This window comes from Dipodomys spectabilis, unplaced genomic scaffold, assembly GCF_019054845.1.
Source record: "Dipodomys spectabilis isolate Male_0828 unplaced genomic scaffold, ASM1905484v1 ptg000587l, whole genome shotgun sequence".
In the NCBI taxonomy this organism is placed as follows: Eukaryota; Metazoa; Chordata; class Mammalia; order Rodentia; family Heteromyidae; genus Dipodomys; species Dipodomys spectabilis.
The window spans coordinates 410,444-482,532 of record NW_024871264.1 but is presented as its reverse complement, the minus strand read 5'-3'; the positions used below and the strand labels follow the sequence as shown (position 1 = coordinate 482,532).

The window sequence follows — 72,089 nt, the reverse complement described above, 5'->3', positions numbered from 1 at the left end:
TCTGGCCTGCACATCCGGGTCTCTGAGTGCCCAGAAGCCTGCACATCCGGGTCCCGCAGGGAGGTGGACGGCCGGGACCTGATGCCCGCGCTGCTGGGGACGGCGCAGGCCGCAGGCCACGACTTCCTGCTGCACTACTGCGAGGCCCGGCTGCACGCCGTGCGCTGGTTCGACCGCCCAAGTGAGTGCCTCGACCTCAGTTGGGCCCTGGGGCGGGGGAGGGAGCTGCATGCATGCGCGCAGGGACCCGGATGCAAGACCTGGGGGTGGGAGACCCGGATGTGGGAATCCCGGGATGTGAGGACCTGGATGGAAGTCATGAGATGGGAATCCCCGGATGTGAAGTCCCCGATGGGAATTCCCGGATGTGAGGTACTGGATGAGAATCCCTGGATGTGAGGCCCTGGATGTGAGATCCCGGATGTGAGGCCTCGGATGGGAATCCCCGGATGTGAGGCCCCGGATGTGAGGTCCCAAATGGGAATCCCTGGATGTGAGGTCCCAGATGAGAATCCCCGGATGTGAGTCCCCGGATGTGAGGTCCCACATGTGAATGCCCGGATGTGGCCCCCCCGGATGTGAATCCCCGGATGTGAAGCCCCAGATGTGAATCCCCAGATGTGAAGCCCCAGATGTAAGGTTCTGGATGTGAGGTTCCGGATGTGAATTCCCGGATGTGAGGTCCTGCATGTGAATCCCCGGATGTGAGGTCCTAGATGGGAATCCCCGGATGTGAATACCCAGATGTGAAGTCCTGAATGGGAATCCCTGGATGTAAGGTCTTGCATGTGAATGCCCGGATGCGAATCCCTGGATGTGATGTCCTGGATGTGAATTCCCGGATGGGAATCCCCGGATGTGAGGCCCTGGATGTTACTCCCCCACCCCCCGCAGGCCACACGGTGTGGAAGCTGCACTTCGCCACTCCACGCTTCGACCCGCCGGGCTCGGGCACCTGCCTCGGTTTCCCTGCCTGCGCCTGCTCGGGGCGGCGAATGACCCGCCACCGGCGGCCACTGCTCTTTGACCTGACGGCGGACCCAGGGGAGACTCGCCCGCTGCAGGGCCCGATGGCGACGCGCAGGCGCGTGGAGGCCGCGGTGGCCCGGATGATGCGCATGCGCCGCCCCCTCGCGGCCCCGCCCCTCGCCCCTGCACACAACACCTGGAGCCCGCGCCTGCAGCCCTGCTGCTCGCCCGGACCGCTCTGTGCCTGCGACCACCTGATCCCCGACCTCTGACCCCGACCCGACCCCCAACCACCAACTTCCCTGGGGCTATGGCAGATCCTGGCCTGCGCCTCTCACATCCGGGGACTCACATCCGGGTATTAAACATCTGGGTATACTCAAATACAGAAATTCCCACATCCGGGGATTCCCACATACAGACTCTCACATCCGGGGATTCCTACATCCGGGGATTCCTACATCCGGGGATTCTCACATCCGGGGATTCTCACTTCTGGTGACACATCCGGGGATTCCCGGGGATGTATTTACACATCTGGGGAATCCTACATCCGGGGACTTTTACATCCGAGGATTCTCACATCCAGAGACTCTCACATCCGGGGATTCCTACATACAGACTCTCACATCCAGAGATTCTCACATCCGGGGAGTCTCACATCCGGAAATTCTCACATCCAGAGATTCTCCCATCCAGAGATTCCCACATCCGGGGATTCTCATATCCGGGGATTCCCACATCCGGGGATTCTCAGACCAGGGAATTCCCACATCTGGGGAAATCTCACACCCGGGGATTCCCACATCTGGGGATTCTCGCATCCAGGGATTCTCACATCTGGGGATTCCCACAGCCGGGGATTCTCACATCCGGGGATTCCCACATCTAGAGATTCCTACATCCGGGGATTGTCACATCCAGGGACTTTTACATCCAGAGACTTTCACATGCGGGGATTCTCACATCTGGGGAACTCTTACATCCGGGGATTTTCACATTCAGAGAGTCTCACATCTGGGGATTCTCAGACCCAGGGATTCCCACATCCGGGGACTCTCACATCCTGAGCCTCTCATCCTGGACCTCCACCTTGGTCCTCCCATCCGGGGCCTTTTCCCAGCCTCCCATCCAGGGCCCTCTCACATCCGGGCCTATGTCCTCTAACTTCTCACACAATAAAACCTCGTGAGCACCGCACCGCACGGCAGGGTCAGGGGTCACCGGGGTCAGAAGCCGGGCACTGGTCCTGCCTTCCATTTCAGGTCATTTCCGGTTGATGCTAGGATACAGGGCTGGTCCCCCCTTCCATTTCAGGCCACTTCTGGTCGTTGCTAGGGTATAGGACTAGTCTCACCTTCCATTTCAGGTCATTTCCAGTCATTGCTAGGGTATAGGACTACTCCCACCTTCCACTTCAGGTCATTTCCGGTCATTGCTAAGGTATAGGACTAGTCCCACTTTCCATTTCAGGCCACTTCTGGTCATTGCTAGGGTATAGGACTGGTCCCGCCTTCCATTTCAGAACATTTCCGGTCGTAATACAGGGCTGGTCCCACCTTCCATTTCAGGTCATTTCCGGTGGTTGCTAGGGTATTGGACTAGTCCCACCTTCCATTTCAGGCCATTTCCGGTGGTTGCTAGGGTATTGGACTAATCCAACCTTCCATTTCAGACCATTTCCAGTGGGTTGCTAGGATACAGGCTTGGTCTTGCCCTCCTCTAGGACATCCCACCACCTAGATTCACACCTGATTGGCCTATTCCATGAAAGCCCTGCCCTCACTTTCCTAATTCACTTGTCATTGGTCCAGCTGTAAGACATGCCCTTTAGCCCCCCCACAAATCCAACTCGCTGCTGATTGGACCTCACACGACAGTCCTGCCCCTAACTACCTGAACTCGGATTCAGATTGGCCCAGTGGGAGAAGTGGGGTACCCGGATGTTGGCCCACTCTAAGGGGGGGCGGTGGTTGGGTGGATGGATGGGTGGATGACCAGGCCTGCGACCTCTTCCCCTTCTGTGCCTGTCCCAGGGGACCCCAATGACCTCTCCAGGGATTGACCCAGATGGGCCTATAGCTCCTTATGGCGGTAGGATAAGTCGAGGTTGGAGGTCTGTGTCTCCCTAGGCCTAGGATGCATTGCACCTGCACGACATCCGGGTCTTCTCTGGAGGGAGGGACCCATTGGCTTCCCCGGGGACTCCTCCAGCCACGCCCCTGCTCTGATTGGCTGACACGCCTGTCTCTCCATCCTTTGGCCCTGCCCAGGGAAGCTGGGGGTCCGGTCCCGCCTCTTCCTTGGGTGATATTGAAAGGCAGGGCATGCTGTCCATCATCCCTGGGTCCCGCCCCCTGCCAAGCCAATAGCTGGAGAGTCGATATGTGTGAAGCCACGCCTCTTCGTGGCTAGCTCTATGAATGCTGTGGGTGCCCATCACCCAGAAGTCCCGCCCACTAGTGAATGTATGGGCTCAGGGGCTGTCCTTCACTTCCAGGTCCCGCCTCCTGGCTGTTGGAAGGCCACAGGGGCTGTCTGTCTCTTCCAGGTCCCGCCCTCTGGCTGTTGGAAGGCCATAGAGGCTCTCTGTCACCTCCAGGCCCCGCCCAATGGCTGTTGAAAGGCCACAGGGGCTGTCTGTCTCCTCCAGGTCCCGCCCCCTGGCTGTTGTGTGGACATTTGTCCTGTCGGTCACCTTCAGACCACGCCCCCTTGTTGTATGATCATGTGTCCTATCTGTCATCTTCAGGCCACGCCCCCTTGTATTATCAAGTGTCCTGTCAACTTCAGGCCACGCCCCTTGCAATTAGATGGCGTGACATAAGTGTCCATGAACAGGGACAGGAAGTGCCCCTAGTCAAGACCAGAAGTTCTTGTATACTAGGGACCGGAAGTCCCCATAGTCAAGACCAGAAGTTGTTATATACTAGGGACTGGAAGTCTCCACAGTCAAGACCAGAAGTTCCTACACACTAGGGACCGGAAATGCCCTTCCCATCAGGACCGGAAGTTTCTATATACTAGGGACCGGAAGTCCCCAGTCAGGACCAGAAGTTCCTATATACTAGGGACTGGAAATCTCCACAGTCAAAACCGGAAGTCCCCATAGTCAATACCAGAAGTTCTTATACACTAGATACGGGAAGTTCCTCTACACTAGGGACTGGAAGTGCCCTTCCAATCAGGATGGGAAGTTCCTATACACTAGGGACCGGAAGTGTCCTTCCAATCAGGACCAGAAGTTCCTGTACACTTGGACCGGAAGTCCCCATAGTCAAGACCAGAAGTTATATACTAGGGACTGGAAGTCTCCACAGTGAAGACCGGAAGTTCTTACACACTAGGGACCGGAAGTCCCCATAGTCAGGACTGGAAGTTCCTATACACTAGGGACTGGAAGTCCCCAGTCGGGACCGGAAGTTGTTATATACTAGGGACCGGAAGTTCCCAATCAGGACCGGAAGTTCCGATACTCTGGACCAGAAGTTCACATACTGTCAGGAGCGGAAGTTCTCATGCAGACCGGAAGTCCCAATACACGCCTGGGCCCAGATCAGGAGGGGACCGGAAGTGGGGCGGCTGAGGGGGCGGGACTTACCCTGGAGGGTATCCGTGGATCACGTGTTCGTCACCAGCACCTGGGGTGGAGGGGGAGGAGAGACGCAGCCCTGGGAGCTCAGCCTCCACATCCGGGTCCTTACATCCGGGTCCCTACATCAGGGTACCCACATCCAGGTCCCTACATCTGTGATCCCATGTCTGGGTCCCTACATCCGGGTCTCTACATCCAGGAATCCACACTGGGGTCTCCACATCCGGGTCTCTACATCCAGGTCTCCACACTGGGGTCTCCACATCTGGGTCTCTACATCCAGATCTCCACACTGGGGTCTCCACATCCGGGTCCATAAATCCGGGCCTCCACACTGGGTTCCCTACATCCGGGCCTCTACATCCAGGCCTCTCCATCCCCAGCCTCCACATCCGGGCCTCCCCCCTTCCATGTCCTCACCTCCTGTGCCTGGCGGGGGTTGGGGCTGGGGTGGAGGCTGGCGTCGGGAGGTAGATGTCTGCGGGAAGAGAGCGAGGGAGGATGGAGGCCGGCCTCTCCCCTCCCCTTACCCCCCTCCTTCCCCTGACCCCTGGCTCCCCCTGACCCCCCCTGACCCCGCTCACCTCCTTCCCGACCCGGAGGTCACGGCCTGGGCGGGTCAGGCAGCTGCGGGTACAGCCCTATGTGCCAGGAGTGGGCCGTGCCTCAGTTTCCCCACCCTGGGTGGGCCTGGTGTGTGTGTGGGAGGACCCCACTCATCCGAGATGGGCTTCGGGGTGGGATCTGTGGGCGAAGAGAGAGAGGGTGGTGACCCCTGACCTCCCCTGACCCCCCCAACCCCTGATCCCAAGGCCTCAGGGGGTGGCAAAGGGTCACATGGGATTCAGGCCCACAGCTGGATCAAGGCCCCATGTGAGGCCTAGCGGCCAGGGTGAAGCCATGGGGGGGGAAAGGTGAGAGGTCAGGACTCACCGGGGTCATCCAGGGCGTCGGCGAGGTCAAAGTCGGCCTGGCCTGAGGGGGAAAGAGGACAGTTGTTGGGGACAGACGTATGGATGGGGAGACAGATAGACACAGAAACGAACAGACAGACCGAGAGGATGACACACGGACAGACAGACAGGCAAGGGATGGACAGATGATCAAGACAGGACAGACAGATGGACAGACAGAAGAAGCAGATGGACAGCCAGGTGGACAGACAGACCAAGAGGCAGACAGACAGAGAGGAAGACAGATGGACAGAGAGGAGACAGACAGACAGACACAGGACAGACAGACCCAGACAGAGAGACTGAGAGGCAGATGGACAGACAGACAGACAGACCAAGAGGATGACACATGGACAGATAGACAGACAGACAGAGCCAGAGACAGATGGACAGATAGACAGACAATGAGACAGACAGAGAGGAGATGGACAGACAGAAACATGGACACACACACATGGACAGACAGGGGCCCAGACACAGACTGACCTGCAGACAGACAGAGACAGACAGATGCAGAGACTGAGGGACAGACAGACAAACAAGGGATGGACGGATGACCAAGACCGGATGGACAGACAGACAGGAGAAGCAGATGGACATCTAGGTGGACAGACAGACCAAGAGGAAGACAGACAGACTGTGAGGAGACAGACAGACAGACAGACTGAAAGGAGATGGACAGACCGACAGAAGCAGATGGACAGAGACACAGACAGACAGACTGAGATGCAGACGGACAGACAGACAAAAAGGAAGACAGATGGACAGAGAGGAGACAGACAGACCGAGAGGCAGGCAGACAGACATAGACAGACCAAGAGGAGATGGACAGACAGACAAACCCAGAGAGAGACAGACCGACACAGACAGACTGACTGACTGACAGACAGATGGACAGATGGACAGACAGACCCAGAGACAAACAGATAGACAGGGACACAGGCAGACTGACAGATGGACAGATGGACAGACAGACAGACAGACAGACCGAGAGGAGACGGAAGACAGACAGAAAGACAGACACAGAGACACACAGGCCAACAGGACAAGGCTCCGGCCTCCAACAACCCGGCCCAACCTGAAAATCCACTGCCACCTCCCCACCCCACAACCCCAGCCCAGCCCCGGGCCCTGATGGGGGGGAACCTGAAACCACCAGGAGAGGAGGGGGGGACACTAGAAACCACCAAAGAGGGGAGAACTACAAACCACCAAACTGGGGAGAGAACTAGAAACCACCAAACAGGGGAGAACTAGAAACCACCAAAAAGGGGGGGAGAACTAGAAACCACCAAAGAGGGAGAACTAGAAACCACCAAACTGGGGGGGAAGTAGAACCACCAAGGTGGGGGAACTAGAAACCACCAAGGGGGAGAAAAACCACCAAGGAGGGGGGAACTAGAAACCACCAAACTGGGGGAGAACTAGAAACCACTAAACAGGGGAGAAACCACCAAGGTGAGAAAACTAGAAACCACCGAGGGGGAGAGAACTAGAAACCACCAAACTGGAGGAGAACTAGAAACCACCAAGGAGGGGGAACTAGAAACCACCAAGGGGGGAGAACTAGAAACCACCAAGGAGGGGGAACTAGAAACCACCAAGGAGGGGGAACTAGAAACCACCAACCAGGGGGAGAGAACTAGAAACCACCAAACTGGGGGGGGAACTAGAAACCACCAGCCACGGGGAGAGAACTAGAAACCACTAAACTGGGGGAGAGAACTAGAAACCACCAACCAGGGGGAGAGAACTAGAAACCACCAAGGAGGGACAACTAGAAACCACCAAAGAGAGGGAACTAGAAACCACCAAGGGGGTGGGACTAGAAACCACCAAAGAGGGACAACTAGAAACCACCAAACTGGGGGGAACTAGAAACCACCAAGGTGGGAGAACTAGAAGCCACCAAAGAGGAGAGAACTAGAAACCACCAAGGGGAGAACTAGAAATCACCAAGGGGGGAGAACTAGAAATCACCAAGGGGGGAGAACTACAAACCACCAAAGAGGGTGGGGGAACTAGAAACCACCAAGGCCTCACCCCAGCCTCCTGGGCCCAGGCCGCAGAGCAGGGCAGCCAGCAGCAGCAGCAGCAGCGCAGGTCCTCCTTGAAACCTACAAGGCTATGGTCAAAGTCACCCTAAGCAGGAAAGTCCTTGAAACCCCTGTCCAACTTCAGTGCCAACAAAGCCAGAAGTAGAGCTGTGTGACTCCAGTGGTAGAGGGCTAGCCTTGAGCAAAAGCAGCTCATGGACTGTGCCCAGATCCTGAGTTCAAGGTCTGGGACTGGCAACAAACAGACATACACAACAATCTGTGCAGCCATCCAGCTAAAGCATGTCACCCTCTTGTCCCCAACTAAATTGGACAGAGTTCCCTGGGAAAGGGGCTGGGGGAGCCACTGTCATCTTGGCTCTGCCCATTCTGCCTGCATCACAGGATTCTGGCCACACCATTAGTTCATGGTTCTTTCTGACCAAAGGGATACAAGAATGGTGGCCATGCCCACATTCCATGTTGCCTGGTAGATGGACTAGGCTCTGTTAGAACACTCGGAGGCTGAGATCCACAGAGGGAAAATCCTGCCACAGGAGTGTGTGCCAGCTGCAGGCACCCCTGGCCAACCCAGCAGCTCAGTGCCAGACTGAGCTGGAGCCACAGGCCCTCAGCCCCATGAGCTGCCACCACAGCATGCATGGGGATGGGAAGCAGGACACATGGGCATCTGAGAAGAAAATCTGCTTCGTCCATGACCTGCCTGATGAGGTGGACTTCCAGAGTCCAGCAGGTGAGCTCCACCATTGATGCAGCCAGCTGTTGGCACACATCCAAATCATCGAGGAGTCCCTCATGGTGTGTAAAGAGCAGATGTCGGTCCTGAATGAGCTGTGTTGGGAGAAAGCCCAGTGCATGCACTCACTGTCCCAGGAGATGCTGGAGAAGAGGAGAGTGCTGTGGGAGCTGCTGTCACTCCTCCCAAGGGAAGGCACAGACAGCAGTCTCCAGATGCCAGCACAGGCTGAGCCCCCCACCACCAGCACTGCTTCAGACGCCTCAGGGCCTGTGGTGGGTGAAATGAGGGAGGAGCAGAAAGGTTTTGAAGAATTGCAACTTGAAGACAGCATGGAAACTGCCAGAGGAGAGGTCAGCGTCCTGACCCCATAGTGGACTCCCTCAAGGAGTACGTCCTGTGCCAGATGCCCCACATCCAGATCCGCCCACAGCTCCCAGGCTCAGGGGAGGAGTGCTCCCTCACTTTCTCCTGTAGACTGATGCGGATGATGACTCTCTATGTGACATACTGACTCTCAAAAGCCTTGGCAGCCACCAGAAATAGGTGGCCAGGTGGGTTTCTCTCAGGCCTCCATCAGCCGGGTGATGGGAAGGTTAAACTGGGGGTTGGGTAAGGCAGAGGCTGCCAGGAGGTGACCCAAACTCAAGAGATATCTAATGGCCAGGAAAGAGGCCCATGTTATGCTTATCACAAAGAATAAATTGTTTTCAAAGCAAAATAAAAAGCCTTCAACAAAGATTTGTTCTTCCAGCCCTGGGGCTTGAACTCAGGGCCTGGCCATTGTCCTGAGCTCTTTTTGATCAAGACTGGCACTCTACCAGTTGAGCCCCACCTCCCTTTCCAGCTTTTTCTGTGTGGAATAGAACCAAGGGCTTCAGGCATGCTAAGTGACCACTCTACCACTGAGCCACATTCTCAGCTAGGATGATTCTCCCCCCTCCCAAACCCATATGGCCATTCCTCAGATAAATAGGAAGTAGGTGGTGGTGTATGCATCAAACACCTAGGCCAGCAGCCACCAGGCTTAGTGGGGAAAAGATTGTAGTGTAGAAATCTCTGATTTTGCATGCACATGGTGTGTGTGTGTGTGTGTGTGTGTTGTGTGTGTGTGTGTGTGTGTGTGTGTGTGTGTGTGTGTGTGTGTGTGTGTGTGTGTGAACTCAGGGCCTAGGCTCTATCCCTGAGTTTTCTTGCTCAAAGCTAGTGCTGTGCCACTTGAGCCACAGCTTCACTTGCTTTTCGATGGTTAATTGTAGGTAAGAGTCTCAAGGACTTTCCTGTCCAGGGTGGCTTTGAATCATGATGGGGGCCCCCAAGGAAGCAAGAGTAAACACAACTCTCAAATATTATCCCTATGGTGGGCTACTCCTGCACCCTGGGGGCCAGATGTGAAACATGTGGCCCCGTGCCATCATTCTCTAGAGTTCAATTTGAGGAAGTGACCAGGGCCAAGCTGACTTTTGCTCACCCTGATTGCTGATGCCAGAGCAGGTCTGTTCCACCCTAGGCCAAGAGAGCTCCAGGAGGCCCGGCTTACCCGGGACACAAAAAGGGAGAGGTCATCTCCAGGCTGAGCTAAGAGCCTTTGCCTACAGATACCCCAACTTGGCCTTACTTATCACCATAAGACCTGTCAAAGAACAAGCCCAAAAAAAACAAAATTGGAGCTGTGCCTCCAAGTGGTAGAGCTCTAGCATTGAACCAAAGAGCTCAGGGACAGGGCCCCCAAGCTTTGAGTTCAAGACCCCCAGCTGACCTTCCCCCATAAAACACAGGTTGTCTAACTGTGAACTAGTAGGATTTGTGAAGTGTTTCTGAAGAATGGGGATACTGAAGAAAGCACCCTAATTCTAATGACAGCTGAACTTGTGACTTACAGCTATGTGCTGAGTCCTTCACAGGGCACTATTTGCTGGGTCCTTCCCACATGGGGGTTTTGTGCTGAGTTCTCAAAAAGATTTGGTGAGTCATCCCAAAGGGTTCTATATGCTGAGTCCCTGAGAAGAGTGGGCTGTCCTGGGTTTTTCAAAGGGTGCTGTGTGCTGAGTCCATTACACAACGTACTGTATGCTGAGTCCTTCAAAAAGTGTGGTGAGCTACTGCATCCCAAAGGGTCCTGCTATGTGCTGAGCCCTTGCAAAGAGAGGGATGAGGTGAGTTTTTTGAGTGCTGTGTGCCGAGTCCTTTACACAGGATGCTCTGTACTGTCCTTCAAATGGTGCTGTGTGCTGAGTGCTTCCACAGTGTGGTATGTGCTGAGTCCTTCAAAATTGTTCTATGTGCTGAGTTTTTCGAAGGGTGCTGTGCACTAGATGTTTTACACAGGGCTTTACACAGCCCTTCAAAGGGTGCTGTGTGCTGAGTACTCTACCCAGCATACTACATGTTGAGTCCTCAAAGGGAACTGTGTGCTGAGTCCTTTACACAGGGTGCTTTGTGCTGTTTTTGGAAGTGTGCTGTGTGCTGAGTCACCCCAAAGGGTGCTATGTTCTGAGTCCTTGAGAGATAGTTATCCCCAACACTCACACACACACAAGCACAAACACACATACACACACAAGTTTCACCATGCACCTGCTTGGTGTGTGGAGTAGAGGGGGATGGAGTAGAGTCTCCTCCAGCAGTGGGGCTGAGGGGAGATTCGATCCCCCGGGCAAGTACTGGGGGTAGAGGGTAGTGCTGAGCTGAGGTAAGGCTGCAATTGCCATGGTCTAGAAGCCTCAGGGCCCAGTCAGGGCTGCAATTGTGGCCAGGGCTGGGGGGCAGGGCCCAGGGGAGGAGGGGGCGGGGCCCAGGAGTGCACTTTGGTGGCAGCAATGGCCAGGGGCCCAAGGGGGCTGGGGCATGTGCACAGCAGGGGCCGGGTGGCCCAGGAGATGAGTATGGGGCAGAAAGAGAGCTGGGAGAAGAGTGAGCATGAGCACAAGCACCAGTGGAAATGGCTTCAGTGGCTGGCGGCTGCTCCGATCATAGCGTGGGTCCTGGCTGGTTGCATAGAGCATGTGGAGCCTGCATGGCAGGCCATGGCCGCGCGTAGCCCCTGCAGCAGCCATGGCGCCCCTGAGTCTGAGGTCCCGGTTCGGGGAGCAAGGCAGAGTCAGCAGCTGCTGAGGCAGAGGCAGCAGCCACAGGGGACAAGGCCACTGAGGGGGCTGCGGCTGAGGAGAAGGAGCAGAGGCTGAGAGCTGCCCCACCACGCGCCAGCAGACGCCCCCGCCCCTTCCCAGCAGTGCTGCATTGCAAACGTGCTGCAGGCTCAGACTGGTGGAGCTTCTTGCAGTCACCTGGTGGAGATGGCGCACCCCTGTCTGGCTTGTGGCCCTGACTTGGTCCCGGCCCCGGGCCCTCAGACTCAGGGTGCGCACCCAGAGTCGCAGCCTACAGCTTCTTCCAGCAGCACACGTGAGTGGCCGCCCTGCGGGCCAGCACCTCGCGTGACTCCTGCACCCTGTGACTCCACCACTCTACCCCTTCCCCCAACCCCCGCAGACCCGGAACTCAGCCTCTCGCCTCCCCTCTCCTGTCCTGCCTGCACCTCCCCAGCACCCCACAGTCCGCCCTGGCTCTGCCACAAAAGCACCCCAGGGGTGGGGGTTGGAGCTGGGTGTCGACCTGAGGATCCCACCCCCATCCCTAGCATCCAGTGTCCCATGAAAATGGGAGCTGCAAGGATGGGTGAGGAGCACCCATCCAGGGACACCACAGAGCCCCTGGCTGGAGCAGTGGGAGCCACACAGCTGTGCATCTGCACCCTTCCTCTCCCTGGTGGGAACCTGTGGCTTTAGTCAGAGGTGGGAGCTGCACCTCCACACCTGCCTTCTTAGGTCTTTTCCTTTTTGCTGGGGAGGGGGGTGTTGGATGCAGAAGATAGGCCCCTCCCTTGCTGTGTGAGGCCTTGTCTTCTGTGCTCAGTCACCCTTTCACCTGAGGACATTCCCAGAAGAGCCCACTAGAGAGGTGAGGGCACTGGGGTCAGATAGAAGGTGGATATTTGGGAGAAATACACACCCCTTCTGACAGACATACACCCAGCCTGTACCCCCAACCCCAGCTGTCAATAGTTCTGACTGGGTGATCACATTTCCCAGCTCTGCCAGCTTCTGCTAGTGATCCCAGTCCATCTGGTCTTCTCATCCTCCCCAAGATCTGCCAAGTCGCCCCGAAGTATATAGGCTGAAAGTAGGGAGTCTATCCATGTATATAGCCTTTAGAACCCCATCAAAGTCCCCAACAACGCTCCCACCCCAGGTCAGACACCTCTCTGGAGGCACCATGACCCCCTGCTTTGTTTTCTGTCCAGGCTCTGAGGAGCCACGTGTCTCAGGACTCCTTCACCCAGCGTCCTGGCCTAGGGTTTTGGTGAATGGGGAGTCAAGGCTGGTTGTTCCCAAGGGGAAGAGTCTGGCCCTGGAGAAACGGGGAGGCAGGGTGGTTCTACATTATTAGAGCATTGTTCCCCTTGGGTGGTTGTCCCTGGTTCTGACAAGGGAACCCCTGTACTCAAGCTGGTACATTGCCCAGATGAGAAACAAACTCCGGAGAGGCACTGCTCTGAGTCTGTGTTTGTGTGTGTGTGTGTGTGTGTGTGTGTTTGTTAGGAGAGCAAGGAGGATGAGAACAATGAAAATATATTTAAGTCACCATGTCTAAAAAGAGCAAAAGCATTTTATTTGTTGTTCTTTTTTCATTAATGCCCACTAGGAGACCAGCCACAATTTTTGTTTTCTCTTTCACCATTTCATGGCTCCTTTAGGGAAGATTTCAGTAGATGTTCCTTTCCACCTCTTTCTTCCCCTTTCCTGCAGCCCACAGTAACTGCTGGGCCTGCGTGGGTCTCTCCTAGGAGGCCTGTGTGAACCACAGACCAGAGTGGACACCTGCTCTTCTGTCTTCAGCCAGAAGGCTCATGAGGCTACTGTGATCACAGCCGCACTCTTCCAGCCAGCCAGTCTGCTTTGGTGTGTATAGTTGGAGCTAATTCAAGGTTGGGAAGGAGTCTGCCAAACATAAATAGGGAACGAGATGAGAGGTAGTAGGGCAGGGGCTGTGAAGCTAAGAGGGTCTGGGAAGTTATGATCAGTGTGACATGGCAGATGGTTCACCACGACCGAGGATGAGAGGGGAATCTTACCCAGGGTATTGATGGTGTACGTGGGCATCTTGGCATGGGGCTCCAGGCCCCCAATGGTGGCATGGATTCCCTCCAGGGGCAGTGCACTGGTGGGCAGTCCTCCCTGGAGTCCTGCAGACTCCAAGCTGTGTCCCTCTTGGGCTGTTTCCAGCTGCGCAATGGTAGGCAAGTATGTTCCCTCTGCTGGAGACTACTTGGGATCAGGACATGACAGTTAGCTAGGGCTCTCTGAATGCCATTTTCTATAACCTGCTGTAGGCTGTCTGGAAGGAAAAGGGGACCACTAACTATGGAACCCTTTAAGTTTGATTGGGACATGTGAAATGCCAGCTTTTCCAGGGTTTTTCCTTGAAGCTGGCAATTTCTAACTAATGCTTGGGATTCTGGGTCAAATTAGATGGACCATTTCAGCTACCAAACAATGACGTTCAAAGCAGCACAAGCAGAGTTCCCTAGCCAGATGGTCTCCTGCTATGAACGTCGTGCCTTGACTGCCTTTCTCCGGCAGCTGCCGATTCTTCTCCAGCTCTCTCTAGGGTGACCACCACAGTTGAGGATGTTGTGGGGAGCAGAGATTGTGACTTCGCCATCTGCAGCCTACTAACTGTGAGCAGAGACAATTCCCAGGACCTGTACTGGACTCTGGGAAATTCAGAGACCTGGGATGCCTCAGGGATCCTATCTCTGGAACATGAAACTTGGGGGCCAGATATGGTGGACCGTCCTGTCTGGCCCCAGGGAGTGGAGAGGAGGCCTCTTGAGCCAAGCTTTCACCTCAGGGTAACCTTGTTCACAGCTGAGTGGGGAATTGAGTGCCACAGAGCTGGTCAGCCGCTGGACAGAGATCCTTGAGAAGATAGGCATCCCAGAGGCCCCAGAATACAGTGAGTACATCATGGCTCACGTCCTTAGAACCAAAACAGTTAAGTGCGGTGGCACCAAGAGGGTGGGAAGAGGGAGGAGGGAGAACTGTTGGAGAGCTACATCAGGCTTTATCCCCACCCAGGATGCTTACCTGAATTGGATGGGACTTTTCTGTAGTATTGTCATAGACAGATGCTCATTCACCAACAAACCGTTACAGTGTTTGCCAGGTCCTGGGGGGGGGAAGGGGAGGGGGTCATACATGATGAAAGGTTCCAGTTCTGGTTCCACAGCACATGAAGAAATCTTGGTTTGAGCTGGATGCTGGTGCCTCACACCTGTCATCCTAGCTACTTAGGAGGCTGAAATAGTAGGGTTGAAGCTTAAGGCCCAGGCAGAAAAGCCTGTAAGACTCTTATCTCCAACTAACTACCAAAAAGAAAATGCCAGAAGTAGGCTCAAGCTGTAGACTGTTGGCTTTGAATACAAAGGCTCAGGGACAGCACCCAGGCTCTGAGTTCAAGCCCAGGAGTGACACAAAGAAAGGAAAAAGAAAGAGAGGAGTGAAGGATGGAGGGAGAAAAGGAGGAAAGGAAGGAAGAAGGGAGCATGCAAGCCTTGGTTTGGAGTCCCTGGATCAAGGGAGCCAACCATTCACAATATCTGTGGGGATAGTTTCTGAGCCTAAAGCTAGTATGTAGGACCAAGCTACTGACCCGTTCATGACATCAGCAACTTCATGACATCCAAGATCTGAGTGGTCGCTGACTGCAGAGGGAAACAGCCTCGGGTAGACCCTAGGGCTCAGGGTGGGTCACAGAGTTTCAATCTCCCCTGGCTCACCAAGTTTATTTTCTGGTCAGATAAGAAGAAACTGTCCAAGGGCTAAGGAGGTATAGGGTGAGGGAGTGTCAAGAGGGGGGTGGCAAGGGATCAGCAGGAAGATGAAGAGGGAGGACAATCCCAGATCAAGTGTGTCAGGCCATTGAAGCCATGACCTCACCTGACAACCTAGACCATCAGTGATAGAGCCTTCGACCCAGCCACATGCCTATGAAAAGTCCTGGCACTCTGGGTTCACCGTTGACGATTTGGCTGTCATTGGCTGCAGGATGCCTGTGCAGTACATCCTTGGGGACTGGGACTTTTGCTGGCTAAATCTGAAGATGACACCCGCAGTGTTCATTCCTCGACCAGAGACAGAGGTAAGCGGGCCACTGGAACAGGACACCCAGGGAATGAGTGCGAGAGTCAGACCCGTGTTGCCCTCAGACTTCCTTTAGGGGACTCTAGGGCCCCGTGACTGCCATCCTCAGAGGTAAGGTGGATCTCTTTCCTTGCTCAGCCATTAATCTAGATGGCAGATTGGGATTCAGAGAGGGCCGACTGAAGGTCGAGGCTAGTGGGAAAACCAGAGGCAGTGGGCTCGGAGCAGGGTTGTTTCTTTGAGAATACTCACAACCCAGGAACATTCCTGGGATGGATGGGCCCTTTTCTCCTCCCTGAGAGAGAGGGACCTAGAGCCCTCCAGTCTGCATCCCTTGGCTGAGAAATCCTTTCATTCCCGTATCCTGTAGTTGTATAACTAGATCTCACCTGACTGCCCAGTGTCGAGGCAGGACAGTGAGAGATCTTGAGTCCTTGATGAGGTCACGGGATCCTCAGTATGAGATTGTACTTGAATGTCCTGACTTGGTGCATGGTCAGTCTCATCTAAGACTGCCATGATCTAGGACATAGAATCTAGAGAATCAGAGCAGGATGGGGTCTATTCTGTGAGTCTTGAGTATTATGTGTGAGCTTTGAGCTCCCATGTGCTCACCTGCTTCCTTTTCTTAGGTGCGTCTATGCTAGGAAAAGCTTAAAACTAGGGCCTGTGTCCCATCCCTTTTTTTATGATCAAAGCTAGCACTCTACCATTTGAGCCACAGCTCCACTTGCAACGTTTTTGGGTGTTTAATTGGAGGTAAGAGTTCTCAATGACTTTGCTGCCAAGGGTGCATCCAACTGCAGTCCTCAGATCTCAGTCTCCTGAGGGGATAGGATGACAGGCATGGAAAAGCATCTTTGGCTGGGTGCCAATGGCTCATGGCTGTCATCCTAAGTACTCAGGAGCTGAATCTTAGGATCACGGTTCAAAGCCAGCTTGGGCAGGAAAGACCCTCAGATTCTTCTCTCCAATAAAGCACTAGAAAACTGGAAGTGGTGCTGTGGCACAAGTAGTAGAGTGCTGGACTTGAGCTGAAAAGCTCAGGGATAGCACCCAGGCCCAGAGTTCAAGCCCCACAACCAACAAAAAGAAAGAAAGTAAAACATCTTTGCCTGCAAAGGACGGTGGAGGTGTGTTTGTGTGTGTGTGGGGTGGGGGTGGTAGACATTTAGTGCCCCACTCAGTTATCATTTTAGATGGATTGTCCCAATCTCTTAGTCCATGGCAGCCGATTCTTGACCACAGGTGAAGCTCTGGGTTGGATGCCGATCATCAGACCTCAGTCTCCTCACGGGACAGTTGTGAGGAAACAAGGGACTAATACAGAGGGCTCTCTAGAGCTGGGCCAGGCACAGAGGGAGTGGCTGTCAGATATGGTTCTCAAAAATTCTGTGAGCATATGACAGGAAGTTACCCAGAAAGGGCTCAGATGGGGTCTGTTATTTCTCATACAACAGGTGTGGGATTATGAAACAAAACATGGCTGTCTTTCATCATTAACCTATCCCCAGGAGGAAGGGGATCCTTCACTGTATTTGGTCTTGCAGCTGGGGAAAATGAGTCATGGAGAAGCCAGGTGACCTACTCATGACCCCCAGCTGAGAGGAAGCTCGGCCTGACTTCTCTGCCATACTTCCTAGGACAGTGGGTGTTATTCAGTCCACTTCTTGTGGTGAGAAGTCCACTTTTGTCATTTGTGAGGCTTGAATTCGAGGCCTGGATGCTGTGCCTGAGCTCCTTAGATCAAGGCTAGTGCTCTACCACATGAGCCACAGCATCACTTCCGGTTTTCTGTTGGCTCTTTGAGTATAAGAGTCTCCCAGGCATTCCTGCCTAGGCCAGCTATGAACCATGATCTTCACATCTCAGCCTTCTGTATAGTTAGGATTATAGGCCTGAGCCACCAGCACCTGGCTTAAGTGTAATTCTGGCCCTCTCTTCCTCTTTCTCTCTCTCTCACCCCCCTCTCTCCCCCTCTCCTCTCTCCCCCTCTCCTCTCTCCCTCTCTTTCTTTCTCTCCCCTCTTTCCCTCTCTCTCTATCCTTCTCTCTTTCTCTCTCAGGAACTGGTTGAATAGGTACTAGAGTAGGTGGCCCAGCATCCCAATGTGGCTGGAACCCAAGGTGGTCCTCTCATTCTGGAGGTGGGCTGAGGGTCAGGAGCTGTTTCACTCAGCCTGTTGAACTAGCTTCATGAGGTAAGCCCCTCTGTGCCCTGGCTAGATTGTGTTGGTTATTCATTGTCCATCCTGTGAGTCCTTCCCCACATCCCTCTGCTACACCGTTGAAGGAAAGTGGATGAGGAGATGTTGCCTTGTCCCCCTGCCCAGCACAATCCCGGGACTCTGACCCATATCCCCACCTATCTGGTCAGGGCCTGGCTATAAGACACTGAAAACACTCCGTGTCTACTACCCTTTGCTGGGGAGTGTAGTTTTGGTTAGGGGTGTGGGGTACAGAGGAAAGACCCCAGACCTGACACCTCCCGGAGGACATTTGTTCTTGTGACAGAGCCAAGTCATTGGTGTGGATAAGGAGGAACTCGCATCAGACTGACCCAGAGCAATGCTCAAAAATAGGTAGGCTGTTGAAGTATCAAACACACACATGTCTGCTTCCTACTCCCAACAAGGATGTGTAGTGTGGGTGACCTGGCCCTGGGCCTAAGGCATTATAAATGGATGGTGGCGGTCAGAGGCTCATGGCTCCCATCCATAATCCTTGCTCTTCAGGAGACTGAGGTCTGATGGTCATGACTCAGAGCCAGGCCGGGCAGGAAAGTCTAGGAGATTCTTATCTCCCATAAACTACCTTCCTCCCCAAACCCACACACAAGCCAGGTGTGCTGTGGCTCAAGTGGTGGAGCCTCAGCCTTGAACAAAAGAAGCTCAGGGATAACACCCAAACCCTGAATCCAAGTCCTAAGTCTAACACAATCATAAAATAAATGAACAGTGTACACCTTTTATCTGACTTCCAAGAAAGATGGATGTAGTTTTCTGCTTGTACTTGTAGCAAACGGTAAGGGGCTTCCCTTGATGTTCCCCTAAACCTCTCCTCTCCTTTATCTGTCCAGGCTTAGGTTGCAGGACAGAATTTGGATCATCACCCTGGATGTGACCTTAGGTACCTTCCCCCACCCACCTTCCTTGGGGTCAGGATCCTGGATGCACTCCCTGTGGGAGGATGAGGCACCGCAGAGATGAGGGTAGGTATCCCAGACACTTATACACACACACACACACACACACACACATACACACACACACACAAACACAAACACAAACACCCCTAAGCCAACTCAGACTAGCCTTTTCCAAAGACACTTGATCTCCTTGGATTAACTGACATAGGAGAGAATTTTGATCCCCTGTAACTGATTATTTTAACTTGGGCTTGCTAGATGACAGGAGATAAACGGAACAACAACAACAAAAAGCCTTTGTTGCCCATCACCTGGAATTCAGGCTTATGCCTGTTATCCTAGCTACTCTGGAGACTGAGATCTGAGGATCACAGTTTGAAGCCAGCGATAAGCTGGAAAGCCCATGAAACTCTAGTCTCCATGGAACCACCAAAAAGCTAGAGGTGGAGTTGTGGCTCAAGTGGTAGAGCACCAGCCTTGAATAATAAAACTCAGAGAAACAGCTCCCAGATCCTCAGTTCAAGCCCACATGAAGAAATGGCCCCATCTTGTTGCCCACAGATTGCCAGGGCCTCAAGTCCCCTCTCATGGAGTGTGATACAACACCTGTCCCTGGGTGTGTATCATGGCCTTCAGAAATCCTGGGGTGGAATCCAGGCCTTTCCCTTTGTTCACTGTCAACCCACATTGGCTGGAAGGCAGAGCCTGACAAGGCCAGCAGCCTGCAGAGCAGAGAGGCTCCAGCTCTGCCAAAGTCATCAGAATGGTCTTTTTGGAGGCAGCACTTGAAAAGGGGGTCTTGCTTAACAAGGAGGATCTGACAGGAAGCACGGAGAACAAAGGTGCTGGATATGATGGACAACACAGCAGAGCATGTTGATTTCCAGCCAGGACTGCTGGTGAGAGACTCGGTATAGATGTGTGACTTGGTATAGATGTTGGAGACTGTCTTGAGACAGGTCTGAGGGGTCATAGAAGAACAGCTATCCAGGGCTTGGATTGTGTATTAGAGGTAGAGGGCTCATCAAGCTCGCAGGAAAGCATGGGTTGGATTCCTAGGTCCTGCATACACAGAAAAAGGTGGAAGTGGCACCGTGGTTCAGGTGAAAGAGCGCTCTCCTGGAGACAAAGAAAGTCGGGGACAGTGCTGGGGCCCCGATGTCAGGCCCCAGGGCTGTCACCATAAAACAGTTCTCCCAGGGACCTTGGTGACAGGTGGATGGCTATGCCCTGAAGCTCTCAGTAGATCCATCCGTGCTTTGTGTCTCCTTTGACAGAGGGGAGCTGGATACTCCTTCTGCCCTGGGCACCCCTAGGCCGAGTTATCAGCAACCCTCCTAACATCTTCCACCGGGACATGGAGCAGCCCCAGAAGTCCTCAGGTACCAGTTGGGTGGGGCAGGAGGATATAGGGCAGGCCCCAGAACTCCTAGTGGTTCTGATTGGCCCTGGAAGACCAAGCAATCTGGAGGAGACAGACGGGAGTAGAGAGGGCTTGTGATGTGGAGGGGGTCCTTTAATTCCCATGGCCCCACCCAGATTCCGAGCCTCCCTTGGCTGTCCCTGAGGGAGGTAGAGGGGTGTCTAGGTGGTAGCTTCTAGAGGAGGACTAGGTGGAAATTCTGAAGGACTAGACACCTTAAGCCAGTTGCTCACCCCTGTCATCCCACACCTCTCATCCTGGCCACTAGGGAGGCTGAGATCCAGAGGATCTCATTTCCCAGCCCAGGCAGGAAAGTCCCACGAGAGCCTTATCTCCAATCTCCAACCAGAAGTGGCACTGTGGCTCAAGTGGTAGAGCACTGGCCTTGAGGAAAAATCAATATCAGGGACAGTACCCAAGCCCTGAGTTCAAGCCTCTCAACCAAAACCAAAACAAAAACAAAAAACAAAAAAAAAAACAAACAAGAAAGAAAGACACCCCTTCCTTGTTTGCAAGAGATGGTGAAGTAGTGGCGTTGCTGTGGTTGGGAGACCAGATGCTGGCCTCACTGTACAGACATTTCTAATAACTCCCCAGGTTTGCCCCAGTGTGAAGCCATAGTAGGGTGTGTGGTTCCTTACTAAGAACTCCAGAGGTTGTGGCTTGTGGCAGGTAGCGAGTGGGTGAATGGGAGCAGGGGTGGGAAGGTAGTGTCAACTATATGCTCTCTATCCATGGAAGAATGGTTTGGATGCTGGTGACAAAGTCTGAATTGAAGGGTTGCATGTGGTTTGTGGCCTGACAAGTTGGGTTTACTTGGGTCTAAGAAGGTGGCTGAAGCCTGTCGCTGCCGCTGGCTCACAAGTGTCATCCTAGCTACTCAGGAGGCTGAGATCTGAGGATTGCGGTTCAAAGCCAGCTTGGGCAGGAAAATCTCTGAGACTTTATCTCCAGTGAACCACCAGAAAGCCAGAAGTCGTGCTGTGGCTCCAGTGGTAGAGCACCCACCTTCAGCTGAAGAGCTGAGGGACTGCGTGCAGGCCTAGAGTTCAAACCCCATGACCGACAACCAAAAATAAGGTAGGTGAGTTTTCTGCATAGTGGTGTGTACATTTAGGAAATGCCAAGATGTGTTATGAGCCATTCCAGATGTGTAAGATGTCCTGAGTTTTATCTACACTTGGTCCGAGGATGGCAGTGACATCTTCTTTGGGGTGGGATGCTCAGGGTGCTCAGGGACTGCTGAAACCTTGGGTTAACATTTTGATATCGTGGTCTCAGCACTGATGAAGCCTATCTGCATGAGTATAGTTGTAAATAGATTCCTCAGCCTAAATTTAGCCACTGTTAAAAAATGTTTATATCTTTATCTGTCACCCATCAGAGCTTAAACCTGAATATAAAGTCTAAGGAAAATGATAAGGTAAGAATATAGCTTTTTTGGATATAATGTAAACAAAAATGCAGCATAGAGTAACTCATTGGACTAAAGTCAACCTATTTCTCTAAAATAAGCATTTCCTTACAATGTGTATTATTCTCAAGAAGGAAATGGGGAATGTGAGAAGAGGCCTAAACAAGTATTGTCTTCAAATATACATACTTTGGATTTACCTCTTTATTTTGTTATAAGAATTTTTGATAAAACTGTTTGAATAATTGATTTCCTGGTCAAGTATAACATATCCTAGTTGCATAAACCAAGCTACATTCAGAAAATGGTATATGCTAATTAAATAAAGAAAACGTATTCAATGAATAGCAAAAAGTATATGCCTATGGGATAATATTTTGAAGAGTGCATTGGAACTATTCTAATATAATAATTAAGTTGAACAATTTCACATTGACAGTAATTAACTATAATAATTTAATGCTAATTGGACAACATTGTCTTTCTAAAGGAACAAAACCTATTTCTCCTTTTACTTTATCAGGGAAATATCTGAGCAAAAAATGGAAATAAACACATGACTCTATAACAACTGGAATGAATTTTTGCCTCTTTATTAGCAAATATTAATTTTACACAGTATTTTATTGTGTTATACACATATGTCCATATAATGTAGCTTGCTAAATTTTATTCCTTTTATTAATTTCATTAACCTAGTTTTATACTTATGTTTTATTATGTCATACTAATATATGAAATATTTGAACATATTTACTCCACAGTATTTCTCTTCATCTCCTCTCTTACTTTTTTCCAAATTAAATCAGTTCTATCTTTTACACCTGGGTTATTCATTTTATTTTCTTTGTCTAGAGTCTGTATATGAGAAATCTAGTATTTGTTTTTTACAGTATGGCTTATTTCTTTAACATGAATGTTTCCAGTTCTATTTTCTTTTTTTTTATTGTGAAAATACTGTACAGAGGGGTTACAATTACATGGACAAGATAATGAGTACATTTCTTATCAAGCATTGTAGCCTCCTCCTTTGTTTCCCCTTCCCATCCCTTCCCATCCTTCCCAGCCCATCTACCCAATCCTCCCCGACCCCTCACCCCGCACGAAAGTTGTAAAGTTTGTTTTCGACATAACGACTTGTACATCTCATTGTTGCAATGGGTCCACCTGTATCCCTATTTAAGCGACTTGTTTTTCCCCTTCCCCTCCACAAATTATACCTACATCAAATACAGTGAAAGCAGGGGTTATGCCATAGGGAATGGACATTCAAAGCAACAAAGAAATAATCTTATAAATGTGTTAGAAACAATCACATGAAAGAAAAAAAAACATTTTAATACATATCTTAGGGTTCATTTCCCTAACATCACCTTATCTGACCTTTTCTGCTTGACTCAGACATATACTAGATATTGCAAATAAGGGAAACCATGGGACCTATGTTTCTTTGGGCCTGGCTTACTTCACTTAATATAATTTTTTCCAAGCCTTTCCATTTCCTAACAAATGGGGCAATGTCATTCTTTCTAATGGATGCATAGAATTTCATTGTGTATATATACCACATTTTCTTGATCCATTCATCTACTGAGGGGCACCTGGGTTGGTTCCATATCTTAGCTATAGTAATTAATGCTGCAATAAACATAATCGTGCTGGCAGCTTTAGTGTGGTCTTGTTTGTAAACATTTGGGTAAATACCCAAAAGTGGCATTGCTGTGTCATAGGGGAGCTCTATGTGGAGTCTTTTGAGGAACCTCCATACTACGGTCCAAAGTTCTATCTATTTTCTTGAATATGATATGATTTCATAATTATGTGTGGCTAAATAGTATATCATTGTGTATATGTGTATATATATTACAATTTCTATTTTCAATGAGTGATTATGGAACATGTAGTTTAATTCTGTAGTTGCTAATTTTTTTAGGTGGGAGAAGGAAGGATGTAAATAATGATGCTTGGAATGAGAAACATGCTCTTTAGGCAGGCACTCTCGTACTTGAAACATCCTCTCAGCTGCTCTTTCATCAGTATTTCAATAGTGCATTGAATTTAAAAAATAAAATTTAATTACTTTTGCAAAGGTGTTTTTTTCAGTACCTATAATATTTTTTACTACAGTGTTACATTTACTATGTCATGTGAGTATGAGGATGTATGTGAGGATGAAAATCTAGGCATGTTTGTATATGTAGCTGACTCGAAGGAAACTGAATGTATGTGAGATACAGGTTTCAAATAAAAGTTTGAGACCTGTAAGTTGCTAAATTGATGTATATGTCCAGTTTGTGGTGTGTGATTTCAAGATCATATTTTGGTAGGTTTCATACCAAGTAAGTAGATGTTTCTAATCCAAAATCGTAAGGAATGAAATAATCATTGTCTTATTACTCCAGACATTGTAATAAGTGGAAAAAATGATTGAAAGTATGATGGGTCAGTAGTAAGCCTTTAGACACTCTACATTTTCCCCCAAATCTTCAGATGTATTCTTTGGATATTAATTACAAATGTATTTATAAACATAGATATAATATGATCTTATACATAAATATATGTATATATTATAAATATATCATATATAGTGATACTTTAAATGTGTACCATAAATATTGACTTATATTTAAATGTAATTCATCTCATCATTTATATATATATGTATGTATATATGTATATATACATACATACATACATATATATATATATATATATATATATATATATATACACACACTTTTATTTTTTGGTCGGTCGTGGGGCTTGAACTCTGGGCTTGAGTGCTGTCCCTGTGCTCTTCAGATCAAGGCAAGATCTCTACCACTTGAGACATAGTGCCAATTCCAGTTTTCTGGTGGTTTATTGGAGATAAGAATCTTATGGAATTTCCTGCCTGGGCTGGCATTGAACTGTGACCCTCAGAGCTCAGCCTCCTCAGTAGCTAGGATTATAGGCATGAGCCACGGGCTCCTGGCTATATTCACATCTGAGATTTGTTAGTGGAACACAGGGTACAGAAACTATTATTGTTACCATGGAATGACTTCACACTGACAGGTATAATTAAAAGAAGAAAAACGATAAATATTCACAGTGGCACAAAAATCCCTTAGGTGCCTAGCAAGACAGGACATTTTTCCAGACACTGCATGTGGTGTGAGCAGTTTGCAACCCAAGCAACTGTAGAAGATATTGCACCCTAAACAAAACTGACAATTGCATGAACCTAGTCCTCTATGACAGATTTAGCCAGGCCTATCTTAGCGATTCTTGTTAGGGACATGATGAAAAATTTATAGTTTAGTTGTGATTACAGAACTCTTTTACACATGTCACTTAGTCATTAACTATATTTAACAAAGTTCCCTTTGCTCTAACTTATATTTTCATGGCTCAGGAAACTGTTTTTTGTTTGTGAAAACTTGGCTGTTCACAACATAGACATGGGTTTTTAATCCTTTTGAAATTACTGTCTGCATAGTGTTCTATGAGATGCGCTTCTCTTTACCATATCATAGGAATAAACTTATTCTGATTCAAACTTGGACAACAGCTACCTTGTTCTCTCTCCTAGAAAACCATCTGTATAGACTTCTTTACATGTAAACAGACCTTCATTTACTTGCAAAAGTCTGTCAGTGAGTCAAACCTAACTCCCAAGTGAGGTGAATTCCTGTCATGCTTCCTTTACATTAAAAATGGGAAGAACTGTTCAGCAATGCACATACTTTTTAATGTGAAGTGTGACTCCTATTTTCCATAATGTGAATCAAGCAGAGGAATCCGTTTAAGATGTGAAAGAACCTTACAAAGAGTCTTGGACCTTGAGAATTGTCCTGGGTATGAATTTTTGGAGAAATATCCCTTCTAAGACAAAGGACTCAGTTTTTTTTTTTTTTTAAATATTGTGCTGGCAATGGGGTTTGAACTCCTGGCCTTGAGCTCTATCTGGGCTTTAATTCTCAATGTTTGCTCTATACCACCTGAGCCACACCTTCACATCTTCCTTTTACCACAAGTGCAAAAAATAATCTCTTAGCTCTATCTACTTAAAATAGCTTGGAATTGCAATTGTCAGATTTGAACCTACTGAGAATCTAGGTGTAAGCCACTGGTGCTGTGCTAGAACTCACTTCTTAAGAATAAATAATCACAAAAAGAGGAGAAATAAATATTTGTTCAATTATTTATGTGTTGTCTGCTAAACCAAATCACTTGCTACTGGAAAAGAAAAAGAGAGAAGATAGAGATTAATATGGAGGAGAGAGACACAAAGAAAGAAGGGATGGGAGGGTAAATGAGTGGAGGGGAGTGAAAGGGAGGATATGAGAGGAGAGGGTAGCTGAGTAGAATTGTCTACTGCTCACTAAGGTATTGTTGAACAATCAGTACCATTGCATTTATGTAGCCAAAGCTTTATATTTTTGGTAGTAAGCTGAGATATAAAATACCAGTTTCCAGGTAGTAACCTGTTAGTGTGCTTCCTCCTGCACCAAGGAAGCCACAGTTAGGTTACTGTTACAGAGAAGGCAAGAGTAAGCAGTTTAAGTTATTCTGAGAAACAATCATTGACATGCCAGGAATGCTCCCTTATATGGTGAAGTCAAGCATCACTCTTGTTCCCTGCTACAGTCTTTCTCTCAACGAGAATAGCAGAAACAGGAGAGGAAGGAGATATCTGAGTAATGATCATCTCTCTGTTTACCCTCATCCCTTGGCCTCTCAAACAATAAAGCCAAAGGAGACTTATCCTGAACTAGTGGCGAAAATGGGGGGAAAAGTTCAGTCTAACTTATTGTGAAACTTTTAATATAATTGGGGCAGTATTTCAAATACTGAAATAAAACTTTTTAAATTATTAATAAAAATTTACTCGAAATTTATTGAAAATTTAGAAGACTACAGGGCTCACTACATAGTGGAATCTGCATCATTAAAACTGACTCGTGCTCCTATCATCAGAAATTGAAGATTGTCCCTAAACATAGACTGCTGAAGTGATAAGTGATGGAAATTCATGATGGATAGCATAATGCTGAGAACATGGAAATTATTTCCTTTCCATCTTCAGTGTTTAAAGAAGAAAAAAGATCTCTAGGATGGCCCTGAAGGTGCAATTCTAAATTTAAGACAGAAGGTGAATAGTAAAATAGACCTATGTCAGCCATTCAGAGATTAGAAATGTGGAGAAATATATTCATTTATGTGGTCAAACATGGAAGAGAGGATGTGGCAAGCCCATAGCCAAATGCCAAGGTAGAGATATTTAACAAAATACCATGAAGTTGAAACAAGTCTTAAAAGGGGATCTAGGCTTAAAGGAAGTAGAAGGATGGAGAGGGAAATGGTGGACTAATACAGTCATAACACTCAATGTACATATGTAAGAATATAAGTAGGAAACTTGAAGGGATAAGTGGGGTTGGGGTAAAGGAAGGAAGAAAAATGGAAAGATTGACAATGATCCAAATGCACTGAACATTGAAATGCACATACACTCTATTCAACACTGACATGATGAAGCGAAACCCGTTTGCACAACTTGCTAAAGATAATTTTTTGAAGTTTTAATATTAAGAGACCAGAAGCATAAACCTTTATAGATAAATAAGAGGATAGTATTGACATATTGTTGAGGCTTGTGTTCCTTTCAATATACAAAATTTAATAAGTATCAAGTCTGCTGCAAATTGCTTAAACTGTAGAGAACCATATTTCAATATTACTGCACTTTCAATGAAAATAAATCTTATAGACCTTTAGGTTTCCCAGTTGTTTCTAAATATCTTAACATAATGCATTGGAACAAATTTCATTCCATATTTAAGTTTAAATTTTAAATCACTAAATTCTTTTAAATTCCTCTCGCTCAGGCACAGGTATGGATAGATAACTGATGTGGGCAGAATCAGAATTAATCAGAAGGCTGTAAATGGATGCTTACCTAGTTTACTCTCTGCTGGGTCATAGAATACAGAATGTCCTAATTGGAAAAAGTTAGCCTTCCCAGGTTTTCTGCATATAAACACTCCATCAACATTTTGTTATTAGAGGATTATTCAAGATTAGCTATATGTTGATTGATAATGACTGACCATGACTGGAAGGAGAGGGAAAAGCATCTACACTTCAGTGAGGTTCTGATTTGTGCTTCACAAAGTGTTTTGAAAGCTCTCCATGAAAATCTAGCAGCTGCATTTCTAAAAAGTCCTTGCTTGGTTACATTTTCTGATAATGTCTCAACTCAATATTTCTCCTTGGAGTTCCATACTATTCAATGATGCTGACTGGTCTTGGTGATGAAATTTGTGCTTTTCAAAATTGTTCTCCCAATTCCACCCACAAACTGAAGACAAAATTTATCTGAAAAAATTTGTATCTGTTGATAGTGCATGCATTTTTATGTTTCATTACAAACCTAGAATGTAGTAAAAATTTTCATAACAATTACTCTGCACTAGCTTGTGGGCAGATTCTAAAGTAAATAATATGCTGTGTTTATGTAGAGAATTTGAGTATCCAAAGTTTTCATATACCTGTGGTCCTAAAACCAATACCTTACTGATTTTGAGTGATAAATACAACTTCCTATAAGTACAGAAGTTTCCCTATATCTTTTTAATATATATTTTTATTGTAAATATACTGTACAGAGGGGTTACAGTTACCTAAGTAAGATAATGATAACATTTCTTATTTAGCATTGTTACCCACTCATTTGTTTTTCCTCTACCATACCTTTCCTTCACACCTCCCCAACTTCCCCATTCTCCCGCCACCCCTTGATAGACTGTCTTGTACATCTCATTGTTCAAATGTGTCAACCTGTATCCTTTCCTTATATCTTTTCTTTTTGTGGTCGTGGGGCTTGAACTCTGGGCCTGGGCGCTGTCCTGCAGCTCTTCAGCTCAAGGCGAGCGCTCTACCACTTGAGCTACAGTGCCACTTCCGGTTTTCTGGTGGTTTATTGGAGATAGGAGTCTCACGGTCTCTCCTGCCTGGGCTGGCTTTGAACCACGATCCTCAGATCTCAGCCTCCTGAGTAGCTAGGATTACAGGCGTGAGCCACCAGCGCCTGGCTTCCTTTCCTTCTATCTTAAATGAAGAAGTGCTGCTTGATTTATGCTGATTCTACTTGTTTTGTTTTTGTTTTTCATTTGCGGTCTCTCTCCACACCCGGTGTGTTTTGTCTGTCTGTCTCTCTGTGCGATAGGGGTTTGCCATTCATGACCTGTGTGGGCGGGGATGCTGGGGCGTGTGTGTGTGTGTGTGTGTGTGTGTGTGTGTGCGCGTGCGTGCGTGTGTGTGTCCTGATTCTACTTGTGTAGACACACCTAAAATCACTCACCAAGGCCAAGAGCACATAAACGAAACACCATCATTTTTTGTTACTTGGTATAATTGTTTCTACACATTTATTGACAGGTTAGAAATTATTTTCAAACTTTAAAACATTAAAAATATTTTCTTTTTTTCTTGGCCAGGAAATCAGCAAGACCTCAGTCAGCATTTCTCACATAGGACTTTTCACATGGGTTGGTTAAATGCATATGTAGAATCCAGTCTCCTGAGGATTCACTCATCTGCTTAGGAATTCATGCTGGCTGTTGTAAAAGAGCTCAAGTAAGGATGTCATTTAAAGCCTTATAACTTTATTCTTTACCAGGGCATTCTCCTGCTACTTTGTTGAGAGTTTCTACAAGAGCAAGCATTCTGTGGGGAGCAAGGAAACACCATATGACCTTTACTTCTGAGTGATTTGCTATCACTTGTACTGCATTTTGCAAGTGGAATCTCTCTAAACATACCAGTTTTAAGAGATAAGAGGAGTGGTAAAAAAACTCTTAGAGACAAATACGTCTTCAACATACTTTGTTCCAAGCATTCCATTTAAGCATATTCAACAACTAGTGAAACTTGTGTTGGCTGTATCTATGTGTCTTTCTCCATGTGTGCATGTATACATGTGTACAGGTACGTGTGTATTTGTGTGTATAGTAACATACATGTGTACATATATAAGGGCATATACACACATGTATGCATATGTGAATAAATATTCATATACAAATATATGTGCGTATATATATCAGTTGTTCAGTGATTTAATCTATAGTTCCCAGCACATTGTCTTTCTCACAAAGTGTACCTGATAAATTGCTCCTAGGATCTGTGTTCTATGATGGGCATCCCTTGTACTCACTTCCCACATTCCTTTGTTTGTCATCCCTGTGAGCAACTTCGGTCCACTTTCCATAGGATAGCTTTGTTTTTGTTATATGTATTTACTAACTGATAATAAAAGAAAAAGGTTGTTTGTAAAAGAAAAAAACTTTTAGGTAACAGGTTAAAAGTATCTTACCCATCCCAATGATTCCTATGAGATAAAAATTATAATAGTAAAAGTGAAAAGGAATTCCTAGATCTGCTGTTTTGCCATTTAGAATGGCAAAGAATAATATCAAGTCACTCTTATAACTCTTAAAGAATGCAAGGGTAACTGATGGTCGCTATCATGTTCCCACAAAACTAGTGGATCCTGAAGGATAGTAGTAGACCAGCCGAAATTCTTCATTCTTCTTCTTTACACAAAAACTTTGCAAATTCTCATTAATAAAGTTTCTCAAAACTCTGAAATGTATATACTTAGTAGTATATGTCTGCTACCATAAATCTTAAATACTTTATGGAAAAGTTTTATACCTGCCAAACAGTCCTAATTTTGGCATATATAAGTACCAGACATGGAGCATGAAAGAGAAAGAGAGGAAATGGGAGAGAGTGAAAGAGAGAGAGAAATATCACAATACTAGAAGTGCATAACAGACAAACAAGAGCTGTATGAGAATATTCATACTGCTATCTTTAGACTCTATGTGTACATTTGAAGGTATTTGATATATGATAACAAATCAACATGAAATTTTGATAAAAATAAAAATAACTCAGAAGAAATTATAAATGCAATAACAATCTTCACAGAAGCAAACTCTCAGAGATATTTCATGACTTTAAAAAGGATAAAGTGGCTGAAGTTAGTATAAATTTAGAAGTACAATTCACAAAAATATAAAAATATATTTATATCTTTCATTATATAACCCAAAGCAGAAAGCAAATGTTGTTTAGATGATTTTTTAAAACACAGTTTCTCAGGTGCTGGGAAGGTGGTTCAGTGGTAGAGTGCTTGCCTTGCATGCGTCAGCCCCCGGGTTTGATTCCTCAGCACCACATAAGCAAAAAAAGATGGAAGTGGTATAGTGGTTCAAGTGCTAGCCCTAGCCTTGAACTGAGGGACAGCACCCAGGCCCCAGAGTTCATGCCTCATGACCAACAAAATAAAAATAAAGAAAAAAACACAGTCTATCACTTTTTTGGCCTCAACTCTGTAATACAGCTGCTTCAGCTGAGGGCTAAAATTTTAGGTGTGGACATTTATCAACACTCCTGACTCAGACTCTATTTGATAATTTTTTAAATAAATATTTTGTTCCTAATTTTCCTTTTTGTAAATTAACATGCACCTATAAAAATTGATTTGGCCATGCAAGTAACCTTCTCAAAGTACCTCCTAATGATGACTTACAAAAAGTTGTACTAGGGCTGGGAAGGTGGCTCAGCGGTAGAGCACTTGCAAAAAGAAAAAAGCCATAAGTGGCGCTGTGGCTCAAATGGTAGAGCGCTAGCCTTGAGCTGAAGAGCTGAGGGACAGTGCCCAGGCCCAGAGTTCAGGTCCCACGATCGGACCCCCCCCCCCAAAAAAAAAGAGTTGTACTATATTTCAACAAGTAAAACAATGCTACAAATAAAGAAAAACAATAATTAAATGTTAATAATTAATAAAATAAAAAACAAAACAATTATCACTGTTTTCACTATTTGAAGTATACTACATATTAGATTTTACTATTTTCTCATAATTCTGTACATTTAACACTGACTGAAGTTGTGATGTTCAACAAGAGTTTTATAGAATATGAGTAGTCTTTAAAGCTACCCACTAAGATTACATTTATGGCTCTTCTCATTATTTGTTTATGGCTTATATCATCATTTTTCCTCGTTAACCTATAAACTAAGGAAGCCCTAAAGTTTTAACAGACTGTGTAGTTAACAAAGTGTTAACTCTTCATTCTTATTCTTTACACAAAAACTTTGCAAATTCTCATTAATAAAGTTTCTCAAAACTCTGAAATGTATATACTTAGTAGTATATGTCTGCTACCATAAATCTTAAATACTTTATGGAAAAGTTTTATACCTGCCAAACAGTCCTAATTTTGGCATATATAAACAAATTCCCAAAATTAAATATATTTTAAAACATTGGGCTGGGAAGGTGGCTCAGTGGTAAAGTGCTTGCCTTGCAAGCCGGAGGCCCTGAGTTCGATTCCTCAGCACCACATAAGCAAAAAGAAAAAAGCCGGAAGTGGCGCTGTGGCTTGAGTGGTAGAGTGCTAGCCTTGAGCTGAAGAGCTGAGGGACAGCGCCCAGGCCCAGAGTTCAAGCCCCACGACCAGACCCCCCAAAAAAACAAAAAAAAACATTAAAACTTTTAACAAACCTTAACCCTTGCTGCAGTGTTCATTATGACAGGTGCCTTGTATAGAATAATTGAATTCCTCCTCCTCCACATTTCTTGAACAACAAATATCTGGAATTATTTTGTTTTTGACATGTCAATCTTGATTTTATTCTTAAATGTGTGCTTATATAAGAAATATATGGTTCTAAAATGTCATGACAATTTGAACTTACTTTTTGTTGAATCGTCTAGTTTAATAAAATCCAACTGCAGTTTTTTTTGGGGGGGTCTGGTAGTGGGCCCTGAACTCTGGGCCTGGGTGCTGTCCCTCAGCTCCTCAGCTCAAAGCTAGCACTCTACCACTTCAGCCACAGTGCTGGCTTTTTTCTTTTTGCTTATGTGGTGCTGAGGAATCGAACCCAGGGCCTCATGCATCTAAGGCCAGCGCTCTACCACTGAGCCACCTTCTCAGCCCCCCAATTGCACTTTTGATATAAAAAATATTTTGTGCTCAATTCAGCCACACATACACTAACATTGGAACGATACAGAGAGGATTTGCATGGCACCTGTGCAAGGACGACATGCAAATTCGTGGAGCGTTCCATATTTTTACAACAACAGATGCTGGAGGGGATGTGTCCACAAGGGAAGCATACAGCATTCTTGGTGGGAGTGTAATCTTCTTCAACCACTTTGGAAAGCATTATGGAGGTTCCTCAAAAGATTCCACATAAAGCTCCCCTTTGACCCAGCAGTCCCACTTTTGGGGATTTACCTAAATGATCACAAACAAGACCGTACTAAAACTACCAGCACAACTATGTTTATTGCAGCATTATTTATCATAGCTAAGATACGGAACCAACCCAGCTGTCACCACTACATGAATGGATCAAGAAAATGTGGTATATATACACAAGGGAATTCTATGCCTCCATCAGAAAGAATGACATTGCCCCATATGTTAGGAAATGGAAAGACTTGGAAAAAAAATTATTAAGTGAAGAAAGCCAAGTCCAAAGAAACAGGTCCCATGGTTTCCCTTATTTTCAATAACGAATATATGTCTGGGGTAAGCAGACAAGGTCAAAAGCTATGTGCATATGAACAGATATGATGATGTTAAGGGAATTGAACCCCATGATAGGGAAACAAGTAGTTTTTTGTTTCTTGCTATTGTTTCTAACATACTTATAATGTGCGATGTGAATTTTTGTTTCTTTGTATGTTCTTCCCCCACGCTATAACCCTTGTTTTCTCTGTATTTGAAGTTGGTGCACCTGCCTCTTGTATGTACGCTTCTCTAATTTGGGGAGGGGAAGGGAAAAAATGCATGCATGCAAATGCATGTGCATGCATGTGTGATGGCCTGCTCAGAGTTTGAAATCAGGGCTTAAAGGCCTTGCTAGGCCTTTCCTCTCTAGGTTGGTGAGGTACTATATGAGCTATATTTTATTTCCTGAGTCTTTGCTAGTTCATTAAATTTTTTTAAGAATACTTTTTATTATCTTACCACAAAAGCATTCAACCAAAAAAATAAAGCTAATAGAAATTTTGAATAAAACATTTAGAAGAATTTTAAAACAGTGCAGTAAATAATATTACGATGTTTTGGCATAATTGCAAACATTTTAACACTTTCACATTCTCTTTGGAACCAGGTTTACTATTAAATAAAGATGGCAGATGAAGAGTAATACAACCTAAAAAGAAATCCTTTAGTTATATGGCTGAGAATGAAAACAGCTCAAATACATTTTGCTTTGCAAGTTAAGTCTCTCAACGAGCAATCTCATCCATTGGGGCATCTGGTTCTGTTAATGACCACATTGGCCAGTGACAAGTCCCCTAATGTAGCACGCCAACATTTTCATTTGACAGAAATGAAGGGAATAGTGCAGAACAGAACTTAAAATTTCAAGCAAGTGTCCATTTGGGCAATTTGATCTGCATCAAGATTAAAACATTGAATTACCAAATTCTGTTCTACATAAGTGAATTTGGGATATTTTACTCATTCCTTACCATGTCTTACCATAAATTAGAAATTCAAGGCCCTAAATACCTTCAATTATATAGCTATAGATCTGTATCAGGAAGAGAGGAATTGGCTTGAAAACCTAAATAAGTAAATTACTTACTTAGATTTAATTTTCCTCTTGGCTTCTGATGGGCAAGAGATATTTGAAGCCTAAAAGTTTAACAGTTCTCAAAAGACAAGTGAGCCTGTTTCTGTAGAAATTATCTTGATCAATGCTCGAATACAGGAAGTAAGTAATTTCTACTTACAGTTATAATGGTTCATAATAAAGAACCCGAGTGCTATTCAGTATTATCTAGGCACTTTTCTCTTTCTGGGAAGTTTAGATGGTTTCCAGGGAATGTATTCTGACTTTCTAACTCAAGGTACAAAGTTTGGTGGGGATACATGAGTCAATTGTTTATTTTGATGTTAGCTAATGTCAAATGATGAACTATCTGAACTTTGCCACGTCACCATCAGTTTTATCATTAAAATTGGCTTTAACTATTAAAATTGTATACAAGGAAATTAGGGGTGTTGCAGTACTTGGTTGCAAAAAATTTGCCATCTGGTGTTGGGTCAGAAAATGCTATTTCGTTAGTGCTGAGAAAACAGCCAAACATGAAGCAATTCCTGACAGTGTCTACCAGTCGTCTTGCAATGTGCTTTCTTCTTTTCAGTCTGAAAACTCAGATTCTGATTATCCCACAGACTGCAGGTTCTGATGCATTTGAACACTGCCAAGCTCTAGAACTTTCTTTAGAGTTTGAAGATTCTGGGCCAGATGGTTCAGACAAGACTCGGAAGGCCTGTTTGATAGGTTCTGCAATTAAACAGCCAACTACTCTCTTTTCATCAGATACAAAGAGAAAAGTTTTAGTTTTGTTTGAACATTTGGGAATGACTTGCTGGAAACCCAACTCATGATCCACAAGTTCTTTTACATCTTCTACCTTTCTCAGAGCGTAACTTGGATCATGAGGCAGGATCAACACAATCTTTCCATCCCAAAACTCCGCAACCACTCTCTCTTTTTTCCAGCCCACATACTTAACTCCCTCCAGGAATCTCTGGTGGTATTGGGCATGTTGCAGTTCATCTTCAGGGTTGGCAGCAGAATAGATCATGCCACAAGACTTATATATAGTAGTCCCAAAATGTTTTTGACCTGCATCAATGATGAGCTGGTCTTTTGTTTCTTTATTTGTATCTCTCATGTTCATATTTTTCTGAGCCTGTTTCAAGAAGTTAGTACCACTCATGGATCCCAAAGAAATCTGTTCTTCAGCTGTAGATCTTTTTGCATTGACTGAAGACACATTGAAGATGGGGTAGACAGTGGACTCAGGAGAAATTGTCATGTTTTCAACAGAATTCTCTGAAGGAAAATTGTTATCTTTATCAAGTTTATATTCCTTTGAAGAAACTACTGCACCAAATGAATCTTTTATTAATTCTTCTTTGTTTCTACTTCTTGAATGTTGTAGTTCAACATTCTTTTCTAGTAATGAGCATTTTGACATTTGATTCTCCACAAAAGTTTTTCTCTTACATATAACCTCTGAATCAGAATCTCCAGTTGTTTCTGGTTTATTTTTGTATGTGACTCCTAGTGATGGTGTATCTTCTGGTGACAATGTTTTAAGAGACATTTTTTTCCTACTAATAAAAAATGCGGCTCCACCTTGGAGTGTAACCTGTGGTTTTACCTTTTGGCTTAGAACCCGAGGAGTATTTGGATTACTTTCAGCTAGGTAACAATTATATTCTTTCTTTACAACAGGTTTATTTGACATTTGATTTTGCTTGGAATTTCTAGAATCTGTTGACACTTCCTTGATGTGTGTATAACTGCATTGACACTTAACAGTTAAACTTTTTCATATATTTTTGGTCTTCTTTTTGATAGAGACTGGTTTTCCCTGCAATTTTTCAGTTATAATGGGAATAAGTTTATCTTCACCATTAGTCTGCAGACAAGATCTACTATCTCTTATCAGCTTTCTCTCCAGAGGATTGAGGTACAATTTATCTTTGTTGTAAAAAGATATAGTAAGCATAGTAGATTTAAATGGTGAGCTGTGATCTACAGATGGCAATCTGTTTTTTGTAGTTGTTTTGTGTGGACTTGAAATCAAATGGTCTTGAGGAAAGCAGTGTTCTCTGACTTCTTTTTTATCACCGTTCTGACAAGTGTACTTTTTTGTAGGTGATGGAAATAGACTTTCAGTGAGGTTCAAAATTAATTCCTGTGATGATATTTCTGATAATAGGCTGTCACAGTTCAAAAAATTCTGCTTCTTCTTTCTTGGGGTGAACACTGCCATCTTCTTAACTGAACTCCTCGGGTCAGAGACTGTGGTTCCCCGCGGCTTCTACTTGCAGCCCGGGCCCGGCAGCCGCTCTGTGCAGCCCGGACCCCTCAGACCTCTCCTCAGCGTCATTAAAAATTTTGAAAAATAATTTCATGAATTTTTTTTGTCCTGATTGACCTCCAATGGTTATCCACAGATCCCAGGCTCCTGAGTAGCTATCCCGAGTAGATAAGATTACAGGTGTGACTAACCAATACAAGGTTTTCAGAATAATTTTAAAAGTAGAAGAAAATTTACTTCAGGGGGGCCTGTTTTATTATCTCTTACTTTTAAAGCATTTTGGGTTGATTAAATGTGAATTTATTTCATTTTTGGATTCTTAAAAGACAGTAAGTGATGATATTTAAAAGTTTTGGTACTTTTTAAAAAAGGAAACTGGAACTGTGGGACAGAAGAAATTTGCCTCTCTTTGGACCTCAATTTAGAAGCTCAGCTCTGTGCATGATAACCCAATGTCACCAACACAGTCTGTGATGAAGACAAAATTTGACAGAAAACAATCACCATGAGCAATATTTACTATGCTATTATTTCTTGGACAATATGAATATTGAATTGAGAGAGTAAGAGAATGGAAAGAATTTACCTACCTTTTGTGTATTGCTGAATGACTTTTGGAAACTTTGACTCATTTCCTTCCTCACTGTGTGTCTTTGGGCCATGCCCTTAGTGCCTTTAATTACAATTTTTCCCAACACTAAAATGGTAATAACATTAGCTTTATAGCAAATGTTATCTTAAGAATTAAGAGAAATAAAACATAAAATACTTAACATAAACTTCTATGAATGAGCTTTGAGTTTAGCCAGAAGTTTTTTTTAAATACCTAATAGAATGTCATAAGTATTACAGAAACCATTACATGTAGTGAGCAATGTTATCTATTGATCATGCTCTGTTTCCAAGGAAGCCAGGTAGATAACTTCTCATGCTGTAAATCAAACTGGTTATCTTCAGTCTTGTTAGTGTAAAAATATGAGGGACATAATAATGAAGGAATGTTGTAGACTGAGATGAAGTCCAAAAGAAAATGTACAAAACTGATAACACATAAAAGTATCCGAGCAGTATATTGTGTTTTACACCACTTAAGTTACATCACAAAGATAAGGCAGACCTAGAAGAATGAATTGTCTTTTTGATATTCTATGATAGGTCTTTCCTTGTAGAGGCATCATCAGATGAGAGGAACTGTATTTTTTTTTTGTTTGTTCCTTCCATTTATTCTTCAGTTTGAAATCTGAACTACATGAAACAGAAAGAAACCAAGGGAAATTAGTCACGCAGGCTTTGGAAAGAAAAATCAACATAAAATAAAATACATAGCCTTGTATAAGGTCTAACTAAATTGAGTTATATAGTCTCAAAGCATTAACAGAAAATTATTTAAGCAATATCATGTTATTGAAAACTGAAAAAGTTAGGAGTAGCTTACTTTTTTCTTTTCTACTACCTTGAATTAATGATTGATTTTGTATAGAGAGATTAAAGATGAGATTAACAAGAAACTTGATTAAAAATGGACAAAATTTCTGAATAGACATGTTTTCCAAAAAGCCCTGAAAATCACCAGTGTGTTTACAAAGTTGTGTTTAATACAACTTTTATGCTGGCTTAATGTTTTGTAAACAAAAGTCATTAGAGAAATGCAATTCAAAATTACTATGATACTACTTTATAACTATTATAACTCTTATCAAAAAAAATCAAAGGAACCAGGTGTGGTGGTAAAGGCTTATAATTCGAAGATTTTAGGAGGTTGGAGTAAAAGGATTTGGGTCTGAGGTCATCTTGGGTACTGCACACAGTAAAAACCTGCCCTCTAAAAAAACTCAAAAGGTAATAATGTTGGCTGGTGAGAGTGTGGAGAAAAGGAAATTTTTTACACTCGGTCAAAATACAGGTTAGTACTCTCCTTGTAGAAAGTAGTATGCAGTTTTCTAAAGAAATCCAAAGTTGAAATATCATCTGACCCACCAATCATGTGATTATTTCTCTCTGGGTAACTCGTAAATATATCTGTAGTTCATTATTATTCACATTATTCACAACAACAGCCAAGATATAAATCGAAGTTCAGTGTTCAACTACAGACTAATAAACAACTGTGGTGCATGCAAAAATATATTTTTCTGTTTCATCCTTAAAATAGCAAGAGACTTCTTCCATTAGCCACAACTTATAATGACCTGAAAGATGTATTCTGAATGAGGAAAAATGTTGTCTTCTGATTTTTGTAAACACACACACACACACACACACACACACACACACACACACACACCAACCTCATACATTGAGGGAGAAAATTTTTTTAATTTTAATTTTAATTTTTTGTGAACATACTGTACAGAGAGGTTACAATTACATGGGCAAGATAATGAGTACATTTCTTATCAAGCATTCCAGCCTCCTCCTTTGTTTACCCTTCACATCCCTTCCCATCCTCCCCCTGCTCCCCCACTCCATCTTCCCACCCCCCCCACCAAAGTTGTAAAGTTCTTTTTGACATGACAACTTTTATTTCTCATTGTTGTAATGGGTCCACAGTTATCCTTACATGACTTGTTTTTCCCCTTCTCCTCCACAAATTGTACCGACATCAAACACAGTGAAAGAAGGGGTTATACTGTGGGGGAGGGACATACAAAGCAACAAAGAAATAATCTTATAAACGCGTTAGAAACAAATGCATGAAAGAAAAAAAAAACATTTAAGTACATATCTAAGGGTTCATTTCCCTAACATCACATTATCTGACCTTTTCTGCTTGACTCAGACATATACTAGATATTGCAAATAAGGGAAACCATGGGACCTATGTTTCTTTGGGCCTGGCTTACTTCACTTAATATAATTTTTTCCAAGCCTTTCCATTTCCTAACAAATGGGGCAATGTCATTCTCTCTGATGGAGGCATAGCATTCCATTGTGTATATATACCACATTTTCTTGATCCATTCATCTACTGAGGGGCATCTGGGTTGGTTCCATATCTTAGCTATGGTAAATAATACTGCAATAAACATAGTTGTGCTGGTAGCTTTAGTGTGGTCTTGTTTGTAAACATTTGGGTAAATGCCCAAAAGTGGGATTGCTGGGTCATAGGGGAGCTCTATGTGAAGTCTTTTCAGGAACCTCCATACTGCTTTCCAAAGTGGTTGAGCAAGTTTACACTCAGAGGGAGAAAATTTTTGAAAAGTAAAGCAAAGTGGAATTGCTGGGGCATTTAGGTCACAATGTATAAGACAGGAGGTATACAGGTTGAACAGGCATAGAGTTGTAATGTACAGCATGAGGATACAGGGGACAACACTGGCCTTACATAGGAATGAAGCTAAATAAGTAGGAGTTGTTCTTCCTAGTAGGGGTTGCGCTTTTGGATGCTCTTCCTCCAGTAATGGATAAGATGAGCATAATTCTTTAAATATACCTGCCTGTTTGCAGAAATAATAACAAACAATATAGCAATAATGTTGTATGCTCAACATAGGACATGAGATTATCCTTGGTATAAACTAATTATTACAAATAAGGGAAACCGTGGGACCTATGTTTCTTTAAGTCTGGCTTACTTCACTTAATATAATTTTTCCAAGAACTTCCATTTCCTTACAAATGAGGTGGTATCATTCTTTCTGATGGAAGCATAGTATTCCGTGTGTGTGTGTGTGTGTGTGTGTGTGTGTGTGTGTGTGTGTGTGTGTGATTTTCTTGATCCATTCATCTACTGAGGGGCATCTGGATAGATTCCATATCTTAGCTATGGTAAATAATACTGTGATAAACATAATTTTGCTGGTAGCTTTAGTGTGGCCTTGCTTGTGGCCACCTGGTTAAATGCCCAGAAGTGGGATTACTGAGTAATAGGGGAGCATTATTGTGTACATCAAGGATAATCTTAGTAGATGAGCAGAATAGCCCTATAGCTATGTACATATGATTGTATAAGGTGATTCTAAGTGAAATGTACTCCAAGACATGTTCTTTGTTGTTGTTGTTCTTAATGTACTGCATGATTTCTTTTTATCCTTTTGTGTTTTCCCCACCTATGTTTTATCCCCTGTAGTCACTGTATTTGATTTTGATACCCTGGTTATTATAAATATGTTAATATGAACTAGGGAAGGGAAAGGGAAAAATGGTGAGGCAAAGGACAAAGGGGGAACCTATGCAACAGTGATACACAGAAGACAATATGTTGGAAATAATCTTGGAGGGGCTGTTGGAAGGGAAGAGGGAGAAAAATGGGGGAAGGGATAACAAATTAGAAAAGAAATGAATTCATTACCTTACTTAAGTAAGTATAACCCCTCTGTACATTACCTTGACAGTAAAATTTAAATAAAAAGTAAAATAAAGAAGGTATGGGAAGTGGAAACAAAGGAGGAGGCAACAATGCTTAATAAGAAATGTATTCATTATTTTGCCCATGTAATTGTAACCCCTCTGTAAGGTATTTTCACAATAAAAGTAAAATAAAATAAAATACATGAGAGCAGCAATACAGGATATGGGACTGGGAAAAATACTCTACAAAGAGTAGAACAGCTGTGGAGAGCAATAATTTTACTTTAACATAGGAAGTAATTAACTAGCATACAGATTTTCAGCCTCATGTCATTCACTAAAAAGGGAAAACAAAACACACAATCAGCAAACCAGTAGAGATAAAATAGAAAACTAAACAATAAGGATGAAGAGATGGCTTGGACCAAAATAACAAATGACACAATTAGGAAACAAATAACAAGCTGGTAAGTTTTAAAAAAAATTACCCATAATTCTATTAATTGTTGTTTACATCACAATTTGTTAGAACTATAATTCAAATCACAGTTTAATACTATATCATTTTAATAATAGGTTACTTATTATTGATTTCTTAATGTTGAATGTTTAATATATAAATTTTACATTTAGCAGCTATAGAAAAGAAGAAAGTGAATCTAATTTTACTAATATATATCATGAATTGTAAAATTGAGAAGCAGAATTTAAGCAAATAATATATTATTACTTTTTTAATTCTGTGAATTAATGTAATAATTCAAAGTGTATTCTACAATTAGCAATCATGTTAACATCAAATAATAAATTATTGCACATGACTCTTGGTATTAGGTGGAAGGGTTCAGCACTATGGTAAAATTCACACCACACAATACAAGAGGGAATGATTCTTCTCATCCAGCTTAAATTGTGGAAATTTGATTTCTATATGCATGTTAAATTCCTGTCTAGGTAACATCTATAAAATTACATACAATTATATACACGAGGAGTATTTCAGATGATACCTAAAAGTCATATTCATTAAGTTTTTATTATTCTTCACCAAATAAATATTTATAGAGAGACTGCATTTCTGAGTAGATGATGGTGTATGTGTGCCAGATTATTCATATTGAGGCTTATTTTATATTTCTGACATTGTTTCTACAGCTGGATTTAATTTTCCATAAGAGGTTAAGTGTATTATATCAGATATATGAAGGTAAACAGAATCTTTATTCTATTAATCCTTTGCCACTTGTCTAATCCCAATATAATTATCCATGTGTTTGAAGTAATGAAAATAACAACAGATATAAGCAAGATAAATCATTCTGTAGTACACAAGTATTTTCACCTTTATTTTGATAGTTGGTCCTCTTTTACACTAGAGAATATTCTTGGGAAAATGTGCTCCAGGCTGACCACAACTGCAGAATATTTTGGTTTGATCTACCATAAGATAAGGAAGGAAGGGGAACCTTCCTTCCAAAAGTCTACTCCCAGGGATGTGATCAGTTTTATGCTGGTGACTTGGAAATGAACATTTTTCACAGTCAACCTTGAAAAGCCATCTTGATAGACCATTTCTGTAATTGGTTACAGAGGATTATTGATGGCTTTGCAAAGATGCCAGATTGCCTCATTTTGAGACAATTTAAACAGGAATTTAGTCACCTGTTCTTTGTATCTTTAGGAGAAAACCCCATTGACTCTAGGCCAGGGACTCACAGGGGCCCAGAAAAGCTACTACTTTGAATAGTAATACTAGATCTCTAAAAAAAAAAACAAAACCGAAAACAAAACAAACAAAAGAACACTCCAGTAAGCACAGCCAGTCAGGGCTGCTATCACAGCCTACATGAAGTCAGGCCAGAAACAGAAGTTGAGAGTCATTTAGCTGATAACTAATATATTTTTTTATGAGACAAACTCAAATGACACTCCAGAGAGAGAGTCAGAAAGACTGATGAAAGGGACTAAAATTGATCACATGAAGATTGGAAAGTAGAATTCCTTGTAGAACAAATAAATCATAGAAGGCCTGTGCATGTAAGAACAAGACAGCAGACCAAATTCCAGAAACGCACATTATCTTAGAGGTCAGCTTAATGAATTATCAATGGAAATCTTTGAAATCTTAAATATTTGAACACATGTGGAAGAAGGACAATTGCTGAAGAGAAAGAAAATGTCATCACTCTGTTGGGAGGTCCAATATCACATTAGGAATTGATAAAGCACAGATTTGTAATAAAAAGAATACAATTATTCCAAGTGAGGGGTTCATTTGTTTTGATGTAACAGTTCTTGATTTAGGTGCTAGCAATTAACATACAATTGATCCAGTCCCACAGCTGAGTTGATATTGACTGCAGTATTCCTACATAAAGGGAAAGAGAAAATTTACAAATGTCTGGTGAAATGAGTTGAGGATGAAGTGTTCTAATAGTGATATCTGAGGTTTAGACACAGGTAAAGAGGTGGATTTTCTTTTCTAAAATTCCCCCACTTTTAGCCTGGTGCCAGTGGCTCACAACTGTAATCCTAGCTACTCAGGAAGCTGAGGTCTGAGGACTGCAGTTCAAAGCCCCCTGGACAGGAAAGTCCCAGAGACTCTTATCTCCATTTAACCACAGGAAAACCAGAAGTTGCACTGTGGCTCAAGAGGTAGAGAACTCACCTTGAGTTGAAGAACTCAGGGACAGTGCCCAAGCTCAGACTTCAAGCCCCTCGATCAACAGCAAAAAAAAATCTCCCTTTTCTTGAACTGCCTACATCTTTTCCTAACATTCAACAAAGAAGCCATTTTATCACCCACGACATTTAAGTCCTATCCTAGCTACTGCAAATGGAATGATTTGGTTTCTTATGTCAAAAGTTCATATTTTTAAAAACAAATACCAGAAGTGGTAACTTTTTTTCCAGTCCTTGAACACTGGGCCTGGGCCCTGAACATGGTTATGCTGAAAGCTTTCATGTGAGCTTGCTTGTTATTTATTGAATTACTGCTGATGAGGGGAATTACTGGGTCTTAAGGGAGATCTATATTTAGTCTTTTCAGGAAACTCCGTACTGCATTCCACGGTGGATGAACAAGTTTAATTTCCCACCAAGAGTGTAATAGAGTTCCCAATTGGCTACATCCATGTCAGCATTTGCTATTGTTAGTTTTCTTGATAATGGCCATTCTTACTGGGACGAGGTAGAATCAGTCTTGTTTACTTGTAGATTTGTGGGCACCTTCTAGCTAACATAAATGAATGAATCATGAAACATACATTGCTCTGAGTCTGCGTTCCATTCTCTTTGCTCTTAGTATAATTTTACCAAGCCTTTCATTTTCCTTAAGACTGGTGAAAAGTCATCATTTCTGATGGGTGAATAGAATTTCACTCTGTGTGTGTGTGTGTATGTGTGTGTGTGTGTGTGTGTGTGTGTGTGTGTGTGTGTGTGTATGTGTTAGATCATGATAGGCCCATGAATTCATTTCTAAGCCTTCTGTTTCATCTATAATTTACTAATTCCATATTAAATTTGGATTTCTTTCTCTACTTTATTGAAGAATATAGTTGGGATTTTGATGAGTATTGCATTGTCAATTTTTGGGGGGCCGCATTGCAGTTTCATCATGTAAATTCTTCCAACCAGGAGCTTTAAAAGATTTTCCATTTCTTGAAATGGAAAGGCTTGGAAAAAATTATATTAAGTGAAGTAAGCCAGGCCCAAAGAAACATAGGTCCCATGGTTTCCCTTATTTGCAATATCTAGTATAGGTATGAGTCAAGCGGAAAAAGTCAGATAATGTGATGTTAGGAAAACGAAACCTCAAATATGTATTTTAATGTTTTTGTTTCTTTCATGCATGTGTTTCTAACGCATTTATAAGATTATTTCTTTGTTGCTTTGTATGTCCCTCCCCCACAGTGTAACCCCCGCTTTCACTATATTTGATGTCAGTATAACATGTGGAGGAGATGGGGACAAACAAGTCGTTTAAGGATTCAGGTGGACCTGTTGCAACAATGAGAAGTACAAAATGTCATGTCAAAACCAGCTTTACAATGTCGGTGGGGGGGTGTGGGGGGGTATGATTGGGTGGGAGGGAGGGGGGAGGCTGGGAAGGGAGGTGAAGGGTAAACAAAGGAGGAGGCTGCAATGCTTGGTAAGAAATGTATGCATTATCCTGCCCATGTAATTGTAACCCCTCTGTACAGTATGTTCTCAAATAAAATAAAATTAAATTAAAAAAAAAAAAAAAAAAGATTTTCCATTTCTTGAGCTGGGAAGGTGGCTCAGTGGTAGAGTGCTTGCCTTGCATGCCTGAGGCCCTGGGTTCGATTCCTCAGCACCACATAAGCAAAAAGAAAAAAGCCTGAAGTGGCACTGTGGGTCAAGTGGTAGAGCGCTAGCCTTGAGCTGAACAGCTGAGGGACAGTGCCCAGGCCCAGAGTTCAGACCCCACGACCGGACCCAAAAAAAAAAAAAAAAAGATTTTCCATGTCTTTGAGTCTCCTTAATTTCCCTTTTTAGATTTTTAAAGTTTTCACAGTCGAGGTCCTTCACATTTTACTTAAATTAATTAATTCCTAGTTTTGTTGTTGTTGTTTTGTTTAGTTTAGATTTGATTTGGTTTTAAGGCTAATACATATGAGGTTGTTTTTCGGATTTCAGCCTGGATTTTCCCATTGTTGGTAACACAGAAAAACTACTGATTCTTGTGGTTTTTATACCCTGCTACATTGCTGAAGGTTAGCATCACCTTTAGTAAATTGAAGGAGGAAGCTATAGGGTCCTTTAAATACAGGATCATTTCATCTGTTAAAAGGGGTAGTTTTACATCTTCCCTCTTTGGATCCCCTTTATGTTTTTCTCTTGCTTATTGCTCTTGCTAGAAAGTCCACTGCCTTATTGCAGAGTAGTAGAGAGAATGGACATCCTTGTCTCATTCCTGATTTTAATGTCTTCATGCTTCCACTGTTAGGTAAATGCTAATTATCTGTCATATATATACTCTGTATTATATTGAGGAATGTTCCACGCATTCCTAGCTTCTCAGACAATCATAAAGGGGTATTGGAGCTTGTTAAAACTATTACTTCATCCATATAGACGATCATGTGTTTCTTGTCCCTGCTTCTGCTGATGATTTGTACTATGATTATTGACAAGAATATTGAATCCAATTGTATCCTAGGATGAATCCTAATTGATCATACAATATTATTTTTTGTTAGTTGCTGAAATTAGTTGGTGAGAATTTTATTAAGAAGTTCTGCATCATCGCTTATCAAAGACTTGGGTTCATAGTTCTCTTTCTTTAGTGAGTCCCTATGTGATTTAGAGAAGAGTCTAATTCTAGCTTCATAGAATGTGTTTGATAATTCCATTTCCTTTTCTATTCCATTGAAGAGTTATAACTGTGAATTGTAAGTTCTACGCAGGCCTTAATTTCATGGTAAATTCATAGAGTTGTAGATTTTTCTGGAATGGGAAGTGGTTTATTGACATTTCCTTTTCATTTCTTCTTATGTGTTACTTCTTGCTTCAGATCCAGTATAGGAAAGCATCAATTTCCCTAGGATTCTTCAGGTGATTGGCAAAAGATTTTCAAAGTACTCTCTTATAACATTCTCAATTTTGCTTATATCTGTTGTGTTGTCACATTTTTGTCTCTAATTTGCTGTATTTGGGTGAGTTCTCCAATTGTTTTGTTTTTGTTATGAAGGTGATATACAGAGAGGTGGGTTACAGTTACATAAGTAATGAGTACATTTTTTTTTTTTTTTTTGGTCCGGTCGTGGGACCTGAACTTGGCCTGGGCGCTGTCCCTCAGCTCTTCAGCTCAAGGCTAGTGCTCTACCACTTGAGCCACAGCACCATTTCCGGCTTTTTTCTTTTTGCTTATGTGGTGCTGAGGAATCGAACCCAGGGCCTCATGCATGGAAGGCAAGCACTCTACCACTGAGCCACCTTCCCAGCCCAAATGAGTACATTTTTAACAGTGTTACCCCTTCCTCATTTTTTTCTGCTTCCCCCAACCCTGACATCTCACTCTCACAAAGTTGTAAAGTTTATTTCTAACATAGTGTCTAGTGAATATCACTGTTGCTTTGGTTAATCTTTGTCCCACCATTTCTGTGATTTCCCTTCCTTTCCCCAAATCAGATTAACTTATGTATAAGACAAAGGGTACAGAAATCAAAAACAGTGATTACAGTGAATAAACCAAAGGGGAAAACTAAATAGAAATAACTAAAAACAGTTCACTATACAATCATCTTGTATCCATTTCTTGGAGCTCATTTCGATAAGCATCATTTTATGGTGATATGCATATTGCTATTGAGCTACTGTGAATGTCCTAGACATATTCTGGTTTTTCCAAATGAGTGAAAACATGTAGCCTCTGATTCTTTGGGTCTGGCTTGTTTGAATTATTATGTTTCCAAATGATTCCATTTCTTACAAATGGGACAATGTCAATCATTCTGATGGAAGCATAGAATTTTGTTGTGAATATATACAACATTTCCTTGATCCATCATTGCTGGGTCATAGGGGAGCTCTAGTGAGGAACCTCTATATTTCTTTACAGAGTATTTGAACAAGTTTACATTTCCACCAATAGTGTAGTAATGTTCCTTTTTGGCCACATCTCCACCAGCCCAGCATCTGTTATTATTAGTTTTCTTCATTATGGTCATTCAAACTGGGGTTAGGTGGAATCTCAATTTTGCTTTGCTTTGCATTTCTTTTATGGCCAGAAATGTTGTATATTTCTTCATGTGTCTATTGGTCATTCATATTTCTTCTTCAGAGAGGTCTCTCCTTAAATCTTAAGCTCACTTATATTATGAGGGTTGTTGTTTCTATGAGAATTTGTTTTTTTTGGGGGGGGTTAATTTTGGGGCTCTAAGAATATTTGAGATATGAGGCCATTGTATGTTGCAGAGCAACTAAAGACCTTCTCCCAATCTGTGGATTTTTTACTTATCTTTCTATCTATATAAGGTCTCTTTTTAGTCAGATTTGGTAAGGTTCTGTCAAGTCTGTTAATTTATTGAAAGAAGCAAATCGGTTTTGTTGATCTTTCTATGTTTTATTTTGTCGTTAGTTATTTCTGATTTAACTTTTTTATTTGTTTCAGCCTACTTAGGTTGGACTTGTTCCTCTCTTCAAGGAGCTTTAGGTACATAATAAAAATACTGATTTGAGATTTCCCCAATTGCTTGATGTAGGCATTCAAAGCTATAAAATTTCCTGAAGTACTGCATTTAATATGTCCCAGAGGAGCTGGTATGTTGTGTCTTCATTTTTCTTAAATTCCAGAAACTTTCAGATTTCCATTATAATCTCTTCAGTGTCTCACTGGTCATTCAGCAATGTGTTGTTCAGTCTTCATAGGTTTGACAATTTTTTTTTTTTGCTTTAGCTGTTTAATTGTAAGTTTATTCTGTTGTGGTCTGACAAGCTATGGGAATTCAATTAATATTTCTTTCGATTTGGACAGAATTTCTGTGTGACATAGGATGGGTTCTGTTTTGGAGAATCTTCCATGACCTGCTGCAAATAATGTATATACTGACACAGAATGTATATTCTGTAGATGTCTGTAAGGGCAAGGTGGTCAATGCAGTTATTTAGGTCTTCAGTTTCTTGGTTGAGTTTTTCCTGGATAACCAATCCATGCATGACAATGATGGGTTGAGATGTGTTTTTGGGTTATGTAGTATTTGGTTGATGATTTGGGGTGGTCCAAGATTCACGGCATAGATATTTACACTTGTTGTATCCTAATGGAGAGCTGCCTTTATCAATATGTAATGTCTCTTCCTACTAATTTTAATTTGAATTCTACATTATTTTATGTTAGTAATTCTACTGTGGCCTGTTTATGGTATCCATTTGCTTGAAAAATTTCCTTCCAGCCTTTCAGTTTGAGTATGTGTTTGTTTTTGTCAATGAAATGTATCTCTAGTGGACAGTGGATGGATGCGTCTTGTTTTTTTATAATACTATCTAATCTGTGTTTTCTAATTGGAAATTTAAGTCCATTGATATTGAGAGTTAAGGCTGGGAAATATCTATAATTCCTGTTGTTAGCAGCTGTGCCACATCTATTCTCAATATATTTACTTTGTTCGGTATAATTTGTGGAGGGGAAGGGGAAAAAACAAATTGTTTAAATAGGGATACAGATGGACCCATTGCAACAATGAGATGCACAAGTCATTATGTTGAAAACGAAGTTTAAAACTTTGGTATGGGGGGGGTGGGAGCGGGGAGGGTTGGGTGGGCATGGTGGTGGGAGGATGGGAAGGGATGGGAAGGGAAAACAAAGGAGGAGGTTACAATGCTTGATAGCAAATGTACTCATTATCTTGTCCATGTAATTGTAACCCCTCTGTACAGTATTTTCACAATAAAAAATATATATATTTACTTTGTTCTCTGGTAGAGAGTATTTTATATAACCAGTTCCTGTTCTTCTTGGCCTTCTCTATATAGGATATATTTGATTAATTTCTGTCTTGTTGATTTGGTGGAGATAAGTTGTTTCAAGTTTTCTTTGTCATGAAATATTTTTATATATCCTTTAAATGTAAAGGAGAGTTTGGCTTAGGACAATATTCATGATCGGTAGTTGTTTGCCTTTAATGTTTGCCATATATCATGCCAGGTTCTCCTTTTTACCATATCAGCTAAGAAATCATTATTTATTATGACTGTATATCCTTTATAAATAATCAGTTTTTTCTCCTGACAGCTTTAAGAATCCTTTCCTTGATCTCTAATGATCCTCTAATGGATTATGATGTGGTGGTGGGTTGTTCTGTTCTGGTATTTTCTGTTTGGTGTTCTAAAGGCTTCTCTTCTCTGAATGAGCCTTTCTTTTTGGATGTTTGGCATGTTCTCTGCTAGAATTCTGTAATATGTTTCCCATCCATTTTGTTTCCTGCTCTTCTTCTTGATACCTATCTCCCCCAAGTTTGATCTTCTAACTGAATCTTGAACTTCCAGCAAGATCGTTACTTATTTCTTGGATTTGATCTAAATGATTAGCTCCTCTTTTCTATGAGACCTAGTTTGTCTTTGATGCCTAGCATTATCTTCTATGTCATCTATTCGCTGTACAGACTTTCTACTTTGTGTTTTATTTCTCTATCTTCTAATTGGTCATTTTTTTAGAGCTTCTATCTATACTAAAGCTTTGTTTTAGGTCTTGTGTGGACTTTCTTTACATCTTTTCTTTGGTTAAGGGAGTTGTTGGAGGGTTTTTTTTTTTTTTTTTTTTAGCTGTGTCTTCTCTCATACCTTTTAACTACTTAACTATTTTTTCCTTGGACTCCTTTGCCTTCTCAGAATTTTTTTTTTATCTTTCTGTTTGTAGTCTCCATGAATTATTTTGCTAATCTTTGATTGGTCTCATCTTTTTCACAACTTTCCTTGTAGAGGTTTTGTATCTTTTCATTAATGACATTTTTCCACAGTATTTGTAATGTATTTTGAATTATCTCTTCTAGCTCCTTAATTGTCTGTTCTAATGTCTGGTCAGTTCTTGTGTGAATTATACTACCGTGGCATCAGTTTTCTTGTATTTTTCTGATTTGTTCTGTCCATTTGGTGAATTTCTTGACTTTCATTTTTGGGATCTATGATCTTAATAGGTGACTATGTTCTTGGTTGATTTGCAGGTGTTGGTTTGGTCTTCTGTTGTGATTTGTTTTTCTAGAATTAGGTTTTTGTCTAGACGATTAAGTGTAGGATTAGAGATCATTTGTGGTGAGATATTGTCATGTTAATACTTGTGGTTCCAATGACAGTTCGAACTGTCCAGTGGTAAGGTCAATAGTGTTTGTGTTTGGATGTGGCTGCCTCTGTTCCTGCTTTTTTCCCATGTGGCCCTTTTGTTTCCACAATGCAGCTGTGCTTTTGAATATGTTGGCCAACACAGTCACAACAGTCACTTGCCTGGCTGGGTAATTTTTCATAGATTTCTGTTTTCTTGTGAAGACAGTATAAAATCTTCTTTTGAATTATATATTTATATATAATTATACCTGACTTGGTTTGACCTGCTAGAAGTGGAATACCTGCTAGGACTCTAAATCTCTGTTTCATTAGCTGGAGCCAGGGTAATTTTCTGTTCTTATTCAGCCATTGTTTTTCCACTTCCACAGGTTTATTTTTGATATTGTGGATTTTTTCACATAATTTAGGATTTGTGATGGTTGTATCCCTTTATTTTATTTCTTTTCTGTTTGTGTTACTTTGAAATAGTGATTTCAGGCTTCTATGAAGAGACACTAATAATATGAAATGTATGTTATTACATTGAAAGAAAGAGACCAGACATTTTAACCTTTTGCTGCCAGTAAATTAATATTAAGCAAAACTAATGAAAATAATTACTTATTCACTCTTTAGAGGATGAGTATAGTACTCTTGGATAACTTGGAGAAAAAGATTTTAGACTCATTACAACTGATGCCTTAGATTGAAATTACAGGCTAAACATTCTTTTTCAGAAGACAAAAGCTTCAGTTCTTTCATATTAGTATTATAAAATCATAACACCTGCATGTTGATTTGTTTTCATCTGCAATTTTCAATTCCATTCTTCATCCATTAGGTATCTAGTGCTTTGAATTACCAATTTCTTAAAATACCTATATTTCTTATATTGTGATGTAAATCTCAATAATATAAATATGAATTTATCTCTCAGTCTCATTTTGAGCTACATTCATATGAAATTTATGCAATCTAAAGCAAGAAACCTGACTATTTTACTCTTTTCTATGTTTTAATCAATATATCCATTCTCTTTAGAAATATGTTCTCATCTTTTACTAGAAACATTTTTCTCATCTTTCTCATGTTTCTCATCATATTGCTCCAGTGAACATCGTGTATTTTCTGTACTTTAATTGAAATAAATATAAAGTTTTGAATATGAAGACACCTCCCCCCATTATCACTTTAAAGTAAAACTTTGGGGACTATTTTACGTATAAAAATAAAAAAGTTCAATGTAAATGTTTATACATGAATGATCTAATGATTAAGACATTTAGACCCAAGAACTCCCATACCACATCAAGTCTCAATTTACTTAAAGGCACCAAAATATTAGTGCTCATGAATATCACTCATTGTTAAAAAATAACTAGTCAAAACAAAGTTTATATTATATTTGAAATTTTAAAAATGAAAATTATACCCAGATTTGCTATCAATATAAGGTTTCCAGAGATACATTTTTTTTCACAAACAGAGAAACAAAAATAAAGGTTTGTCACACAGAATGAAAGATATAAAATCAGACTGTCTTTCCTTAAGATGACAAGTACATGCAAATCTGATTTATTCAAAGATACGATAAACATTCATAAGAGGATATGTGATCAGAAGTGATAGGTAAGCAAAAAAACTGGAAAACTGTATATGTAAATTTTGCTTTCAATATAGGATTACAAGTTTTCAATTCATGAGCCTATTGAACAAGATTTTGTATCTGTAATACAGACCCTGTATTCTACATTTTAGACAAACTCCGATTCTCTTACCTGAAATCCTGATCAATATTCTTCTACTTTCATGATGTCAATTGCTACTAAAATAACAAGGTGAGTGCTCTTTTTCGTTTCTAGACCCAATAAATTTTAGTATTTTGGAAAAGTAGTATAAATTCATGGAGTTTGCTTTGACTGTCAAGTTTGAGGATACTGCATTCCGGGTATTGTGAATTGGCCTGAAGCAGCCAGGAACATATTATGAATATACAGACACACATTATAATAAGATATAGGAACTTGATCTCAGAGAAAGATAAAGGTCCAGGCAAGATCTTGAAGCCGAGATAAAACAATGGAGCAAACATCAATCAACTATTATTACAAATGGAACTGATCTCTGATGTGTCTGGTGGCAGCTCTTTGTGTGTGTGTGTGTGTGTGTGTGTGTGTGTGTGTGTGTGTAGAGAGAGAGAGAGAGAATTTTAATGTATCTTCTGTATTTATAGTCCATAGAGCATTACTTATTATGGAGAAGGTGCTCATATCAGAGCTCTGTTTTCACTGTCATCACTTTTAACTGCTAAAAGCATTTGTTTAATCTCTAATTAAAAAGGGAAAAATAAACTAACATCTTACATGATTGTTTTGACAATTAATTGTTATATTAAAGGCCAAAGGGAGGAATTGGAGGTTAATACAATCTTTTCCCTCTCTTCTGATTATTACACAGCAATAGCTGTGATTTTCAGGAGTCTCTTGCAATGTACTCAGGGCTGAATTACTAATATGCTTAATAATATGAAACATATGATACAGAACTAGATCAGCCAGCAAGCACAAAGAACTAGTGATAAGATCAAACTTTTGAGCAGAGTTGCCACATCATTTAGGAATGCAATTCCTTCATATGAACTTCAAATTTTGTGGCTTTCCTTGTGTGATTAAAAGGTAAGAAAGTAGAAACAAGAATTCCTGTTCAGCCCAGTAGAAAGTACTCATTATACCATCCTCCTGTTGCAAATTTCCATTCCATAAAGACTCTTCATTAGAGTACTTTCATTTAATACACTTCAGCACATCATCCTTCCCTGTTGGAGACAGGACAAAAGATAATTTTTTTTGAATATTATCTTACATAAATTAGTGTGTATAGGCTTGATTTGTATAATTACAGATGTTTGTAATAAATGTATGTAGGGATCATGTCACAACTAAAAAATAAAAATAAAATCATATAACAACTAGAAGTCACAGCATTTTGTGCATAAATACATACATTAGATTAGTTGCAGAATTTCTATTTTGAGAATAACTTTATATTAAAGTATAATGCACTTTACTAAGGATTGAAACATTTTATTGAAAAAATATATATATTTTGAGGGGCTGGGTCCGGTCGTAGGGCCTAAACTCTGGGCCTGGGTGCTGTCCCTCAGCTCTTCAGCTCAAGGCTATCGCTCTACCACTTGAGCCACAGCAACCCTTCCAGCTTTTTCTTTCTGCTTATGTGGTGCTGAGGAATCAAACCCAGGGCCTCATGCATGCGAGGCAAGTGCTCTACCACTGAGCCACCTTCCCAGCTCCTGAAAAATATATTTCTTATAGCTACTTTTGCTTCATAATTTTAAGAAGAAAAATGATCCCAAAGTAATTATTTTTTATTGTTTTCCTGTTTCCATGTGATTAACTTTCAAATTAGAAATCCAGATATATGATTTAATTTAACCCAAAATATTTATTGAGTACAAAGTCTTTCTACTCTCTATATTCTTCACACTAAGATCACCAAATATGAGTCTGAAATAATTAGTGTCTTTTTTACCTATGTTAATATTATTTACAATGTGAGTGAAATGTTTAAAAAGTAGTATTTATTTTAGCTTAATTGCTCTGAAGAGACAATAAATTATATTATCAAAGGCTAAAAATGATTAGATTTAAAATTTAGAATTTAGGAAATCGTTTTGACCACTCTCGTTACTGCAGCTTTCACTACAATGTCATGAGACAATTTATATTGATAAAGCAAAAATCCGAGGTTAGACATTTATGAATAAAAAATCATGTCATTCTGAACATGTAAAGCTACATTTCAAACAAAGAAAATTTAGCTTTTAAATACCTGAATATGCTACTACATTTAATTGCAGGGTAAGTACTTGTTCTGAAAGGAGATAAAATTACATTTATTTTGAAATGTAAACCTAAGCATTCATTTGAATAAAAGACAATGTTTAAAATATTACTCATTCAAGAAAGAAGATGTACCTTTAGTTGTTTTTCATGCCAATTATGTTCTCTAAGCTTACTACAAATACTAGATTAGTAAACCTAATTCATTGCTTTCTGGGAAATAGAAATTCAGTTTCCTAAAACTCATGACTATAACTTTTTCTCAAACAATTGCTAAATAATTGCTTTATATTTTATGTCATGGAATCTTATTTGACATATTTTTATTCATTAAGTTAAATAATTGGCCAATAACTATATAAATTATGCATGAACAAAGTTTAACTAACACAAAGTATTTCTTTCACAAGACATATCATGGGTCTCTTAAAGAACACTAGAAGGCAGTGTCTTATTTATTAATTTTTAATTATTTTCTTAATGGTTATTAATTGTCAGAAGTGGCAATTCTATAATATATTTAAAGCATTTGATTATACTCCCTATGTTTCCTTTTCTTTACTCCTTTCTCCAAAGATCTTCTGTTTTTCACATAAAATTGCATCTTTGCATATGTGCATATAAACTAATTTGGAAGATTTAAGCTAAACTGCAACTTAATTCAAGATGTACAGTGGATTAATAGGATGAATAAAACTTGAATAATTTTCGTTAACTTCTGAATTGAGTTATCATTATTATTATGGTTAGGGTTAGGATCCCAGACAGAATTAGAATTAGAATTAGAGAAATAGAAAATTTAGGTTCAATACAGGATGACCCATTGCAATAATGATACTCAAAAGACACTGTTGAAAATGAAGTTTACACCATGGGGAGGGAGGAGTAAGGGAAGTGGGGAGGAATGGGATAGTGGGAGAACAAGACAGAATGGGGTAACAATGCTCAACAAGAAATGTACTCCTTTTGTTACATATGTACTTAATTGCTCTTTAAAGCATCTTTACAACAAAATAAAATTGTTAAGATATAATGAAAAATAAAACCTGGTAGGAAATAGAAAAACACTTAAAAATTTAGGTTCAAAATGCAAGTAAAATTTAGACCTACACGCTGAGCAAGAGTTAGGATAAATGTGAAAAAAGAGGCTTGCTATTAACATGATGATTCAGTTATATGTAGGCTTAGGCTTAGGCAAGGTGTTCCAGTTAGAGCTGGGGTTAGGATGAGAAAAAGATGTAAGATATTGTGTAAAACTGCCACATATTTTAAGAAGAATGAATGGCATCAAAGTTAGAATGAATGAAAACCAGTGTTTATGTTACTTTAAACATTCAGATATAATTTGGTTTAAAGTGTGAGATACTTTTTTGTTCTAGTTAGGGTTAGGGAAGAATAAGCTTTAGGGTAAATTTTAGTATTCCACTAAGAAGTGGAAGCAAAAAAATGTGTGATTGAATAGAATCTAGACAATTTTCCTTACATTAACCACTTGGTATTAAATCAGACTGTGATTAGGATTAGGTTTCTGGTTAACCGGGGTAGAGGATAGAGTACAGAAATGGGTTAAATTAGTGGCTTGTGCCTATTATCCTAGCTACTGAGGAAGATGGTTTCTGAGGATCCCAGTTCAAAGCTAACCCGGGCAGGAAAGTCTGTGAGACTTTTATCTCCAATTAACCACCAGAAAACCCAAAAGTGGTTCTGTGGCTCAAGTGGTAAAGTGCACACCTTGAACTCAGGGATCATGCCCAGGCCCAGAGTTCAAGCCCCATGACCGACAAAAAGAAAAAAAAAAGAAATGTGTTAAATGATAAGTAAAGTTGAACTTATTTTAGGTTCTAGGAATTCAGGAAATGCCGGGATAATGGAAGTACAATGTATTTCATAATATTTGGATTTGAGATCAATGGGTATAATGATTCCTCTTATGGAACAAGATACATTCAAAATTAAGAGTGAGAAAATCTGTAGGGTTTACAGAAAACCTGCAATTTATTTCAAGAATTAAAAGTGGAATTTCAGTTAGGATTGCAGAAAATGAGCATTTTTCATAAATTTTAGAATTGGGATACTGTTAGTGTCAAGGTTATGGTTAGGATGCCAGCCATGGTTAAGGTTAGAGTGAAGGAGAAAAAAATGAGGCTCAAATTGAAGGTAAATTTAGAATAAGCCTGGTAAGAATTAGAATGAATGTGAACTAGAGTATTGTATTAATATTAGAATCTACTTACAATTAGACTTATGGTCATTGTCAATGTTCCCGTTAAGATTAAATTAGGGTTAGAAAATGACTAAGATATTCCAAAAAAAAGAAACCTATTTTTGGAAGGCTTATTTGAACCAAGTTAGGATGAGTGAAAACTAGTGTAGTTGTGTTAGTATTGTCATATAATTAGGATTAAGATTAGGGACAGTATTTTGTTCTGATTATGATTACTTTTATGAATAAGAAAGTTTTTAGTATAAAATCGAGTTTTCACTTACAAGTAGAAGCAAAAATGTGAGATTGAATAGTAACTAGAGCATTATCTTTATATTTATTTCTCAGTGATCATTCTCATAGTAATTAATGAGAGTTTTCCAGACGGTTTAAGTTGAGAGTTAGCATTAAGTAATGGACTAGATGGTAAGTAAATCTGAAACTGTTTTAGGGTACAGGGTTTCTGAAAAAGGTGGGATGAATGGAAACTACAGTATTTTTCCTGATAAAGAGAATTTGAGGACAAGTAATCTAATGGTTCATGTTAGGGAACAAGATAACTTCAGAAATGGAGTCAGAAAATTTGTGGGAATGAGGGCAAACTGAAACTAATTTCCAGAGTGCAAACTGGAGTGTTCATTAGAATGATTTAAAACTAGAGTCTTTTTCTTAAACATTAGAATTGACTATCAGAGTGAAAGGTTTCAGTTCCAGCTGGGGTTAGTGTAGAGAAATGGAAAGTTAAGTGTCCAACTGAAAGTAAATCTTTGAATAACAATTCGAGTTAGAATTAGGATGAATGTAAAATAAGGAACTGCTAACAATATTAAGATTAGAGTATGATTAGTGTGAGGGTTAACCTCAATATTTCAGTTAGGGTTAGGGTTACAATGATGGCAAGATAATGAGTAAAATTACAAACTATTTTAAGAAAGATGAGTTGAATCAAAGTTAGGATGAATAAAAACTAATGTATTTGTGTGGCTTTTAGAATCCAAAGCCCATTAGTTCCAGAGTTAGGGTTACTTTTCTAATTCAGGTTAGGCTTACTGTTAGGGTAGGGTAAGCTTTAAGGTAAAACTGAATTTTCTGCTAACACTTTCAAGTAAAATAAGTTTGAAATTTAACAAAAACTACAGAGTTTCTCTAAGTTTCCTATGCAGGGTTCAATGGGGTTAAATTTAGAGTTAGGTTTCTAGTAAGGTTTAGATATATAGTAAGGGTTAGGAATAGAGTAGATTTTAAGTAAACCTGTGACTTCTTTTTGGAGATACAGAAGTTCTGTAAAAGTTAAAATCAATGGAAACTATAGTATTTTTCATGATATGAGGATTTGAGGTTAATGTCTCATAATAGAGAACAAGATAGATTTCTGAGTCCAAATCAGGGACTCTGACTACATATCATTGCAAAGATAATGGGTATCTGTAAGGATGTATCTAAAGGAGTATTTTCCATTAATTTTAGGATTGTGTTACTATTATCATCAAGGTTACTCTTAGGGTTGTGACCAGGATTAGAGTTAGGATTAGGGAAATTAAAGGTTGAGAACTTGAGTGACTTACTTCCCTTGTATATTTATATGCACTATGCTAAGGCTTGAACCAAGGTTTGGGTTCTGTTCCTGAGCTTTTTGCTGTAGGCTACAAGCCACGAATCCACTTCCAGCTTTCTTTCGCAGTAAATTGGAGATGAGAATCTTATAGACTTTCTTATCTGAGCTGACATTGAACTGAGATCCCCAGATCCCTGCCTTCTGATTAAATTTAGGATTAAAGGCATGAGCTACCAATGCCCAGGAAAGTGACTGACTTTTATTGACTGTTTTTACTTATGTTCGAGATTGAGACTTTAATTCAATATCTGACAGCTTTGCTCACTAGGTAGTATTCTGCCACTTGAGCCATATCTCCAAAAATGATTATTTTAAATAGCCTGAAATCATTAAATTTTCTTCAGATGATATGCATCATTAGTGTTGTTCTAAAACTCATCCTAGCGAAAAAAGATTTATAGACCTTAGAGATGATCTAAGCAGATTCTCATGCTTTGCTTCTAATGGCATAACATTTTAGGGACATGATTTTTTAATTGTTATTTTAAGTAGCAAAGGAGTTATCATTAAACAAAGCAGTTTATGCACACAATATACCTTGATCAATGCCAACCCTTTCAACATTCTCATCCATGTCTCCTCTATGAACCTCTTCCTTAACTCTTCTTAATTTTGTAGGAGATTTACTGGATTCCTCTCTGCGCTTCACCCCTTTTCTCCTTTTTATTCTTCTCCTTTTCCCCCTTCATCCCTCTTTTGACTACCCACTTCCATATTATCCAGCAACTCTACTCCTAGGCATTTACCTGAATGTTTACAAACTAGGATATAGTAAAAGTTTCAGCACAACCACCCCTCAAGAGAGAAATGAATCAAGAAAATGTAATACACACACACACACACACACACACACAGGAAATTCTACTTACCCATCAGAAAGAATATTGTACAATTTGTATCTCATTTCTCATTTCTTCTGCCTGGTATCCCATCGTTGCCGTATTGTCCCTGTACTGCAGTAACTGACACATGCAAACTGATGTAAATTTTGTCAGGTTTATTGGCTAGGAATAGATTCCTGAATATGAGTTCTTTGCTCATTCTATCCATATATTCACACCTTTGAGTAGTGATTGTACAGATTCATTTGTACCATTTGCTACACACAAAAGAGATGAACCACTTATACATACATGGATATATGCATTTTATGATGTCAAGAATTATGGAGCTAACAAAAATTATATGCATTTTCCTTCCTTTTCAATTCTTTCAATGCCTAAATAACTTTGTCTCTTTTGAATACCTAATTTTAAAGAGAATGTCATCATTTCTGTTCTGTCAGCGCTCTTGAAATTAGATGTTCCAATAAAACAAAATTACTTAGGCTTTTTGGTGGAAGAGAAGAGTATTACTAGGGTTTTATTCAGGGGTTCTCTGCTTGCTAGACAGGACTTTGGTTGTATAGCACCAAGCAGCTCAACTTCTGTTGCCATAGTTCTAGTCCCTTTTATTTGCTTGAGGTCTTGAAGTTTTTGCCCAGGTCTGGTCTTAGATTGACTGAGACTTTGCTACCTATGCCTCCCACATAATTAGGTAGTATTACAGATGTGAACCAGGATGGCCAGATCATTTGTTGAGATGGCTGTCTTGGCAGTTATTTCTCTGGCCTGGCCTCAGACATTTCTGCTTCCCAATCAGCTAGGATTACAGATGTGGGCTACTATACTTGGTGTACATGACACCTTCCTTTTTTTTGAGAGGTTTTTATTGTAAAAATACTGTATAGAGGGGTTAGACTTACATGAGCAAGGTAATGAGTGCATTTTCTATCAAGCATTGTTACCTCCTCCTTTTTTTTTCCCCTACCCTCCGTCCTTCCCACCTTCACAACTGCACTCACCCTCTCCCTCCTTCCCAGCCTCCCTGCCTAAATTGTAAACTTCCTTTCTCAACATACTGTCTTGTGCATCTCATTGTTACAATGGGTTAGCCTGTATCCCTGTTTAAACATTTTGTTTTTTCCCTTCACCTCCCCAAGCTAGAGAAGTGTGTATACAAGATGCAGGTCACCAACATCAAATACAGTGAAAACAGGGGTTATACTCTGTGGGAGGAACACACAAAGAAACAAAAAAAATCACAATGTAGATGATAAACCCCTATCTTGGGGTTCATTTCGCTTCACATCATCTTATCTGGTCATACATACATAGCTTTTGAATTTTTATGCTTGTCCCAGACATATACTAGTTACTGAAAATAAGGGAAACCATAGGATCTATGTTTCTTTGGGTCTGGCTTACTTCACTTAATGTAATTTATTCCAAGACTCCACTTAGAGCTCTCCTATGACCCAGTAATCCCACTTTTAGGCATTTACCAAATCATCACAAACAAGACCATACTAAGCTACCAGCACAACGATGTTTATTGCAGCATTATTTATCATAGCTAAGATATGGAACCAACCCAGAGGCCCCTCAGTAGATGAATGGATCAAGAAAATGTGGTGTATATATATATATATATATATATATATATATATATATATATATACACACACACACACACACACAATGGAATTCTATGCCTCAACAGAAAGAATGTCATGGCTCCATTTGTTAGGAAATGGAAAGACTTGAAAAAAATTATATTAAGTGAAGTAAGCCAGGACGAAAGAAACATAAGTCCCATGGTTTCCCATATTTGCAATAAGTAGTATATGTCTGAGACAAGTAGAAACGGTCAGATAAGTAGATGTTAGGCAAAATGAACCCCAAGATAAGGATTCAAATGATTTTTCTTTCTTGCGTTTGTTTCTAACATATTTATAAGATGATTTTTTTGTTGTTTTGCATGTCTCTCCCCCACGGTATAACCCCTGTTTTCACTGTATTTGATGTTAGTATAATTTGTGGAAGGGAAGAGAAAAAAAACAAATTGTTTAAATAGGGATACAGGTGGACCCATTGCAACAATGAGATGTACAAGACGTTATGTCGAAAAAGGAACTTTACAACTTTGTCTTGGGGTGGGGAGGTGCGGGTGCTGGGGGATGGGAAGAGATGGGAAGGGGAAACAAAGGAGGAGGCAACAATTCTTGATAAGAAATATACTCATTACCTTGCCCATGTAATTGCAAACACTCTGTACAGTATTTTCCCAATAAAAAAGAGAAAATGGTGTGTGTATATATATATATATATATATATAGAGAGAGAGAGAGAGAGAGAGAGAGAGAGAGAGAGAGATCACATTTTATATATTTATATATGTATATATACATATATATGTATATGTGTTTATATATATATATATATATATAAAACCATAGATCCTGTAGTTTCCCTTACTTGCAGTAACTAGTAAATGGTATCATATGACCATATAAGATGATGTTAAGTGAAATGAACCCCAGAAGAGGGACACAAATGATTTTTTATTCCAAGACATTCTTATCTCTATATAATCCCCCAAAGAAAGTTGGAAGGGGAGCTGTGGTTCAAGTATAGAGCACCACCCTTTATGGAAAAAGCTTAAGTGAGAAGGTAAGGTCCTGAATTTAAACCATCATATCAGCACTCAAAAAAGTTGATTTCTTTTCCTTGAGGTTTTTATTAAATTGCTTAGAAAATAATCAACATTGAATTTATGTTTAGCATTACTATCAAAATCATGTTATATTTGTTGATGTTATTCTTTATTTTCCTAAATTTTACTTACATATTAATATCCAGTAATGGAAAGATATGATCAGTGCTTCACAAGTTTTAATGGCAGTTGAATATATGGATGAGAGATGCTTACAAGGAGTTTGGACTGAATAGATATGTGCAAGCTCTTCAATAAATAAATGATAGTTGAAGAACCTGTGGCCCTGTATGAAATAAAATAAAGAAATCAGCAAAGAAAGATAAGGTACATGCTCACACACATTCCTTGCATTAAAAAATCTCTGTTCCGGCTGACTGACAAGATGTGAGGAAAGATGGTTGAGTGGATAACTTACCAAATGGGCCTCTAGCCTCATTAACATCATTCTGGCAGTAACTTACATTTCAGTGTGTGAGTACATATTTCCACTTTCACTTGGCCTTTATTAACTGCCTTTTTGAACTCTTTTTGATACACCTTTTAAATATTATCTCCCAAACAGGAGATATTATGTGAATGTATTTGATAATATTTCAGATGGGGGTGGTCTTGTGTATCTGGATGTCTGTTGTCTGAGGCTGTCTAGCTGGGCTTCATACAGAGCTAATGCTTCCTGTCTGCTGGTTGCAGAGAGGAAGGTTTTCTTCCTGGCCAGGCTTTGATTTGATATCCTTTCATCTTAGAACTCTAAGTAGCTAGGATAACAAGCATGAACCACCACCAACTGGCTTGTTTTAGAAGCATTAATTCCTTTTCATTCATTGTTTTTTTTCCTGGAAGTTTGATCTAGACAGGCTGCTTGTACCTCATGATAAGGTGATTTGAATAATACCCTTTGCCTCTGGCATTTCTGAAACTCATTTCCTCAGTTCTAGGCAAATGAATTTGTTCTAAAGCCAATAGCATTTTTCTTCTGAGTGGTTAGGTACCTTAATCTCTTATCCTTTGCTTTGGCAAAACAATCTGGATGTTTCTGTAAAACCCTACTTCTTGAGAGTATTACAGTTAGAAGGTATCATGTACACACTTTCATCTAGTCTCTCCTTTTATAATAATATGTTACAAGATTGGGTGGAAGAATGATGACTATTGAATTAATTAATTAATTTGATAACCACTCTAGAATTTTTAAGCCTTAATGCTTATTAACTCAAAGGAGTATTAAAAACAATCAGAATAGTGGAATGTGGCTACTACTCATTTGATGTATGTGGAAAGATGATCAGAATTCTTATGATTAATAAAATATATCTTCAAATTTCCAGTGGTAGACTGCTATGCTAACTGGGAGGAGACACTGGTGATGCCAGGGCTTTGAAAGCTGCTAATGAAGCAAAATGTCGGGGAGATCATTTGGTAAGGATATAATTCCAAGGCTCATACCAAATATATTGAAGTAGAATGCTAAGTGATGAATGACTGAGCGCCAAATTTTATTTGTTGGCTTCTTTGTGATGTCCTGGGATTTGGACCTAAGGCCTAGGTGCTGTCCCCTTGTTTTTTCCTCAAGGCTAGTGCTCTACCAGTTGAACCACAGCTTCATATCCATATTTTTGGTGATTAATTGGAGATCAGCCTTACCCAATTTCCTCTTTTGGCTTCCTTAAAACTGATCCTCAGATATCAGCCTCCTGAGTAAGTAGGATTCAGGTTGTAAGCCACTGGAGCCCAGGTAGAATCACATTTTAGAAGTATTCTTTTGGTGAATCAGATGTGTCTGACTACTATTTTAGCTCTTTGGTTCCAGTGGGTCATGTCAGATTTATACTAAAATCAGAAATTTTCTTCTTGTAATCTGCAGCATCCAATATCTATCTAATTTTTTCCTATTTTCATTTCTGACCTCTATTTTCTTCATTGTACCTTTCCATTCTTACTTCACAAGCAAGCATGCCAGTGCTGTTTTCCTTTTCTGAAGCAAGTCAGGTTCATTCCCATCAATGGGGGATGTACTTGCTGTTCTTACTGCCTGGAGTACCTGCTCCTAAATAATTGCCTAGATGATGGCTCTCATATCAACTATCTCTTGTTCAGGAATGTCTCCTCCCATCCCCACTGTGAAGTTGTTGCTACAAAATCACCAATGTCATGTCTCTGATTTATAGAAATTATCATTATGATTTCTGGTTTTCTTTTCAGCATGAAATTAGTGAGGAGAGAGCCACATTCACTTCTGTTTCTCCAACACCTGTAATTGTGCCCAGTCTGTAGTGCTCAGGAGCCTTACATGGAGATCAGCCTTCTCCAGCTCAATTTATCCTAGATTCTCTTTAGGACAGCTCGTCAAGCTGAAGTGTGGTGGCTAGTAGTCAGTCCCTCTCATTCTTTGTGTTTTTGGTGTTGTTGAGTCCACTTCAGGGCAAAACCAGTGCCTGACACCTATTTGTTGCTATGGCAAAGGTGGTTGTGGCATTATAGAAGTAATGGCCATTGTTTTGGGTATCTGTGTGAGGACACCCACCCCAACACAATTTCCCCAATATATGTTTCTCCTTTGCCCAGAAGTGCATTCACCAATTCAGCAACCAAACTGTCACCCAGTTCCTGATACATTCAGAGTATGTTTCCATTTCCTTTAAAAAAAGAAAATTTCAAGACATGCTTTGATGATTTGTCATTGAATTACTGAAACAGAGTATATAATTTTATGTTTTTGTAAGTCTTTGTCCATCTCTCTTGAGCCCTTGTCATATTTCTATGTGTTTGCAGCTTGGGAAGGGAAATAAGGCTTAATTCAGTATAGTCAGAGACTATAGTTCAGAAGGCTCTTTTTAGACCCTTTTGGAGGGAATGCCAACTTTCCATCTGATGTTCTACAAATGGCCATCTTGGTACAGGACCTGAGTAGACTGTCATAAGATAAGAGTCTTGTCCTGATTTCTACTGACTTTCCTCTGGGGTCAAGGAGTGTGATCCCACTTTGATCTCCTCTGAAAAATCTAAGGCAATGGGGGTAATAGAGACTAAAACTCAGAACCCAGCTTCCCACATCACTAGGATTACAGGATTGAGTCTCATGGACTCAACTCATAGCTGCTTTTTTATACATGGTGTAATCAGTTTCATTATATTCACTTCTTAGACAGATATATACAAATATATGTACGTTTGTTCATCTACTTATAATCAGTGTTAGATCTAGAAACACACAAATATGTATTCATATAATTATAATCAAATTATATCACTACTTTCCCCAATAATATTTTACACTAATATTTTGTGAAATAAATATTCAAGACTAAAAATTTAAACGCCTTTGTAGTTTGAAAAATCATATTCAATCTTATCTATTATACAATATACTATATATAACATAAAGAATATAACATATGTTTACATATAACTGATTTGTGTTATTTTTCTTCCTGATATTGTGTTGGTTCATGTATGTAAGCCTTCTTTCTTTTATTGATGATGGCTTTTATTTTCTATATATTATGTCAAATATTTTCAGCTCTAAGTAGATTTTTTTATATTACTGGAGTCAAATTTTTCTTCCATGTTTACCCAAAGCACAATGAAGATGTATACAGATTTGAACTCACTGTTGGAAGAGCATCCCACATACCAGTATACGTATTGTGGCATTTGTCCCAATTGACAGAATATATTTTTAGGACATCTGATCTGCTGTCCTAGACCTTTTGTAGCCACCTTATCACCCCATGCAGGCATGGCCTGGCTTCATTGCTGCTCCCTGTGCATTTAACAGTTCCCTTTATATGCAGTAAAGCCCCCTGTCACTCTGTGTTTTCCACCCAACAGAACACATATGCACAATGCTTCAGATTGTAGGCTTAAAAAGAAACATATTTAGGATTCATGAATCTAGAATATATCAAAAACATTGACATTTTAAGAAAGTTAGAAAAATAAATAGAATGAACATTTTACAACAATCAGAAAAAAAAATATTTTCCCAGGAAGGGGGAAGGGAATTTCTAAATCTAGATTGGCCTCTAAGTTGCCTTCAGGCAGAAATTCTGCCCCAGAGTCCTCAAAGGGGTTTACTTCCTCATTAAAGACAGGATTTTCGGGGCTGGGAAAGTGGCTCAGTGGGTAGAGTGCTTGCCTTGCATGCATGAGGCCCTGAGTTTGATTCCTCAGCACCACATAAGCAAAAAGAAAAAAGCCGAGGGACAGCGCTCAGGCCCAGAGTTCAGGCCCCATGACCGGACCCAAAAAAAAAAAAAAAAAAAGACAGGATTTTCTTCCTGAGTCCAGGGAGGGACAGATTCTAATTTCGCAATTGAAAATTGGATCCCCTGCAGGAGGACAGATTGGTCTGGGTATTCTGTGAGGAAAGATTCCCTTTCCTCAACTGAATCTACATTTTGGACCTCTCTTAATGGTTTTCCTGAACATAGACTGCGGTAATTTTCCATTAGCACACATTTTATCCTGGACACCAAGATGTATCTTTTTGATTGGTTTGGAGCCTATCTAGGTGGACTGTGAATATCAATGGAAGTCATTCTGGATCATCTTCTTCCTTGGTAATATATGCAGGTGCACCTGCATCACATGTGGCCTTCAGAACCAGTGGGATGTCCAGAGGACTCAAAGCCTGCTTGAGCCTTTCTACAAATAAAAAAAAAAAAAAAAACCCTCTATGTTCACATGCTTTCTGGAGATCAGTGATGGCTTCCGATCTCTATCAGTCAACATAGATGACATCACTGATGGGTTCTTTATCTGGAGTTCTGCAGGAGCTGCTCTACGGTGATGCAAACCTGAGCGTGGAAATAGTTACAGGAGTCTTAGAACTATAGAAGTTAAGATGTGAATAAATTTCATGAGGATCTCATGGGAGAAGCTGTAGAAATTGAATATGGACTGAACACTGATGAGAAGTTAGGGTGTTTCTAATGAGTGGCTGCTTCCAATTTCTTTCAAAAGGAGAACAGATATTAACTGGCAAAAAATATCCATAAAAGGATATTTTGCCAAGCTGGGGTGCATTAAGGGCTCTTGGCCAATCACTCACATCCCTAGAGACTCAGGTTCCATCCATACTCACCAGCTCTAAGGCAACTAAACAAGGATGACTTCCTCTTTTTCTTGGTCTCATGGGTCATGCGTTCCTCCATCTGAATTTGTAAGCTCCAGAAGAATATATAAGCAGAAGAGCAAGTGTGAAGAGGGCATGTTGAGCTTGACATACTGTGTAAGTTCTTTCAGGGTGTCATGGTTCTTGTGGTCATAGAAATCATCAGGGTAGAAGACCATCCTAATAAGGAAGATGGCACAGACCATGCTGTGGGCATATTGGTGACAAGGAAAATGAGAGCCCGCCCTCCCCATCCTGAGCCTTGTACTAAAGCATTTTTCTGGCGGGATGTGCATGTTGGGAAGTGGGAAGAGACTTCTGCAAGCAGGATATTCCTCACAACCCACTTCTAGGAATTTCTCAAATACAATCCTCTAAAATTCCCCATGTTATAGGAGGAGAAAGTTGTTTCCCCACTGAATCTGACTTGTTATACACAGTCCTCCTTGTCATCCATGAGAGTCCAAAACCACAACCACATCCACAACTGTGTAATCTGCTATCCACTGAAGTGCCAAGCCTCAACCCCCTGGTGAAAATCACAACTGGTGTGCAAAGAAGAAAGTTGACTTTGATTCAGAAACCTCAAAGATACCCAGTTTTCAAGGACAGAATTTCTCTTTGTGCCAACATCCACATACTTCATCTTGTTCATCTTCCTCCCAATTACGGTAGAAGGATCTATATCGATGGGATGAGAGGAGGAGGCTAAATCTATGCTTCTCCTTTTCTAAAATAACAGAACACACATGGGACTGGCTAAGTCCCAAATGGCAATGTAAACATGACAGACAAAAAGTGGAGATATGTCTATACAATTTCATGCAAATTCTGTGAGGATGCTTATATGGATCTGTCCAAATAAGTGCACAATGGCTCATGCCTCTAATCCTTCTAATCAGGAGGGTGAGATCTGAGGATCACAGTTTGAACCCAGTCTAGTTTGTAAAATTCTAAGGACACTTATCTTCAATTAACCAGCCAAAGGCCAGACCCAGATGAGGGGCTCAAATGGCAGAGTGCGACAAATGAGACAGCACTTAGGCCCCAAATTCAAGTTCAAGTTGCATCCTTACTTCTATCTATATTCCCTCAAAGGCCTCCAAGATAGTGATTTCCTAGGTGAGAGTGGACGTTGGGTGGCACTGACTCATTCCTTTAATTCTAGTCTCTCAGCAAGCAAACTGCTAAGGCTCCACTAGCTTCTGAGGCAAATGAATGTTCTGGCAGCCCAGTCCTAAGGAATTAGCTGGGAGTGCACTTCTTTGTCTCAAGCCAAGTTCATGTGATAAGACCTCAGTGAAACAGTCACAGAGAAGTATCAAGTATTCCAATAATCTGCCGGGGGGGGGGGGGGGGGGAGGTAAGCATCAGCCCTGGGTTTGAAAGAGGAACACTCATTTTTTAAACAGAATATCCAGCAACTGCTCCATTTTGTCCCCGACTCTCTATAGTGGTGGAGGAAATTTCCAACATAGAAGAGATCACCTTTCTGATAGGCAGGGAACAGGTCCATTGCCAGCATTTCCAACAAGCCTGAGTCCAGGATCCATATGTTATAAGGCACATTCAGGGTTTGGTCTGACTCATTGTCACACTGAGGTGGTAAAAAGAATGGATCTTTGAAACATGGAAACTGGAGTACACTTCAAAATGAGTAACAGAGTGGATTGAAAAGTACACAGTAAATATTTTCTCAGTATACACATATAAAAGCACACAAGAAGAAAGTTGTACGACGGGCTAGGATGAGATTAAATAGGTTTCCTGTCATAGTTATACCTGGACTGATTTGGTTTGTTCTTATAAAAAGGCCTGAGACATTGGATTTGTGGTTTGGCACTGATCCAATGTCTGCAGCATGGAGTAAGACACTCACACCACTCACGCCTGAGACCTGACCCTCTTGAACTTTGAAAACAACACAGGAACATCTTTCTTGTTCCTGAGCTACAGGCCAAGTGAGCTGGCTTGAGCTGACTGTAGTTAACAGTTGCGTGGCGCTCAGAGTTCCATATTCTATTCCATTGTGAGGGAGGTAGTATCATCTCTCAGAGCCCAATGATCTAAGCTGCTTGCTCACATAAGACCATTCCAAAGACAAACTGGAGGCTGAAATCTCCCCTCCCACATCACTCTATACACATGTGGTCATTATCAAATCCCAACATCTTCAGCTAGGCCTACGAACCAGCATGATCTCAGCCTCAAGGAACCCTTCCTAGGTCAGATCCAGCCTTATTTGTCACTATTTCTCTCATCCTGCGCAAATCATTTTGCTTCCCAGGCCCTCTCAGCCTGCCATGTGCTTCTTGTCTGTATTTTTGACATCTGCTTCCTAGGACATTGTTAGGTTTTTGTTTCCTAATTTTCTGTTTGCTCTTGAAGCTCTTGTGTGCTGTCATGTGGAAAAAAGGCAAGTACTTAGAGGTGGGGAAATCATACAAGTATTGAAAAACAAACCTTACACATATAGTCAGACATTTTTATGGGTGTTCATTCTTGTAAGATAAAAGACTATTCTTGATACTTTGCTCATATTTTATGATAGAGGGGAGGGGAAGAAGGGAAGAGGTGCTGCATTGTCGTCTCATAATTCAATGATTATTATTTTAAAATACTATAGTTGAAGGAATTTAATATTTAAAGATTAAAGCTGTACTCCTGTTCTTTTTATAAGTTAGTCATTTATAAAGTATTCCTCACTTAAGTCTTGTCATCTGTGTCCCCTGAACTATCCTCCTCATTCAAAATAATCAGAAAAAACCTTCACAAATAAGTGGGCTGTTGTCTAATCTCCGGATACGAATTTAAGATACAACATTGCCTGTGAATCTGTGTGTGTACATGTGTGTGGGAGTGTGTGTGTGAATGTGTGTCTGTGCATATGTGTGTTTTAGGACTTGAACTCAGGCGCTATATGTCATTCCTGAGCATCTTTGCTTTGAGTGTAGTGCTCTACCAATTGTGCCACAATTCCACTGCAAGTTTTCTGTAGTGAACTGGAGAGGAGAGACTCATAAAATTTGCTGCTTAGGCTGTCTGAACTAAATCTCAGGTCTCAACCTCCTAATTAGCTAGAGTTCTAATTATGAGCCTCCAGAACCTGGTGATAAAACTGGAGGCAGTGGGGTTGCAAGTTTTAGTCCAGCTTCATAACATTCTGTATCATAAAACAGCAACAGTAAAACCCTACATCAAAATACAATAATAAGATATAATTAGAATACAATTTAGTGATATAGTCTGCTAGCATAACTTTCAGGAAGCCTTGTTCTTAATGATTTAGCATTACAAAACCAAACAGAATGAGATAATTTCAGTAGACTCTACAAATTTTTTAATCCATCATATAACAATTTCAAAACATTATAATAAACTGGAAAACATTCATACTTATAAGGAGAATGCAAAAAAGATAAAATATGGCAGAATATGAAATGGAAAATTCTACACTACAGGAAAATTATTGTCACGGTGAATATATGGTGGTATCGTCACAGTGAATATATGATAATGTTCTTCAGAGCAGCAATAGGTAAATATATATTTACTACATATAGTCTAACTTTTCTGTCTCTCAAACTTCCAATCTTCTACTGCAATTATCAGTGTATTCATGTTTATGGTATATACCAAAATAACTAGTAGAGTCAGCTTGCCAGCATACATTAGCTTCAATGTTTTAGGAGATAAACCTGCTAATTATATTGACTATTTTACATATTAAACATGTAGTGTGTTATCATTGTACTCTCTAAGTATGTACCTACAGTTTCTTCAAAGTAAAACAGAATACAACAAGGTTTTTCCTGTAAAGCTAGCTATTTGGGACATCAGTTCCAGACCAGTGTAGTTTTATCTGCAATGCTCCCCAACTCCTAGCTATGCGTGATGGAATACATCTATCATCCCAGGTCCATGGGGAGCTGAGAGCAGGAGGACTTCAATTTCATGCCATACAAGGCAAGAACTTCCACATGGCTCCATCTCAACCAAAGAAGGTTCAACACTGGTAGCACCTATCACCCCCACCTAGGTGAAAATAAAAATGAAAGCATTTGTAGTATAAGAAACAAACAATATTAAAACATGCTAATACAAATCATAATGAACAACACACACCTAGTGTTTGCTTCTCATACCTGTAATCCTACTTATAGCTAGGATTATATATGTGAGCCAGAGGCAACAAGCAGTTCATCATTTTAAAAATGACTATTTGAAGCCAGGTGCCAGTGTCTCATGCCTGTAACCCCAGCTACACACAATGCTGAGATGTGAGGATTGCAGTTCAAAGCCAGCCCAGGAAGAAAAGTCCCCATAAGACTCTAGTCTCCAATTAATTACTCAAAAAGCAGAATTGGCTTTGTGGCTCTATTGGTAGAGTGCAAACTAACTTGAGCTCAGAATCTCAGGGACATTTCCTAGGCCCTGAGTTGAAGCCCCATAACTGACAAAAAAACAATAAGCATTGTAATGTCTGAATTTCTTTTTTTCTATTGTGAAAATACTGTACAAAGGGGTTACAATTACATGGGCAAGATAATGAGTACATTTCTTATCAAGCATTGTAGCCTCCTCCTTTGTTTCCCCTTCCATCCCTTCCCATCCTCCCTCTCCTCCCCCCACCAAATCCTCCCCCCCCCACCAAATCTGTATAGTTCATTTTTGACATAACGACTTGTACATCTCATTGTTGTAATGGGTCCACCTGTATCCCTATTTGAACGATTTGTTTTTTCCCTTCCCCTCCAAAAATTATACCGACATCAAATACAGTGAAAGCAGGGGTTATGCCATGGGGGAGGGACATACAAAGTAACAAAGAAATAATCTTGTAAATGTGTTAGAAACAATCGCATGAAAGAAAAAAAAAAACATTTGAATACATATCTTAGGGTTCCTTTCCCTAACATCAAATTATCTGACCTTTTCTGCTTGACTCAGACATATACTAGTTATTGCAAATAAGGGAAACCATGGGACCTATATTTCTTTGGGCCTGGCTTACATTACTTAATATAATTTTTTCCAAGTCTTTCCATTTCCTAACAAATGGGGCAATGTCATTCTTTCTGATGGAGGAAGAGAATTCTATTGTGTATACACACCACATTTTCTTGATCCATTCATCTACTGAGGGGCATCTGGGTTGGTTCCATATCTTAGCTATGGTAAATAATGCTGCTATAAATATAGTCATGCTAGTAGCTTTAGTGTGGTCTTGTTTGTAAACATTTGTGTGAATGCCACAAGTGGG

At 41.2% G+C, this 72,089-nt stretch overlaps 1 protein-coding gene, 1 non-coding gene and 1 pseudogene across 8 annotated transcripts in view; 2 read left to right on the top strand and 1 right to left on the bottom strand.

Annotated features, from left to right (window-relative positions):
- LOC122100590 (arylsulfatase L-like) overlaps positions 1-1,247 on the top strand; it is an 11,026-nt gene extending 9,779 nt beyond the window's left edge. For 6 of the 7 annotated variants that reach the window (XM_042670914.1, XM_042670913.1, XM_042670915.1 and 3 more), the window contains 2 exons: positions 60-181; positions 895-1,247. In XM_042670914.1, the coding sequence (XP_042526848.1) occupies positions 60-181; positions 895-1,241 (469 nt within the window). In that variant the 3' untranslated portion in view covers positions 1,242-1,247. Of the gene's footprint in view, positions 182-894 lie in introns of those variants that run through there. The other variant, XM_042670919.1, reaches the window with a different exon arrangement.
- Positions 1,248-32,532: 31,285 nt separating this feature from the next.
- On the top strand, positions 32,533-32,641 carry LOC122100594. The gene has a single exon (XR_006146210.1). It is a non-coding gene; the product is annotated as a U6 spliceosomal RNA (small nuclear RNA).
- A 1,744-nt stretch (positions 32,642-34,385) lies between these two features.
- On the bottom strand, positions 34,386-36,483 carry LOC122100589 (annotated as a pseudogene).
- Positions 36,484-72,089: the final 35,606 nt, after the last annotated feature.